Below are 72,089 nucleotides of genomic sequence, written 5' to 3' on the forward strand. Positions count from 1 at the left end.
ATTTACAGGGGCGGATCTAGACTATATCAACTGTATCAAATAATACAGTCAGATTTTGCCGAAATAATATCTTTTGACTGTAAGAATTCCTATATTAATATTTATAAATGCTTTTATTTCATCATTTTACATCATTTGGAAATCGTTTTTTCGCTTCACAAGCTGACAAGCGGTTACGGAGCAATTTTTGGCATTTCGCATTCGCCAGCCTACGGTTCACTTCTACCTGCTAACAAGCCCGCTTTTTGGGAGTTTGCTTCTTCGTTCAACTCAATAACATAACTCAGAAAGACATCGTCGTAGCAGTTGAGATAAAAATAGAACATTTTTGATAAAAAATAGAACATTTTTGATACAGTCGGCGGGGGGGTATAAGCTATATTTAGACCGTTCGACTGTATCAAACCAATCAGAATCGCGATCACTGATACAGTTTGATACAGTCAGATGCTGAGTCAGCTACATTGCTCTATTTGAACGATGTCCAACATTCCGCGCAAAAGGCGCAAGTCTCATTACAAGCAAACTAAGTCTATACGCAGTTTATCTGGCTATCATAGCATCACATGCTCTGTTAGACAAGTTGAACTGTGCGCTCAATAAGCGAAATTCTTTGGCTGAGAAGGTCGAAGGGCTAACGAATATCAAAATTCATGCCAGAATGATTTTTCTGCTGCTCAAAGAGGGGAATAAATCGCGCGATATATACATGTCAATTTGCGGAGCTACAGTTTCCCAAAAGCCAGCGATTGCGCTCTCATAACCATTATCCCGTCAGGTAACTACAAAGCTTTGTGAATATATTAATATCTTATTCGTTGTGATGATTTTGTGAAGTTAATTTGCATCATGAGTGGAAAATCTGGTTAAATATATATTTATGTTTGATATGTATACAATAATAGCATCGCGTTAGGATCAATGCACGTGTTTATATTAAAACCGCTATTATTAATATTTTCTTAAGGCTGGTCTACTAGTAGAAATAGTACTAAAGTCGTTACTGTCGTTAGAAATTTGCCTGAATCATTTCCTAAGCTTTGTCCATCTAGTTTTAATAGCTATGAGTTTATGAAACGGAGTTTGCTCTAAATTTTTACTGTGAAATATGAAATGCTCACGATGGGAAATATGATACCACTATGCCCCATGAATAACCTTAACATTATATAAGTCTAGTCAATTACTGCTGGGAGTAGAACTACCTTTAATTTACTGCAACTTCTAAATTTATCAATTTGATAAGAATATATAATCATAATCATAATCAATTTTTTTAGTACGCATTTTAAAGCCGGGAAAAATCTTTGCTAAGTACGCTCAAATCGCGGGAAATGGCATCTCCGGGCTTCCAGTTTCAAAAATTTTCCGGGGGGACATGGGGAGACATTCCCCCCGGACCCCCCTAGTTATGCGAGACCTAGTCGGTGATACAGTCATATTTTCAGCCAGATCCGCCCCTGATTTAGCATTTAGTCTTTTATTCGGACAAAATTTTGTCAGAATCGCTTTAACATTTGAATGTTTCAAGCAATGGAAAATGACAATGAACAAACATGTACAAATGAAAACGATTCAATTGACAACGGGGAGTCATTGAACTGCTAAAATGACGCCCATTAGAGCTCCTTTACCACCAACCTCTCATGCCGCTACTACCTCTTCCTTCTCAAATTACCTACAGTCTTTGAAGTGGTCTACTGCAAATCTAACGAAGGATCGAGCTCTTGTATCAGCAGTCCATTCTCCCATCCCACGGCAACCATGTCCACATCTACACCTTACCGAAACAACACGAATAAATAATCGGAGCTCACACATTAACCAGCAAAACAGCACGCAGAGAACTTACGTGAAAGAGGGCGAGACTGAAGTACCCTTGCCACTTTTTCGGGAAATAAGCGGTGCCATACGTCTTTCTTATGATTGCGATGACAATTGGACAAGTGCATTTGATGCAAGTCTTGGTGATGATGGTGTTCCTTTCGAATTCAGCAATTGTGACGAGTTAAAAAAAGAGAACGAAAAAGAGACTGAAAGCGACTGTCACTCAGTTAAAAAAGGTAGGCTTGCAGCGGGTTATTTCAGAAAAAACAATTGGAAAATGTCTCAGACTAGTTTTGGAAATGTTATTCTTGCATTTTGTTCGGAGAGTAATTATGAATCTTTTATTTATAGGTTTGTTAAATGCCCCACTGGAACCGCCGCATATCTTGAGTCACTAGCAAAATCAATTCAAAAGGCCAGCTCAGATGTGATCTACAGTGCCAATGACAAAGTAATGGAGATTTTTCACACGATGAAATTAGAGACATGCCACAGTCATTTTTCGTTTCATCAAAATCGTTTTTCAAATTCAGAAGATGATTATTCTTGTTTTTCTTGAGGAAATCTGTCACTGCCCCCAGTTTTACACTTCTAATTTTGTGTTAAAAATTTAGGCTCCAACTTTAAAGACTACGGATTCCAAAAACAGTTCTTCCGATGTTGTGGATACAACACCAGCGGTTTCGCATTTTGAGGGAGGTAATGGAAAGCAAGAGCTCAGTCCAGGGTCTGGCGTTTTTATTCCAACGTTCAAGCTTTGCGAATGCTATCACAAAGCAGGGTCAGATTTGAAGGTGTTGTTTCATGTTTTAATGGACCATTTTTTCTCAGAGGAAACGCTTGCCGTGTCTTTTGTGTTTGGGAATCGGATCCTTCCAACTGGGAAAAAAGTGCTGGATCCAAATATCGTTTCAGCAATTAAAGGTAGTTATTTTATAATGCTAATATTTTTGCAATAGTCTAAATCTTTTGAATAGTCTAATATCTTTGGAATAGTCTAATAAAATAGCGGTGTTTTAAACTACATTTTAAACTTACATCCTGTATTGCATTTTCAATAAAAATATAACCCATTTTTTATTACAGGATACTTTTATTAGCGTTCGCCAAAATATTAACTGTGGCTCCTTTGGAAAGCTCAAAGTTGAACAAAATGTTTACAAACAAATGTATGCGTGCACCAAACTAAAGAAAAGGCTTATTAAACCGACGCCAAACAAGTAGGACTGACAATTTTGATTAATTGTCATAATTTTAGTTTACGGAAGTCACAGTACGCAATATGACATCGATATAAGGGATGTGTTATTTTAATCAATATATGTACGTACTCATTGTACTTATTATATCCTATATTATTTGATTCGATATTACTGTGGTCGTTTTATGTACCTATGATTTTAAATAATGGATTATTCATTGAACTAACTTTGTGTTCTTAAATTACTTATGCTGGAAGCATATATGTAATGTATTTTGAAGCCTATACGCGTGCATAATATAAGCCTGCAAGGTTCGAAAAAGACCTTTTTAGACCATTAATAGACCTATCAAGGCCTTAGTAGTTCTTTCTAGACCTTTCAAGAGGATTTAAGACATGTCAAGACCTTTCAAGACCTTTCGAGATACTTATCGTGAAAATATTCCCAACACAGAAAGGTCTTGAAAAGGTCTTTTCACCTGTCAAATTAACATCACAGCGAAAACTTTTTCAAGACATTTACCGTAATCGATATCTAGACCTATTCAAAACCTTTTACAGACAATTCTAAAGATCTAGTCAAGACCTTTTTAGGTCTTTGAAAGGTCCACTATTTTCATACCTATTCATTTTTTAATGTTTACCTGATTTCCATACTATATGTGTATTAAAAACTTGATGCCACCATGCAGTTCATATTAAATGTATACACCTAAGCTGTATAAATTATTTGTTCAGTTATTACTCTGGCGTCAGCGACGGAGTTGAAAATTCGCCTCGGTTTTGTTTTGTTTTTGTTTTGTTTTTTTTTATTTTTTTTTTTTTATTATTTTTCGTCGTCGCAAGTGTGTTTTGGCGCGAAATATACTAGCATTTGAAATAATGCTCACTTGTATCCAGGACTTCATGATGATGCGACTCTCATAACAAAAGGTATGCGAGCGTATTTATCTACGTCAAAGTTTGTCTCGCAAGAGTTGTGGTGCACTGCCAAATTTTCGATGCGCGATTTGATTCTGACGATTTAATCACGTGATACAGCAATTCGACCACGAGGGCACACGACACAGATAAACCCTTTTCCCTTGCTTTTTACTTTATGCTGGACAAGAATTTTTTGTGCAGAATTTTAAGAGTTTCCATGTCTAGTTTAAATAAGGTAAGAGTATTTTTAATACGTGTGGATTTTTGTTGTATTTTTATTAACATAGATCGGTGGTATCGCTGCTTCATTTACACCATTTACAATAGGATTGTACCATTTGTATGAGTCATTTATACTTAGTGGATACACAATTACCAACCTCGTAGACATAATTACATGGTCTTATATAAAGCTGTAAGGTGATGCATATAGTCAACTATGAAATAGCCGGTTGGAGGGCATTTGAATGTTAAACTATATTCAGATGTATGAAGGGGAGAGGGGGGCATCTTTTATTCTTCTCTAGAGGGATATGGATTATCAGATATCTTTTAGGATATTTATGATAGTCTATTTTAATTATGTAACACTAAAGTATATATTTCAGTAGAATTTTTTTAACTGTTTTCTAGGTTACATCACACTTGATATCTCATTGGAGGAATTCTTACTTTTTACCGAATGCTATCTTTGTAAATTACATGTATGCCAAGTCACAAATTATGAATGCCAAGTTACATATTATGTATGCCAAACTTACAACTATGAATATAAATATCTTAAGTATTAACACAGTGAAAAGTTTGATTAATACAAAAATGAACATTTCTAAAGTTGTCGACTTGAATTCTAGAATTATGTATTTGAACAAACTTATTTTCTACAGTTCTAAATGCCAACATTTGAATGCTGAAGGTGATACAAATTGCAAAATTATTTGTGAGCAAACTTTGAATACCCAACCAGCTGAACTACTGACAAGCATCAAGTCACATTACATAAAATTTATGTCCAAACGAGGCAAATCAGCAGTTATTGAGAAGATGCAATGCAATTGTAGTTTCTGTCAACATGATGGCAGAGCCCTTTGCAGTATTCAATGCAAGAAACTTTCATCATGCATATGTCAGTACACTAAAGTATACAGGCATGAAGTTTGTGGGATTGTCAATAAACATTGTTTTCCTCAATTTACTGAAAAAACAGTAAATTTTAAAAATAACATTGTAAGATTTATCAATAAATCAAAGAAATTGATGTTGTATTATGAAATGAATATTACACAGAAGCATTTTTACAGAAAACAATCATGCCAAAGTAATGAAAATACTAGTGTTACATTCCAAAATTTAAACCACAGGATGAATTATTGTGCACTCTGTCTTTGTCAAGACATTGAAACTAACCCAGGCCCTACTTTTGTCAACCCAAGTGAAACAATTCATGCTCCTTACAGTCAAGGTAATGTTGATATATTTGGTCAAAATGCAGGTCATCAATGTGTACCAATGAGTTTATGCTCTCTTATTCATGTGTATCACTATAATTCAATTTTGAACTCAAACAACTTGGTTGATATTATGCGCCTTGGTAACGAATTGTATTCTGCATTGTCTCAGTTAGCAAGGCAAAGATATTTGTTACTTAATGAACTGCCTACAATGGTGACTGTTGAGGAGATTGATTACTTATTTGAATTCAGTGAAAGTTATTCAAATACACTTCATACACCTAGGTTAATTGAGGGCAACCCATTTGTTGTGGCTTTAAATACTTCTTTTGAACATTTGCAAGGACAAGGTTTCAAATTATTTCTACTAACTATTGAATTGAACACTGTAGCTATCTTTACTGATTCGAATGATAAAATTAAGATTTTTGATTCTCATGCCAGAGATTCTTTTGGTATGCCTGACTCTAATGGAACATGTGTCTTGTTACAATTTAATACACTTGGAAATTTAATAGAATATTTGAAGTATTTGTATAAACCTGGTGCTATCTTTGAAATAAAAGGTGTTAAGATTGGCAATCTTATGTGTGATGAACAAGTACATAATTTAAACAACACTACCGTCAATGAAAATTTTCCAAACAGCCGCGAAGTAAAGAATGATACTAATGTACATTACTCTACAACAACAATTGAAGATCAAAAATCAAATGAAAACCCATTTCTAAATGATTTTCCAATTTTTTTCCCGTTAATCTATTCTATTTGTTTTTCTACAATCATGATGTGTAAATATTGGACTAATAATACTTTAAATGCTATTGCTGAAAAAGCCACAGGGATGATGAAAGAATCGTTTAAAAACGGTGAGCACGGCTCTTCAGTTTTTAAAAGTTTACCTGGAAGCATAGAAATATGCGGTTCTGGAATCAACATAGAATATATGTCACGGTATCAAGGGACACTTTGGTTATCAGCTGAATCCAGTAACATTGATTTCCAGAACTTACTGTTGGCAAATTCGAACAATAGTGGATTTTTGTTACGGTTTTTAGAAGAGTCATTGGGTTGCGTAATGCAGAATAAAAGCTATCGTAAAAAACAGACAACTACGTACTTTTTCTTAGGTCTCGATTCAGAAAGTGGTGTATGTATCTATGAAGAATTTACTGACTCGCGTAATTTTGTTGATACAATAATATGTGATATAATAAAGTGCAATTATCCTAGCGTTAAAAAAGTACCATATATCATCCAGTTTTTATCAATTCCTGGCACAATGACGAAGTCTGAAAAACAAAAAATCTTAAGGAAGCACAAGTCTACTACTCAGATAGAGGCACAAAATAAGAATAGAAAGAACATGTATAGCGCTATGAATCCTACAAGTAAGAAACGTCTTCTTGAAAGCAATAAACTTAAATACCAAGAGATGGATTCTATGCATAAAAAAAGACTTCTTGATAAAAATGCGCATAAATACAAGGAAATGGACTCTGCGAAAAAAAATGCACTCCTTGAAAGTAACAAAACTAAGTACAAGGAAATGGACTCTGCGAAAAAGAATGCGCTAATTGAAAGTAACAAAACTAAATACAAGGCAATGGACTCTGCGAAAAAAAATGCACTCGTGGAAAGTAACAAAACTAAATACAAGGAAATGGACTCTGCGAAAAAAAATGCACTCGTACAAATTAACAAAACTAAGTACAAGGAAATGGACTCTGCGAAAAAAAATGCACTTGTACAAAGTAACAAAACTAAATACAAGGAAATAGACTCTGCCAAAAAAAATGCACTCCTTGAAAGTAACAAAACTAAATACAAGGATATGGACTCTGCGAAAAAGAATGCGCTAATTGAAAGTAACAAAACTAAATACAAGGAAATGGATTCTGCGAAAAAAAATGCACTCAGTGAAAGTAACAAAAGTAAATTCAAAGAAATGGACTCTGCGAAAAAAAATGCACTCAGTGAAAGTAACAAAAGTAAATTCAAAGAAATGGACTCTGCGAAAAAAAATGCACTCAGTGAAAACAACAAAAGTAAATACAGAGAAATGGACTCTAGTAAAAAAGAAGTGCTTCTTCAAAGTGCAAAACGTAAATACCAAGAGATGGCTCCCACAGAAAAAAATAGCCTTCTTGAAAATAAGAAGATGAAATACATGGAAATGAATCCTTTCAATAAGAAACATCTTCTTGACGATTATGCACGCAAATACCAAGAAATGAACTCTCACAAAAAGAATGCTCTTCTTGAAAAAAAGAGACTTAAATATCAAGAGATCGGTCCTGCAGAAAAGAAACGACTTTGTGAAGAAGCTTCACGTAAATACAAAGAAATCGATCCATGTGAAAAAAAGGTACTTCGTGAAAAACGCGCAATGAATTACGAAACAATGGACTCTGGTGAGAAAGAAGTTCACCGTGAAAAAAGTAGAATGAGCAAAAAACATAAGCGTCAAGAGAACAAATCAAACTTAACATTGGATCATTTCATAGCAATCTTTAACAGAAAAATAAGAGAAGGTCCTTATTTCATATGTTCGGTCTGCAATCGTCTCTTGTATAGAAAGTCTGTGAGATCTCTTAAGAGAGAAAATTATGATTCCATTCCAAACTCTGTATTCACGAACGTAACATCATTTGACAACAAAGAATATATTTGTGCAACATGTCATTTAAAGGTTTCAAAGGGTAAAATTCCTTGTCAATCAGTGTACAACGACATGTCTGTTGATGAAATTCCAGCGGAACTTGCAGCTCTAGAAAAACTTGAACAAATTCTTATTGCACAAAGAATTGTTTTTGAAAAAATAATTGTAATGCCAAAAGGACAACAGAAAAAAGTTGCTGGCGCAATTTGTAATGTACCAGTTGATTGTGATCAAATATGTAATGTATTGCCACGCCCTCCCGAAAGATCTGGTATAATAATGCTAAAACTTAAACGTAAACTTGAATTCAGAGGTCATGTTTATTTCGAAGCAGTGCGTCCACAAGTGATTCAAGATGCCTTGAATTGGCTTAAACAGAACAATTATTTGTACTCCAGTGTAGCAATTGACATAAATAATGTAAGTGACAATCTTAAAGAATTAAGGGAACAGGTGCATAATACACCTGCGAAAACATCTTCAAATAAATTACCAGATAATGATGATAGTGACAATGAAGAAAACGACGATCCATTAAATAAATATCGCCGGGCTACACATGAAACATGCCTACAGTTAAGTCTACCAGACTATCCTGTAACTTCACAACAAGTAAATGTTTCATTGGGTAATGAGATTTACAATATTGCACCTGGAGAAAATAGACATCCTGCGTCAATAATGACTGACCACGGATGTGAACCGCTTGCTTTCCCAGTATTATTTCCAAAAGGACGCTTTGGTTACAAACATGAAAGAAAAATATCGTTATCTTCAGTAAAATACTTTAATGCTCGGCTGTTGCATTACAGTGGAAGATTTGCTACAAATCCAGAATATCTATTTTTTGCACAATTCGTCATGGAACAAAAGAAAGTTGCTGATAGTATTAATATAGCTTTAAAAAAGATCCAAGGGCAACCTGTTACTGTATCACAAATGAAATCAGATATAAATAAACTAAAGAGTTTAATATGTCAAGATCAAGCATATCTGTTCTTAAGACAAATTCCTGGTACACCACCATACTGGCAGAAATTTATGTACGAAGTTGTTGCAATGGTAAAACAACTTGGCATTCCAACATGGTTTATGACATTATCATGTGCTGACCTCAGATGGACCGAGTTGTTTCAAATAGTTGCTAGAACGCAAGGAAGAAATATAAGTGAAGACGAAATTGAAGCCTTAACTTATGCTGAAAGATGTCAATTGCTTAATGTAAATCCAGTTGTTACAGCAAAACATTTTCAACACAGAGTTGAAACTTTCTTTCGTGAGGTACTTCTAAGTGAAATTAACCCAATAGGGAAAATAACTTACTACGCTCTTCGCATTGAGTTTCAAATGAGAGGATCACCACATTTACATGCATTAATATGGACATCTGACTGCCCAAAGCTTACATCAGAGACAAAAACCAGTTTTGTTGAATTTATTGATCAACATGTGCAAGCTAACCTTCCAAATGAAGAACACGAACCTGAACTGCATAATTTAGTCAAAATGTATCAAAAGCACACCCATTCAAAAACCTGTAGGAAATATAAAAACATAAGTTGTCGTTTTAACTTTGGACAGTTTTTTACAAAACAAACTATAGTTGCTGAACCTTTAGATGAGAACATCGATGACGAAGTCAAACTAAATATTCTAAACAGACGTAAGGAGATTCTCTCCTTAGTTAAGCAGAAAATTGATGAAGTGTTAAATCCATCTAACGATAAGTACGATGCAACTTTAACAGAGAAAAATATCTTTGATTCAGTGGGTATTACTGAAGAAGAATACTACAGAGCACTATCGATTTCACCAGACTCTGATTTTGACCTATACCTGAAACGGCCAGTAGACAGTTGTTTTATTAACAACTACTTTGTTGCTGGTATCAAAGGATTTGCAGCAAATGTTGACTTACAACCAGTTTTCAATCACTACAAATGTGTGACATACGTTTGCTCTTACTTCACAAAGGATGAAACTGAGTGTTCCCAAGCTATTGTTAACGCAGCAAAAGAAGCCAAGTCATCAAATATGAATGTCAGAGATGGGTTGAAAAAAATTGGTGCTGCTTTTCTTTCTACAAGGGAAGTTAGCTCACAAGAATGTGTGTATAGATGTATGCCTGAATTGTGGTTGAGAAAAATATTCCCCAAAACAATATTTGTTAGTACTGATTTGCCTGAGAAGCGAATACGTGTAACCAAAACTGAAAATGAGCTTGATGAACTTGATGAAGAGAGCACTGATATATTCAAGTCTAATATCATTGAACGTTATAGTTTAAGACCAAATCGAATCCCATCTGTCGATGCCTTATGTTTAGCACAATTTGCTACACTATATTATAAGGATTATAAACCAGATGATGCCGAGACAAAAGATTCTCAACCTAGTTGTTTAGATGACGATCTACTTGAATCACGTAACTCAACTCTCGATAATGTTGATACTGGTCTTCCCGCTAAAATAAAATTAATGAACAAAAATGAATATATGAAATGTAGAAAAGTTAAAGCGGTTTTAAGATATCACACACCAAACAAAACAAAAGAACCAGAATTATACTTTCATCACTTGCTCATGTTGTATTATCCATGGAGAGAAGAAACAGAGCTATTATCTGCAGATCAAACATATTCATCTAAGTTTCATGAAGCTGACGTTCAAGCTGTCATTGAAAGGAACAGAGCAATGTTTGAACCTAACGCGGATGCGATAACGGAAGCATTCGAGTCAATCAGAAGCAATCCAGGAACAAACCATTCCTTTTCATACGACTCAATAAATGATCAAGAAAACTCCGATATTCAAGAAGAAGCACCAAACGATCTAAATCCTGACGAATCATTCAATGAACAACAGCCATCAGATTTAGGCCAAACACAACCATGTCAGCCTTCTTCTGGAACCATCACTCACCACACCCAACCATCAGAAATTTCTGATGACGAGCTACGTCAATCAGTTAGATCTTTGAATCCAGAACAAAGACGAGCCTATGATATAGTTCTGTCTTGGTGTAGAAAATTAATAAAAAACATGAATAGCTTGAAACCTGTTGAAATAGAACCAATCTATCTCTTTCTTACTGGAGGTGGCGGTGCTGGTAAAAGTCATTTGATAAAAACTATATACCACACAGCAGTTAAAACGTTTAGACATCCTCCATTTAACCCAGAGTTACCAACTGTTTTATTAATGGCACCAACAGGAGTTGCGGCAATAAATATTGATGGAACAACAATAAATACGGGACTGGCTATCCTAAAGAAGCTAATGATTACATTCTGCAATGTCTGATCAAAGGAGAACACAGTACAGACTCACTTTGAAAGACGTAAAACTTATTATAGTAGATGAGATTTCTATGGTGGGAAACACAACTCTTTTACACATCCACCAACGATTAAAAGAAATTTTTGGATGCTCATCTTCCACCTTATTTGCAGGCATTAGTATAATAGCTGTTGGCGACTTCTATCAACTTCCCCCAATAAAAAGAAAGCAGTGTTCGATAATTACAAAAACCAAGTTCAAAATCTTTGTCATCCATGGAGTGTCTTTAAAATGATTGAACTAACAGAAATCATGCGACAAAAAAACGATGAAGCATTCACTGAACTCCTCAACGAATCAGAACAGCCTCCCATACAGAAGATGATATTAAAGTTATTCAGTCAAGATCCATTGAACCATCCGATCCAAACTATCCATCTGACGCACTTCATATTTTTGCTGAAAATGCTCCTGTTAATGAACATAACCAAAAGAAGCTTGAAGAAATTCAAAGACCTCTCTTTATTCTTAAAGCAAAAGATCAATATCCAAAAAACATCAATAAAGCAGACATTAATAAACTTTTAGCAAGAGGACGGTCTGACACATGAGGACTTGATTATGAAATACGAATTAAAGAAGGCGCCAGAGTAATGCTTACTACAAATATCAACATACAAGATCGACTTATCAATGGTCAAATTGGAACGATAGTTAAAATTAATATTAATTCCAATAACGAACCAAATGTTTTATATATTAAGTTTGATGATGAGAAAGCTGGTAAAACTACAACAAACACTACTGCCAACATATTTGCAAGAGAGAATCATGTTGTACCGATAGAGCCTGTTCTTGCAAAATTCAAAGTTAGACCTGGAAAAGCATCATCTCCAGAAATACAGAGAGTACAATTTCCTATCGCACTTTCGTGGGCCTGCACTGTTCACAAAGTTCAAGGTCTTACTCTGCAAAATGTAGTTGTTAGCATGCAGTTGAATAAACAAAGATATTTTAATTATGGTCAGATATATGTAGCCTTAAGCCGGGCAACGTCTTTACAAGGTTTACACATCCTCGGAGAAATACAAAGTAAACGTTAAGGCAAATCCTAAAGTTGACGAAGAATACGAGAGACTTCGAAACGCTAGTGATTTTATAGAAAGTATTAGGGAGAATGAAAACTCACATTTTACTGTATCTCTTTTAAATGTTAGATCCTTAAGAAAGCATAATAAGGATATCAAGTCTCATTGTCAATTGTTTAAATCTGATGTTCTTGCATTTACTGAAACACAACTTTTACCTAACAATTCGTTACATGAAATTACAGAAAACTTAAAACCTTTCAAAATATCGTCAAGATCATATCACAGACAAGTATCTAAGTATGGCAATCTGTATTAGGAGTACTTTGGAAATGGAGAATTATCAATATACCTTCGATAAATGCGCTAAAGTTTGATCTGCTTCATACTGAACAACAACAAACACGTTCTTTTCTTTTACTGTATAGAAAAAACAATTCGAATGTTCCACAATTTTTGGAAGCATTGGAATATGTCCTTCGTAATTCCAACATTCACATGGTCTTAGGGGATTTTAACATAAACTATTTCAATGAGAATCATTCTCAACCACTTACGCTTTTGATGAAGTCATTAAACTATACCCAAATTGTTACCGAACCCACATTTATTTCCTCTGGTAGTTTGTTAGATCATGTCTACATTAAAACAACTTCCTTACAAATAATTAGGAATTCCGTACTCAGTGTTTATTATTCTGATCATGATGCTGTCGTTACCTGCATAAAATACTAAATAATTACTTATAACAAGTCATCGTATATTGGAACTGTTCTATAGTCTTCATTACAAATTAAAATGGTCAGCACACATTTAACAGATTTTTACAATGTTACCTTAGAATGCCTGTGTATATCATATGATGCCAACCACTCAATCCAATTATTACATGTACAATTAAACAATGTTATAATATATACGGAATATATGGACACAATATTTTAAGTTTCTCTCAGTTTTGGTTATTTTGAATAACGTAACTAGCTTTAAAACATGTGTCGGTGTATGGACAATTTACCGTTATTCAGTTACCATGAAAAAAAAGAGAGTAAAGCCCTTGAAATTATTTGATTCCCCGTACGTTACTTGTGGGAAAATCGAAATCGTTTTCAAAGCATTTGAAAGACGGTGGATATAATTCTACAACCAAGAGGTAAGGAATATTCTGTGCCTTAAAATACACTGTCGCTGGTTGCTTTGCTAGGTTCACTCGATATATGATGATTTCTCAACCGTTTAATGGTTTAATTTGAGATAAAATCGTACACATCTCAAATTTAACCATGACCGATTGAGAAAAATGAATCAAATCTATCGGGCTTTTTTTCGACAGGAATGAAACCTGTTTTAACTAGGATTTTAAATGTAGCTATATGATTTCCAGTTGCAACTGTTAACTTTACCAAAAGTAGCCTTATATTTACTGTATCTTTTGACATTAAACTTTCCTCATGTATCATAGATAGAATTTATACAAGAAACCATGGCTGATAATATAACCAAGACTTACTGATGACTAGTGCTGATAATTCCGTATAGTGTTACATGACGTATACAACTTAATGGGTAAGATATCCTTTATGATGTATAGATTGGGCTCTATCTGTCCATAATCCATATATCAGTATATCACAATAGAATCCATAGACTCAAGGTTTTCCGATTGGGTGCCACTAATAGTACTAATTAAACTTCTTTTTACGTCTTAATTATCAGGTTCAAAGCAACTAATAATCAAGGACGTCCATGATGAACAGAAAGTTTGTAAGATATAGCGTTATGTGCTCAATTCTCACCACAAAGTTTATCGAACCATTGTAATTCTCAATAAACACACCGTCGATTGGTAAAGAGTATTTTATACAGATGCTACCCAAACAGCAGATGTGTAGCAGCGTAGCTCCTCCTGATATTACGACGATATGACAATAAGGTTCAATTTGGAAAGAAAGAAGCCAGGATCTCAATCAGGAATTTTGTTTTCAAGTCTGTGAGTTAATCTTAATCTTTATGAAATCAATCTAACAGTTGTGTTCACAGGCAACATTTTATACTTAGTAGCTACGCCTATACTGAATTCCGAAACGTGTTCTATTAAAAACGATGGAACGTGCTTGTCAGTGCAACGACTTTCAGTTCAGAACTAAGTTACATAAAACGAACTGTTTTAAATTCAAACTGTAAATAAAAATTCTTGCTTTTTCTTTATTCTCTTACAATCCCAAGGTCGACCTTTTCTGCTCTCTCTTCTAACACCTTTACATTACTCTGATAAATATTACGTTTGTGATGTCCTCTTTGTTATATCGTATGACTAAGTAACTGTGTGTCATTTGTATAAAATGTGACGTGTGTGAATACTCTTATGTTCTTTTTATTTCGGAATAATGAACACGTTCACCAGCTTCCCCGTTGTTTATACCATTATGTGTGGAATACTGCAACACCAAAGTTATCGGACTCATTGCCAACCTCCAATATGTAAAAATGCATCTGGATTACGAAAGACTCGTTACCACCATAATAAAAACGTTACGTATGATAGAAAACTTAAACTTCCAATCTACCAAACGATACTGGCACGACAGGTGTATACCACGTTATCTTGCACAGAGATCATGAAAATTGCTCCATTTTCCTGAGTGCTTTGACAATCCAAAAAACAAGTTCAATGAAACGCAACAAATATAATCAACATATGTGGAGGATCGACTTTCGTGACAATGATTTCATGCAAACGCAAGTTACACCTCAGGAAAATTATGAAAATCAAAAGGCAATGGAATATCTCACATTTGATTTTACTATGACTTATGGAATCATCTTGTTGCTTCAATATAATACACAGATTTCGAAAGAATATTGCTGCACAAAAGATCGACGTCTCTCAATCGAAACGCCGAGTCGATATTATTAATTAACTCCATATGAAATCAACAATTTTCAATAAAAGGATCACTACTCGACGATGTCCATCAATATACAGACATAAAATGCGTATGAGAGCCAACGATTATTGCAGAAAACTATGAATGAACCTTTTCTCCTCATTCCCAAGGTCGACCTTTCTAATATTCTCTTCTAATATTTCTATGTTAATAAAATGTCTAACATGTTTGTTATGTGTTGTCCTGTTCGTCCTCTCGGGAATGAGCAAAGCCAGACAAATTTGTCTGATTTGTAAATGTGACGTCTCGTACGTGACATTCTTCTTCTGCATCTATTCCCTTTCCACTCTCGTTTTGCTATTCAACTTTGTCATTTTGTCACTTTTGTGATACCTGTATGTGTCAATTTTGTGATTATGTTTATTTCAGTGTCTTCCTAAATATCTTTAACTCAAATCGAAATTAAATCCAATATCCACTAATTACAATTAAAACCAATGTAATTATGAATATATTATATCACTATTCTTAGAACTGAACAGAAACATGTATACCAGCTTCCATATTACTTTTACCTGTAAATTGTCTAATACTATTAACTTACATATAATAAAATCGATGATTATGTATATATCAATGGTTTCTTATCAACAAAAGTTACTTTAAAATACCATCTCAAATCAGATTTGAATCTATTTAGAGGTTTTAATAACACAAAGGTTCAAATATTTTTTGCAAAAAGACGCTCAACTGCCTCATAGAGGAAGAATCTAATACACTGTATTAATGTGCCACCTTAATCTGGCACTTCTACTACACTTTTTAATTCTTTTTGGATTTTTTTAAAGGTTTTCGATTTTTGGTTCCAATTTTCTTCCCATATCTCACCGAAAAAGAAATCTCTCCGAAAATCGCAACAAAAATTGCAATTGTAGCAGGGGACAAAACGACACTAAACAACAAGATCTCCCCAATAAAAATACTTAAAATGAAAGTATAAAGAACATTCTTGCTGACACGAGCTTTAATGAAACCTCTCTATTAACCCTGGTGAAAAAAGACACCTGCTTAGGCGTTAACTCCGGCTTATGTGCCGCGCCAGTGCATGGGCCAACAATATAATAATTCTTATATGCAATGTTCCTGAAAAGAAAATATTATATAGCTCAGTGGCCAGAATCCTTTTTCCCAGATAATTGGCCAGTGATGACGTCACGAAAATTTAAAGCACGTGAAATGAGGCCGAATAGAGGCTAGCTTAACAATCGAATGCTCGATCCTCATTTTTATTTTTTTATTTTGTTTAAATATTCGAGGGATTGAGAAAGTTTTGTGCGATTTTTTTTGTGAAAGGTGAGTTACTTGAAATGCAAGAGAAGATTCTTATATTTGTCAAAAATTTTGAGTTAAACTAGCGTGTACGACCAAGGTGTATTTTATGGTCGCTCACCCTACGTGTTAGAGGTGTACGTATTAAGAATTAAGAAACAAAACGTATTCATAAGTGGTTTTTCTTAGATAGAGATGATTGTTAGATTGGAAGTTTCATTATAAGACATGGTGACCTGTGTTGACAAGATGTACTAAGCTTAAATGTTCTGTATGAGTATGTGTGGCTAAAAATTTAATTTTGGGTATGAAAAGGCAGTGTCCAGTGAACTTGTTAAATATATAGGATATGTCAGACTTTAATTGGGAGAGGAATTTTAAATTGTGAAAGTTATAAACATGTATAGGCCCTGCTCATGCAGCTAGGAGATAATTAAGGCACATAGTTGTGATTGAAAACTTAAGTGTAAAAGAAAATAGGAAGTATAGAACAAATAATGAAAGTGAACAATCATATACTGTTCAATTAACTTTTATTTAAAAATGGATTTTTTTAGAAAGCAAGTATTTACAATGATGAAAATTATTCAGAAAAAACTACAATTTCAAACTTGAACAGCCTGTATATAAGCATATAAAAGACTAGAATGTCAATTAATAACTTAGTTAATGTCCAAAGTTTCAAGGTCATCTTTTGGCATTTCAGAATCTTCATACTGGATAGCACTTTCTATGATGTTTCGGTTTGGGTCTATCTCCAGTGTGTATTTTGATGTCAGCAGAAGAACCTTATCTTTTTCATCCAGCTGAGGTTTTGGCTCTGTCCAGTTCAACAAGCTCAAGATAACCTAAGGAGAGAGTAAAGAAATTGTTAATTTAATCTACATATAAAGAAGGTAATCTTGGTAAACCTTAAAGAAGAATAGTTGAGTGGCTTGACATGATTTAAAATATTTCACTGTGACATTAATATACTTACAGATTGAGTTGCTGTGTACCAGTTATTATCTGAAAGCATCACCAGGCACTGGTTTGTTACAGTAGCTAGTCTTGATAAGAAAGATCCCTTGCAGGATGCACAATCCGTTGTGACCGAGTTGACAGCTGTTTGGACTATGGTTGACTTACAGAGGAAGCACTTGCGTGCGTACTGAAAGTTCTTTATTGCCAATACGGCCGTTGTCATTTCGATCTTTGTAGCGAAAGTTTCCAGATTCGCAACGACTTCTATTTTCTCTCCAGGCTGAACCTTGATGGTTGTCTCAAAACTGGTGGTCAGATTCATTTTGCCATTGAAGGTAGTTGTTACCAAGTTTTCAAGAAGGATAACATCGTCGGTGTTAAATGAAACTTTTTGTGCTCGTTGTCTCCACAGGACCAAGTTCATCTGGCCGGTCTCATCAGCTAAGACGACTTCGCGTTTGGTTTTCGTATCAGGAAACGCACCGACCTCGTATGGTTCTTCAATCTTCATGACCTTTGCTTTAACGTTGATGAATCTGGGACGCGTTAGGTTGTCTGACTCAAGAAGTTGTTGGATTTTCATGGTGGAGCAGACGATGGGGACGTCTTTGGACGCGTTAGCCATCAGCAGTTCTTTGTCGAGGAGTGTCTCTACGGCGTTGGGGTTGTTATCGTAAGACTGTTTGATTTTGAACGAGCTCAGTTCGTAGCTTTTCTGTGCTTCGAACTTGGCGAAGAATTTATCATCGAAACACACTGCGCGCAACGTCTCCTTGGTACTGTCATCGCAGAAGTTCATAGAGAACATCGAGCCATTTTTCGTTCGACGCAAGTTACTTTTGTTAACCACCGCGCACGTCAGGCTTTTCGAGACTTTTCTGGGAGATTTGGAAACTGGCGATGCCTTTAGTTCGTCAATCGTGGTGGACTTTCGTTTGGTAGGCGTCGACATCATGTTGCTCTTCTTTCTAGGATTTCTTCGTTCTTGGATTTCTTCTATTTTCGTCTCCGTCGCAGATGAATATTCAAAATCGAATGAAAATTAGAGTGTTTGCGACCATATTTATAGAGAAGCTCAGCCAATCAGTGTGAAGATGATGTCATGGAAAAGTTTAAAAATAATTGTGGAAATATTTTGAGTTCAACGTTAAAAATAGAAACAATTTATGGGGTAAAACCTAAATATAGACTTCAAAGGACGATGATGTAATTGAAATGCACATCTTTGTATTTAGTTTTTTTAACCAGAAAACAAAAGATTTGATTACTCCTTTTTTCACAGGATTCTATGGATCATACTGATAACATAGGAGCAAACATTAGAGAAAATATATCTGCTTTTTAACCATTGTTTACATTATTTATTGTTCATGTCTATAAACGTAACAGGCGTGGTTTTGGCGTGTTATTCAAAGATGGGATGACGTAATATTTTAGTAAATTTCAGATTTGTCAGTCAACTTAAAGAGGGCCAGGTGCGGTGATTTCTGTGCATCACACTTTTGGTTATAATATTGAGGGACTCCATCATTTATTAATTGTGAAAATTTTGCATGTTTTGAATTTCTTTGAACATAAATTTAATGTCACTGTATTCTGCCTATAACGCTGATGTCATCAAAAATTTTTTGTGACAATTTATATTTAGAACTGAACATTATTAATAGTGGCAGTTCATGGCTAAATATATGAGCTGACGTGTCTGTTACTCCAGAAAACAATGATGTAATTCATCAAGATCCATATCTCTATTTTAGTCTTTCTAATTAGAAAACAAAAGATTTGATGACTAGGAGTAATTTTAAAACTCCCTCCCCACTGAAAATAATAGCTCATAGAGAACCGAAATGTTGTTGGACATTGAGAGAACGGATTGCATTTCTAGCAAGTGTATGAACTTTAAAATGTAAACGAACCCTATGTTCACATACGGACTTGACATTCATTTTAAGAATTTGAGAAATATCTTGTTTAGAGTCGTTATGTCCCCTGATACAATCAAGACAAAATTTTTCAATAGGAAAATGTATTGCAACGTTTTCTGAAATACCTTAAACTTTTGATATATTCAAAATCCGCAACCATGGTATAGGCACTTCAATACAACATGAGCTGTTATTTCTGCTTTCAATTTTGACAGTTTAAACTATACATATTATTCGCACAATTTAATACGTAGTTGATTGGCATGTTATGTCTAACAGCTAAATAGATCAGTGTTTCACAAATGATACATTAGGTTACGCCCTTCAAAAGTTACTTTTAACCGAACAAAAAGCACGTTCCCTTCAAAGAATGAAGCAACAACCCTGAATATCTCCAAACATCCCACTCTCACTTTATCTTTCAATCCCTTTTCAATTTCTAAGAGTTTCAAGGACCAAAACAACTTTAAATTGCCAAATTGTTCCTCTTTAATTTAAATACAAATCAATAACTCTTATCATAGATTTTATGCATGAAAGAAAATCAATTTTAAAACGAAAAACACCCACTGACACTTAATGTCGTCCTTTCAATTTTTGACAGTTTAGTGGGGAGGGAGCTTTAAAATTATTCCTAGTCATCAACTCTTTTGTTTTCTAATTAGACTAAAATAGAGATATGGATCTTGATGAATTACATCATCGTTTTCTGGAGTAACAGACACGTCAGCTTATATATTTAGCCATGAACTGCCACTATTAATAATATTCTGTTCTAAATATAAATTGTCACAAAAAACTTTTTGATGACATCAGCGTTAATAGGCAGAGTACAATGAATAAGACATTAAATTTATGTTCAAAGAAATTCAAAGCAAGCAAAATTTTGGCAATTAATAAATGATGGAGACCCTAAATATTATAACCAAAAATGATGCACAGAGATCACTGTACCCGGCGCTCTTTAAGTTGACTGACAAATCTGAAATTTACCAAAATATTACATCATCCCATGTTTGAATAACACGCCAAAACCACGCCTGTTACGTTTATTGACATAAACAAAAAATAATGTAAACGATGGTTTAAAAACAGATATATTTTCTCTAATGTTTGCTCCTATGTGCTCTGTATCATCTATAGAATCCTGTGAAAAAAGGAGTTATCAAATTCTTAAAATGAATGTCAAGTCCGTATGTGAACATAGGGTTCGTTTACATTTTAAAGTTCATACACTTTCTAGAAATACAATCCGTTCTCTCAATGTCCAACAACATTTCGGTTCTCTATGAGCTATTATTTTCAGTGGGGAGGGAGTTTTAAAATTACTCCTAGTCATCAAATCTTTTGTTTTCTAATTAGAAAGACTAAAATAGAGATATGGATCTTGATGAATTACATCATCGTTTTCTGGAGTAACAGACACGTCAGCTCATATATTTAGCCATGAACTGCCACTATTAATAATGTTCAGTTCTAAATATAAATTGTCACAAAAAATTTTTGATGACATCAGCGTTATAGGCAGAATACAATGACATTAAATTTATGTTCAAAGAAATTCAAAACATGCAAAATTTTCACAATTAATAAATGATGGAGTCCCTCAATATTATAACCAAAAGTGATGCACAGAAATCACCGCACCTGGCCCTCTTTAAGTTGACTGACAAATCTGAAATTTACTAAAATATTACGTCATCCCATCTTTGAATAACACGCCAAAACCACGCCTGTTACGTTTATAGACATGAACAATAAATAATGTAACAATGGTTAAAAAGCAGATATATTTTCTCTAATGTTTGCTCCTATGTTATCAGTATGATCCATAGAATCCTGTGAAAAAAGGAGTAATCAAATCTTTTGTTTTCTAGTTAAAAAACTAAATACAAAGATGTGCATTTCAATTACATCATCGTCCTTTGAAGTCTATATTTAGGTTTTACCCCATAAATTGTTTCTATTTTTAACGTTGAACTCAAAATATTTCCACAATTATTTTTAAACTTTTCCATGACATCATCTTCACACTGATTGGCTGAGCTTCTCTATAAATATGGGTCGCAAACACTCTAATTTTCATTCGATTTTGAATATTCATCTGCGACGGAGACGAAAATAGAAGAAATCCAAGAACGAAGAAATCCTAGAAAGAAGAGCAACATGATGTCGACGCCTACCAAACGAAAGTCCACCACGATTGACGAACTAAAAGCATCGCCAGTTTCCAAATCTCCCAGAAAAGTCTCGAAAAGCCTGACGTGCGCGGTGGTTAACAAAAGTAACTTGCGTTGAACGAAAAATGGCTCGATGTTCTCTATGAACTTCTGCGATGACAGTACCAAGGAGACGTTGCGCGCAGTGTGTTTCGATGATAAATTCTTCGCCAAGTTCGAAGCACAGAAAAGCTACGAACTGAGCTCGTTCAAAATCAAACAGTCTTACGATAACAACCCCAACGCCGTAGAGATACTCCTCGACAAAGAACTGCTGATGGCTAACGCGTCCAAAGACGTCCCCATCGTCGGCTGCTCCACCATGAAAATCCAACAACTTCTTGAGTCAGACAACCTAACGCGTCCCAGATTCATCAACGTTAAAGCAAAGGTCATGAAGATTGAAGAACCATACGAGGTCGGTGCGTTTCCTGATACGAAAACCAAACGCGAAGTCGTCTTAGCTGATGAGACCGGCCAGATGAACTTGGTCCTGTGGAGACAACGAGCACAAAAAAGTTTCATTTAACACCGACGATGTTATCCTTCTTGAAAACTTGGTAACAACTACCTTCAATGGCAAAATGAATCTGACCACCAGTTTTGAGACAACCATCAAGGTTCAGCCTGGAGAGAAAATAGAAGTCGTTGCGAATCTGGAAACTTTCGCTACAAAGATGAAATGACAACGGCCGTATTGGCAATAAAGAACTTTCAGTACGCACGCAAGTGCTTCCTCTGTAAGTCAACCATGTCCAAACAGCTGTCAACTCGGTCACAACGGATTGTGCATCCTGCAAGGGATCTTTCTTATCAAGACTAGCTACTGTAACAAACCAGTGCCTGGTGATGCTTTCAGATAATAACTGGTACACAGCAACTCAATCTGTAAGTATATTAATGTCACAGTGAAATATTTTAAATCATGTCAAGCCACTCAACTATTCTTCTTTAAGGTTTACCAAGATTACCTTCTTTATATGTAGATTAAATTAACAATTTCTTTACTCTCTCCTTAGGTTATCTTGAGCTTTTGAACTGGACAGAGCCAAAACCTCAGCTGGATGAAAAAGATAAGGTTCTTCTGCTGACATCAAAATACACACTGGAGATAGACCCAAACCGAAACATCATAGAAAGTGCTATCCAGTATGAAGATTCTGAAATGCCAAAAGATGACCTTGAAACTTTGGACATTAACTAAGTTATTAATTGACATTCTAGTCTTTTATATGCTTATATACAGGCTGTTCAAGTTTGAAATTGTAGTTTTTTCTGAATAATTTTCATCATTGTAAATACTTGCTTTCTAAAAAAATCCATTTTTAAATAAAAGTTAATTGAACAGTATATGATTGTTCACTTTCATTATTTGTTCTATACTTCCTATTTTCTTTTACACTTAAGTTTTCAATCACAACTATGTGCCTTAATTATCTCCTAGCTGCATGAGCAGGGCCTATACATGTTTATAACTTTCACAATTTAAAATTCCTCTCCCAATTAAAGTCTGACATATCCTATATATTTAACAAGTTCACTGGACACTGCCTTTTCATACCCAAAAATTAAATTTTTAGCCACACATACTCATACAGAACATTTAAGCTTAGTACATCTTGTCAACACAGGTCACCATGTCTTATAATGAAACTTCCAATCTAACAATCATCTCTATCTAAGAAAAACCACTTATGAATACGTTTTGTTTCTTAATTCTTAATACGTACACCTCTAACACGTAGGGTGAGCGACCATAAAATACACCTTGGTCGTACACGCTAGTTTAACTCAAAATTTTTGACAAATATAAGAATCTTCTCTTGCATTTCAAGTAACTCACCTTTCACAAAAAAAATCGCACAAAACTTTCTCAATCCCTCGAATATTTAAACAAAATAAAAAAATAAAAATGAGGATCGAGCATTCGATTGTTAAGCTAGCCTCTATTCGGCCTCATTTCACGTGCTTTAAATTTTCGTGACGTCATCACTGGCCAATTATCTGGGAAAAAGGATTCTGGCCACTGAGCTATATAATATTTTTTTAATAAAATCTATTATATAGCTCAGTCATGCTCGCCCATCCACTGGCGGGGCACACACGCCGGAGTTAATGCCTGAGCTGGCGTCTTGTTAATTATAGTTTAATTGAGCAATTTCTAGCAGTTGTTGGTAATTATGTAAGGCTTCATGGAAGGTGTTTGGTTGCTCCAAGTCAGTATTTTCCATTATATAATCGAAGTACTCGTGTACTCATGATAAACTGTAGAATCATCATCCTCTTCATAGTCTTGAACAAATCTTTCCATGTCCAACAGCTGGTTCTCTTCAATACGTTTCTGTTGATCTGAGTAACCGACTCTTTCAGGAATGAAGTACAGACTATCTGGCCGCCCAGGGATAGTGTCATATCTAGATCTCCGAATGTAGTGAGCATCCCAATCATCTTTAAAATTGTCAAGTTCCATCTGGAGAACAGTACTGAAGCAATACCACATACATTCTTTTTGTAATGGATATTCTGGATTGTATACACCTTGGTTAACCAGATAATTAAAAAAATTATCCACCAAGATCTTCCCTTCTTCAATGATAACCAAAAGCACTCAGTTCTTTGGTTGCGATTTGAAGAGCAATATCTATTATTCCATTCATTTCATGAGAATCGGGCACGCAAAACTTACCCCGGTGAACATGCTTATATAAAATATCACTTTCCCATCTCTATAAACACTACCCACCTATGTGCATTAGTACCATCCAGGTCATCATCAGAACAAAGAAAATAGTGCATTGCAGCCATTATGCCATTTTCTGTGCCAGGGTTAGTGCAGAGAAGTCCAAGTACGTAATCCAAGTAGAATTTTCCTGTGATAGAAGGATTGTTGTTTGTCTTTGTCACATTCAACCAGAATATTTTCCTGCTAAACCCGTCTACCGTGCCATGTACCGGAAAGCCATAAGGCTTTAGTTAATTGTAGCTGTCAACATGCCAACAGTAGTTTGGGCCAGGGTTAGAATAAGATCTTTTCCATACCCTTCAGCAGCCCATTAGTGAACCAGACCCAGAAATGAGGGTTTGTATTTTCACTCGCAGTCCCAGCTCAAGTTGGTCACTCAATACGAGGTTCCGTCTTTTCAAACCCTAAAGCCTGAGCCTGCTTCCAAGAGTATGTTCACTGACGTTGATGTCTTGATACTTATGTATAAAGTACAATATTTCATAAGTAAACCCAGAATTGAAATAATTGGTTGTGATAGCTCGCTCTAAGTCTTGCTTATTTTCCTGTTGTTCTGCCATGTTTCAGCTTGATTGTTCGAAGTTTCGAACTTTGAACAAGAAGTCAAGAACCGCGCCGAGCAACAACAATCAGTCATCTACGTACCAGCGGTCACCTGAACTGGCATGTATGTTTGCAGCAACAACTGATAACTGCAACTGATCTGATATTATTGCAGCAGCTTGTATGTTTGCAGCAGCTCATATGTTTGGAGCAACTCATATGTTTGCAGCAACTTGTATGTTTGCAGCAACTTGTATGTTTGCAGCAACTTGTATGTTTGCAACAACTCATGTTTGCAGCAACTCATATGTTTGCAGCAACTCGTATGTTTGCAGCAACTCGTATGTTTGCAGCAACTCGTATGTTTGCAGCAACTCATATGTTTGCAGCAACTCATATGTTTCCAGTAACTCATATGTTTGCAGCAACTCATATGTTTGCAGCAACTCATATGTTTGCAACACCTGGTATGTTTGTCATTTATTTTCCAACATTAAAGCAAATAAATAAAAAGTACAGTATATTAAATGAGACAGTAATTTTGTTTATTAAAATGGTTTGCTACCACCAAGTTTATATGTGCCTGGTTTGCTAAGATTGTTGAATGATATTGAAACAAATCCAGGTCCTACAGTGTATGATATTGTTGATCCAACTAAAACTCTCGTGTGTTGCTATGTCTTTGAGGGCAATAGTTTTTACTCAAATACAAGACATTCTTTGCTGGGATACAGAAATATTAAATACAATTATGTTACCTGGAGATAGTCTTTATACATCTATAACCAATTCAGTCAATAGTGATTTGTTATTATTGACTGATGTGCCAGAAATGGTTTGTATTAAATGAAACAACATTTTATTTACAGTACAGTGAGTCATATGCTGGGGATGTGTTCATGCCATGCAATAATGAACCATATTTCACATTAGAAAGGTGCATTAAACAGAATCATCTAAATTAAATTATACTTTTACCCTGCTTACTATTAGTTAAAATACTGTGGCAATCTTTAAAATAACAGATGGATCATTTACAATATTTGATTCTCATGCTAGAAATTTTTTTGGCATTTCAAGTCCATTTGGAAAATGTAGTTTAATTACAGTTGGAGATATCCAAAAGTAGCTATGACGGACCCGTTTTGTTTTACAGACAATACATAGACAATATTTTTTGTATATTCCACAACGAAACTGATGCGTTATTATTTTTCGACTACCTAAACTGACAACATAAAAACATTAAGTTCACTATTGAGAAAGAACAGGACAACAAACTGCCTTTCTTAGACATACTCATCACCAAAGATGCGACTTCAAACATTTGCACGACTTCTATTTTTCACCAAAAAACCTACACCGGATGGACTACTGTTGAATTTCTTAAGCTTCATTCACTTCGCATAACTACAAGACGGGACTAATAAAAACGTTCATTGACCATACACGCAAAATCAACAACATATCTATTGGCTACCAACGTGTGACGTTGACACATTAATTGACACACTCAAACACAACTCCTATCCTTCCCATTTTATTGACAATGTCATCAAACAATATAACAACAAAACCGACCCACAACTATTAACTCTACTGATCAACCTACAACCCAATTCAAGGCTACTAACAATGCGAACATACATCAGCTATCACTCACAGATCACTAAACGGTAACTACACAACCTGATAAAATGCTTCTGCACTGATATCAACTTCAAAATCATTTATTCTTCTTTTAAAATCAAAAACCTATTTTGTTTAAATACCCTATTACTTTCACCCTTAAATCACGCGTAGTATATGAATTTTCATGTGCGGGATGTAATGCCCGTTATGTTGGCAAAACCACTCGTCATTTAATTACATGCATTAAGGAGCACACCACCTCTGATAAGAACTTGCACGTATACAAACATCTCCATAATTCACCACAATGCAAACCTGCATACACTGAATCCTGCTTCCACATGCTAGAACATGCGCAATCTCAGTTCTCTCTCAAACTCAAAGAAGCTCTCTACATAAAAGAACTTAAACCAGTCTCAATAAGCAAATACAGCATTTTAATACCATTTTCAACTTGTAAATATACTTGACCCTATTTTGTTGTAAATATAAATAACCCACTTTAGTAAATAATTGACACATGTATTTGTTATTGTAATCTAATATTTGTATCATATGTCACTTTATTGTATCACACATCCTGCTGTAAATATTCTTAGCTCACTTCGCACTGAAGATGGCTTAGTGTAAGCCGAAACATGCCATTAAAAATTTAGTCGTTTACCTCAAATGTTTAACTGTCAGCAAAAGATGACTGCATCTTTCTGACACAAGAGTGTCCACTAAAAGAGTTATCACAATTTTTATACGGTACAACAATATATTCCTCATGTCTGTAATTGTAGTTGATGAGAAACTTATAGAATGTATTGGAGTTTTCAATTTACTTTTCATTTAAATATGGGTTGCTTGCTGTGTAATAATAATGAGAAAACTTTCAGCTTCAACTGATTAAGCAAAGATGACTACATCTTCTTAATCTGTCAGCAAAAGAGGACTGCATCTTTCTGACACAAGAGTGTCCACTAAAAGAATTCTCATAATTTTCATACTGTACGACACAGCAATATATTCCTCATGTCTTAAATACTAAAATTATTTTATAGTAGTTGTGAAGTAAGAGTAAAAGTATATAACTTCAATTAGTATTCTATTCCCTAACACTCTATTCATTCTCAGTTGGATTCAGGTATGGGTAAAATGTAGGTCAGCGTAGTCTAAGCCAAAAAAAAATGGCTTAGACGGGTTCTGAGGACGATCCCGGCGAATTGGGTGGGTGTCGGGAGGGTCGCTCTGAACCTTACACTGCCAGTGTAACTGAGTAAGAAGGGAGTGTTCTAACCATGCTGCCTTATTTATAACAATCCTCCCATTCTATTAGGCACGTGACAGCTTCTCCTAACGCATTTCCGGCCTATTATACCTTTATCAGTCTTTGCATATCATTAAGAGTATTGTGAATAGTATTCTATTCCCTAACACTCTATTCATTCTCAGTTGGATTCAGGTATGGGTAAAATGTAGGTCAGCGACCTTTCACCTGTTATGGTAACCCATCCCAATGTCTGCCATCCTCCCAACAATCCTATTCCACACCCCATCCCTTATTCCAAACCTAATCCCAGACCTTAACTGGTAGCGCTTGGTCACACATTACGTGTCCGGGGCAAGGCGTTTTTGTGGATTAGTGGGTGGAAAAGCGCACACAAAACGTCGTAATTCATTGATATCATTCCACGATTGAACTGGCTCCTCCGAACTGCGAGAGGCAAGTCTAGCTGAAGCGGCTTGAGGGTTAAGCACCTTGGCTAACTGCATGTAATACACCGCAGTATGTCTTCTTGACCATCCGACGTGTTCCATGATTTCGGCCAGGTCGGCCCCTGAAAGCGCAAGTGTGATGGCACATCCTGCACGAAAACCATGGAGGGTCTCCCCTTGATCTGCATGCATCTCCTTCAGATAACCCTTAAGGCGCGCTTCGGCGGCCGAGGAACTCAGTGGTGAGTCCTGAATTCCCTTATTAGGTGCCAATGGGCGAAATAAGTAACCCCGCGTCAAGTCAATACCCAGCTGGCGAGCAAGGTCCATGTAACGCTCAATGGCTTGTATTGGGCAGATAACGCGTTGTGGATTACGCCTAATACCAAAAACATTAGCATCGCCGTCGCGTAGGGTTTTGCCCCACACGTGATTAAATAGTAATCCATCGTCATTCGGAAATCGCAAGATCTCCGAAACCTTAATTTGTCCCAAATCCCTGGCCTATCACCACTAAAAAACGCCATTTTGAAATACGCCTGATCCCTAGCTAGGAGAAAACGCTCAACCGAATCGGTAGAGGTCTGCAATTTGCGATCCAAATGAGTACAGAGTTGTGTTAATTTGTCCACAAAAAATGGCGTAGCTTGCTTAGGGGTGATCCTGGCCTGCAATTGCTCTGCGGTGACTAAGCGGAGATAATCCTTCACAGACTTGTCTGCGGCGGGGTTGCCTAAACCCAACCGTCTGTCCCATTCCCCGTCGCGTCCTACCGAGTGGAAGATGGCACGCAATTTACCAATATAGGAATCTACTGTGTTATACGAGAGGCGGAACGGGCATGAACAACTAAATTTGCCTTTGAGTCCCAAATGCGGGCAACCATTTCGGTGAATTTGCGTTTTACCATTACGATCTTTAAATATAAGGAAACGGCAAATATCACGTGGGGTCACAGTGGTTACTGTGATGTGTCCCGGTAGGGACGACAGGAAAGACTCCAACTCTTTGCGTAGACTATCTTTTTGTTTAGAGTAGCTAGTTGCACGGTCGAAGCTCAATAACTGGTTAAGGCGATCGTCAATTTGAGCAAGATCAATTGGCACCGAAGAACCTGATCGTATCTGGACAATTTTCCTACGATAACCGCATCGTTGGCAGAATCTGAAGTCATGGTCGTTCGCATGGCTGCACGTTGGACAGCTAACTGACGGCAGGAATAACTTTGCAACAGCTGGGAGATCCTAGCCGCAAAACAAATGGGACAACAATATATTAACGAATATTTATTTGAAGATACCATCAGTACACAACGTTAAATATAATTTTATCTACAGTACTCATGTAGTAAAGTCCAAAGCAAATGCCCAAAGGTCTCCTGGAAGTCCCGGGTGGGGGCGCCATCCATCCTTAGTAGGGACATTGAGTGCGAGCATGTCTCCCTTGGGCGCCAACATACATGCTTTCCGCGATGTACGCTGTAATGAGGGCCACCAATACTTACGAGGATACACATCTAAAATTACCACAGTACACGCCTGAAGGTATTGTTCAAGGAAACGAAGGAGTGGGCCAACCAAAACCAATGGTGGGAAGGCATAAGGACGCTGGAGGTACGTTGCGTATGAAAAGAGATCTTGTGCAAATAAGTTCACTCCTAACGATGATGGGGAAGGGTGTGGAGTGAAGTGAGGAAGAGGGTTCCCGTCAAGATCTTTCATCGTATTCGAGTCGAGTGCCATCAAATCACAGGTGTGGCCGATACTACCCCCAAATTCCTTCTGGACCATTTCCCAGATCGCCGGGGTAAGCGTCGAGTCAAGTGAAGAGGACCGTCGAGGGGACTATCGGCAGGGTTGTCCGCTGTAGGGACGTAGGCTAAACTAAGTGAGACATTCAAATCTATGGTAGTGAAAAACAGCCGTTTTAGTACATCATTCAAAACAGGGCTCCTGCCCCCACGATTCTGCCAAGCGAGAATGACTGCCTGATTATCTACCTGTATATCGACGCGAGCGTTTCGAACGTGGTCATGAAAAGCGTGCAAAGCCCGATCTATGGCAATCGCTTCCTTCGTTGAAATATCCCACGATTGCTCCTGTGGTGTCCAATAATCAGACGCTTCAACGTAGGATGGGGCAGTCATAAGAGCCCCCATCCTGATTGCGACGCATCCGTTGCCATTTGGACGCGCACATGTCGCTCATCTCTCCATTTAAGGGGACGGTTCCAGACTTCTAGGGAAAGCCAATGTTCAAGTTCAGTCCGCAAGGGACCTTGCAGGGGAAGAGGTCGCAAAGATCCCTGGCCTTTTGAAATTGCTGTGTTCATTTCCCGCGTAAATAATTGTGCCGCAGGGACGGCCAAGGAGTAAGAGGCACACTTACCAGAAAGACGCTGTAATGTCTTCACGGAAACCACCTTATTTTGTAGTGTGCTCCTTATAAGCGCAAGAAACCTATGTAACTTTTCTGGGATCATGAGAAACGTTTCCTGAGACGAGTTCACACAAAAGCCGAGATACGGGACCTCTTTCCGCGGTTCCAAAATTGACTTAGCGAGGCCCAAAAAATAGCCGAGACGGATGAGGTAATAGGCTATAAGGAAGACAGCGGACTTTGCGGCTGCGAAGCATTGGTCATCCAAGTTCGCTAACATTGCATATGCGCCTTGAGTTGGGGTGATATTCAATTGTCCATTATGTCTATCGTCAATATATAGGAGACAGGGGATTCCCAGGGAACGAAAGAAATTGGAGACCATAAGACCGGTAGTTTGGTAGATGTATGGCGACAACTTCCAGCCAAAAGGTAGTGTGTTATATGTGAAGTACCAACCTCCCCATTGTATGCCGAAGTAGGTGCGACTCTCTTCGGTGAGTAATAAATGATCATACCCAGACTTGTCGTCTAAAACAGTCTGGTAAGAATCCTTGAAAACGTATCTTGGTAAATCAGCCAATTTATCGAGGGTGAAAGGTCTGTCCTGTATCCAAAGATTAAGAAATCTCGCATCATGGCATAACCTGGGCTTTGTCGGCTCAACCGTCAAAGGTAATACAAGATATGGGGGATCGACTTCTCCCACGCGCCCCAGCAGCGATATTGCTCCATTCCGTAGGCGTTGCAAAAGTGTTTGTTGAATAAAAGTCACAAAGGACTTACAACAGGTGCTATTTTTAAACTGTCTCTGGGGTGGACGCTCCGAATCATAATGTTGACCCTTAAACTGTCCCTTAAAGGGCCGAAAATAACCGGTAACAGAAACTTTATTACGTATCCAGGATAAAACTTCCTGTTGTTCTTGTGCTGGGAAACGGTTGGCTAAGTCCTCCCATGCGTTTATGTTGCGGTGCAACTCACCCGCTTGGAAATTATTTGGATCTGGGAACACTAAGGATTGGGCATCGCCAATCTCCTTGTTTGATTCGACAGAACGAATGTGTTGGAGGAGATGGTCATTCGCTGCCCTCCCTCCTGCGGCAGACACAGGCTCCCCCCGGATGTTGACCCACTGCGTATGATTCACAGATGAGACCGTTCGAACCTGGCAATCGAACGATTCGGATCTTTCCCAATGCCAATAAGGTGTATTCTACAAAAAAAACAGAGGGTCTCACCAAGGGGATACCCATGACCGCCAGCAGAGAGAAAGCAGCTTTGACCCAGTTTGACTGGGAGGGTTGATTTAGATGCCCCGTTTTCAAAGTGCCAACTTCCACAGACGGCAGAGTCGGTCCCTTCCGTTTCGATATAAGAAGAAAACCCACAATAAAGAAGCACAACTATATATACCAACATCTATAATGGATTGACATCATAAATATTAGAAGAATTTATTCACACACAACATACAATAAATATCCTGAACAGTTCATTCAAACATAGGAAACAACAGCAAGTATACACCAAACGGTGCCTTACTAAACATAGGCGCGTCTATTTTGGCTGTCTTTCCGGCGTGTTCTGAGTGGATATAGACTGAGTTAACTCAGATTTTCTCATCATACATTTCGACCAGACATGTCCATATTTATTGCAATGAAAACAGCGGATGTTCCTGGTTGTGCTTTCCCTAGGAGACACCCTATAAGGGGCAGCGTTGCCCCGAGCATAGGACGTCCGTGATGTGGCCGGTATTTTGAGCATAGATTTCTCGACCTTGGTGAGTGCATCAAAAACCTTCTGCTGGTCCTTATCACCAAGAAGTCGTAAAACAAGGGATTGGAAGTGTTGATGCGGGAAGTCAATCTTGGATCTAGCCATCTGGAAGGCCAGTCTGAAATATTCGGCCCGCTCATGTTTACTATCCCTCGCAGAGTTTTGTAGCGTGTCAAGAATTTCCAAAGCGTCATACTTGTTAAACTCAGAAGCAGGGCGCATGGCATAGTCCAGAGCTTTCTTGGATAATACGGGAACCGACAAGGCAGATAGGTCATTGATCGACTGTTGCAACTTGGCCAAATCCTGTCGTAATCTCTATAAGTGACAAATAATGACCCCTTAACATTGGGTTTATACCCTAAATGGGCAACCTTTAACGATTATGGGTGACCATTTCCATTACACTTAATATTAACTACCTCTCTCTTTTTTTTTTTTTTTTTTTCACATGGCAGTTATCCAAGTAATTATGGGTAACATTATGAATAATAATAGTTGCCCCCACACCGGGGTTGCATGCGACTAATCAGGTGCCCATTGTATGAAGAATGCGCATCATAAATTATGGCGAATTCTCACCTGTCTTTTGCGGTAAATTCTCATTCATAATATTTGTGGTGAATTCTCACCCATATTCTGTGGTGAATTCTCACCCATATTTTTTTTTTTTTTTTTTTTTTTTTTTTTGTGGTGAATTCTCACCCATATTTTGTGGTGAATTCTCACCCATATTTTGTGGTGAATTCTCACCCCCATTTTATGGTGAATGCTCACCCATATTCTGAGGTGAATTCTCAACCATACTTTGCGGAGAATTGTCACCCATAATTCAAGGTGAATTATCACCCATCCTTCATATTAAATGTTGACAACCCATTGAAAGCTAGGCTATTTTATAACCGATTTCCATATCAAAGAAGGATGGGACTACATGACTATTTAGATCATTAATGAAAACAAGACAATAACATGCAAGTGGAACTACTGTTCACTCCCCCTGGAAGAACAAAGGGCGCGATTGTCCTTTCCCAGCGATTAAAGACAATAGTATACCTCCTAACCACACGGGCATGAATACGTGTGAGACAAACAGCTATGTATTCAGCAGTAGAATCCAAAACGCCGTGAATGTGTGTTAAGTAAAGAATAAATTGGAGATAATACGTACAATAAATGTAATGCGTACATGTAATGCGTAACGACAGAGACCGAAGTGGCTTAATTGTCACGGACAGGGCCCGTTCGGCACTTTGGTAAACTATGATGGGATATAAAAACAACAACAAAAGACGATAAAATAAATAAACAATGCGGGAAGGTCGACTATGCATTTTTATACAAAATCTAAGTGACGAGAACAAAATTAACACGAGTAAAAGAACTAGTTGAGTTAAACAACCCAGAGTAATCTACGGCACTAACAATCGTGGCGTTAGAGCAACAAAAGACAAAACTCCCTACCTCCAATTCATGTTGTTGATCGTCATTTCGAACGGGTGCCGCTGCAGGATTATCCCCGGCTTGTTGAGGTTCCTGCTGTACAGCTTGCTCTTGTTGTTGATTCACGGGCGCCACGTATTGTATCTCCGGCTCGTTATCCATTCTCCCAACGTAGAAAAAGAAATTCGCGGGATCGTACGAAGAAATCACAAAGCTGAACCTTACACTGCCAGTGTAACTGAGTAAGAAGGGAGTGTTCTAACCATGCTGCCTTATTTATAACAATCCTCCCATTCTATTAGGCACGTGACAGCTTCTCCTAACGCATTTCCGGCCTATTATACCTTTATCAGTCTTTGCATATCATTAAGAGTATTGTGAATAGCATGCATTGTTAGTAAGTTAAAACAATGCATTTAGGCATCATATGTACATAATTGGTTTATACCTGCTCTCTAAAATAAACAATAAAGGCAATTGTAAATCCTACCAGTGATGGTGCAGAAACATCATTGATTTCTTCAAGAGGAATACCATACATACCATCATTATCATACCATCTGTCATTATATTGTAATCTTCCCTTGTAGTGAACCCTATTCCAGAATGTGATACCTCGTTTAGTGCGAATGTGGTGCCTAATATGTGCAGACCTTTTGGAATTTCTTCAGGTCCATTAAGCTTATCTGTCTGTCCAAGATCTCCAAGAAAAAGTGAACTCGCCAGGGTCAGATGATTGAATGCCCCCCACAACGCAATGATTCATTCCAGAAATTGCCTGAAACATCAAACTGGGGATAACCAGGTTCTGTTGGGGCATTTGGTGGTGGTTGGTGCTGGAATTGTACATCACATGGTCTAGGTGGCGGAAACAACCAACTGTAAAATGTCTCAAGGTATGTTTGGTCTTGAACAACTTCGACATTGCCATCGAGAATTTGGATGCTACTTTGTTTTGATTCCCGCATTTTCTTTGGGCACTCTTGATGTGCAAGTTGTTATTAGTTTATTGGTTGTAACTGGTGCCAAACAAGGAACAATCACATCTTGTTCACAACCCCAGACATCAACTGTTGAAGATTCTGCAAAATTGAATTGGGGAAACTGCTGCAGCCAATGCACCTTTCCTGCACCAGGAGCGCCATCATCAAATGATTGGACAACATCATTTAGACATTCAGCATACCTTTCATCTTTAGCTGATTGGGGTAACTGGTAGAGCACTTCTGGGTGCTCTTTCAAATATAGTGTAAAATATTGTCAAGTAGTTATCTACCTACAGGGCAAGTGTTTATCAGCTTGATAACAACACTGTCCTGCAAATAAGCAAAGCCCCCCCCCCATTTTGGAACCCATATGTCAGATGCATTATTCTTGGCACTAGTTGGAGCTTTCGCTGCATTGAAAGATTTTTCGAGTGAACATCTAGTCTTTAGTCTCTGGCTTCACTCCAGAGAGTGTAAACTGTTCCTCCCACATGTTATGGGTCATACATGAAACTGGGTTGACAGGCTTTGGGGATAACCAAACACCTGTTCACAGTCTTGAAATTAAAGTTGTCAGGACCAACAGTTTATCAAACAGACCGCTTGTTTCTTGGATCCATTTTTTATCATCCAAGGTCCATTTCACTTTCTTAACCTTCCACCCACAGCCACGGAAGTAGAATTCTTTTTCTATAACAATTACCATTATTTAGTTTAAACTAGGCTAATGTACATACAGTATTTGCAGGAAATTGAGGCACACTATACTGTCTAGTCACCAGTTGACAGCCTTTGATAGCCTTGTAGAAACAATTCACACTATAAAACCAATAGTATATCTATACCTGCTTGGAGGCACTCCAAAGCCTTTCTCAATGAAAGACGAAGAAACAAAAGCTTATCAGCATAAACATGGTCAAGATTTGTTTAACTGTAATAAAACAGTAAAATTATGTGAACTTAAAATGACAATTGTACTATGCATAACCTATCTCTTTATTCTGTGTTACTCTTAAATTCATGAATCTTTTGCCTGAATGTCATGATTAGCAGCCTGCAAGTACAATTGTCAATCAACCTTATGGGAACTTTCAAATCCTTGATTACTAAATTCTCTCATGGATCTGAAAGTTCTCATCAACATTGATGCATGCTCGATAATCAAGTGCCCATAGTCGCCAGTACCAAGCAATGGACCAAAGGTGTCACGTAGGTGGAAGCCCCATTTCTTTCACTAATAATGAAAAACTTCAAGATTAATTTGCCATTTAGTAAATAATAGTTAACACAGATACTAAGTTACTAAGCCAGATATTTCTAAACCCAGGATCAGATAGCGAAATTCACACCTGTAGATCAAAGACATCAATTTCATCAGCCTCATTTTCCTGAAATATCTTATCACAAGCAATTACGGCTATGTCCCGCCACATAGTTGCAACCTAAAGAAAACAAAAAAAATTTCACCATGAAAAATAAAAATTACGTACTGTGTTTGTTAGTGCTGTTTCATTATTGTATACTACATCATAAACCATAACTGTTCTCTACGGGTATGACCTACACTTATTTCACATGAATACTACACATGCTATATAACATCACTGTAAGCACAAGTACCATTCGAAAAAGTTCCCTTTGAATCTGAGCTACAAATTCCAGGGTGTGTTCATCTCCCCCTGCCTCTATAGCGTCAATTCTTGCACTCAGTTCCTTTCAATAGATTAACCGTTCCTAACATTAATTTCTACTTTGCCTGAAATGTAAAAAGTATGTTTCCTTTAAGGAAAAATATTAGATAGCCGATCGTTCTATTAACTATGATCGTTCTGATTATTATGCTGGCAGGATTTGAACCTTTCATAGAGTTATAGAGTTATATAATATTATTATACTTATACTTATAAGGTTAAATAAAGATGAGAAACATTTGTATCACACATCAAAACAAATTGCTTGTAGGATCACATCATACATGTACTTACTTCCAGGCATGATAGCAATAACTTATTGGTGTATGCCGTAGTCTCGAATGAATGTTTTTTCCCGGAAGATTCTTCTCTAAAACTTTAATAACAATGCATTTGATCAAATGATCTTTCAGTCGGCCCTACAGAGAATGACAGATATTTCATTCTTTTAAACAGGACATATATTGACATCCAACATGTATGACAATGTTATTACATTGTGCCGACTACCTACCAGAAATGGACCCTATCTTAATGTGATTCTTTGTGACTTCCAAATTCTTATTTCTATTCTCCTTAATTCTGATAAAATTCTTCTTCTCTTAGCTTTACAGCATACTTCATAGCTATCATTATCAACACTTACCCTAGTAGCGGTACAAAATACTCAAAACTCAACACCTAATCCTCTTCCTCCAAGAACAACCTTCTCGCTTGTTGAACGTGTCGGATCTTGGTTTTTGCTATCTTTCTTAATCAGAATCAACAACAGCACTTTGTAGTCCAGCATAACTGTAAAATGCATAATAGGTGCAAAATCAGTGTTAATAATGTATGCAAACTTCACATGCACAGATTGTCGCAATTGTGAGTACAGTGTTATAGCAAGTGATTGTTACTCTATATATCGAAAAGTAACATTAAAAATCAAACCTGTGAAATTGATTTTATATCTTCGGCCATCAACTACGATTCCATTTGTTTTAATTTTCTCCTTTTGCCACTGTTACATCTTTAATCATTGTTCGAACGTTTTGCCTATAAAAACTATACATGAAGGAACCTACTCTTCTACTGCAGTGACTGCGTAATTATGCAATTTGATGGGTGACCATAGGCAGCTGAAAATGATGATTCAACTGAGTTGGACACCACAACCACTACAAGTGCCCAGACATGGTTATATGTAAGTTGGCACACCTATACATTAGTGCAACCTTGTCCCTATAGACTTATAACTTTATCAATAATAGATGAAAAATGAGCACCACACACAAAAAATATCAATAACTTGTGCAGGTTCCGTTAATTGAAAATGATTGTGTGCCTACTTTGTGTCTTTGCCTACTTTAGGTACTAACTCCGACAAATGGCCTTCATTGGAAACATCCAGACATCTGGGGCCGGTTGTTCGAAAGATGAATAACTTATCCAACGGATAAATCTGCTATCCAGTGGATAGTTATCCATTGAATAAAAACGCGTTGCACGAAGCGTGGATAGTGAAGTGGATAGCTATCCAATAGATAAGTTAAAATTTACCAGAAGAAAACAGGATTATCCTGAAATTTCGTACCACAACGTCAGCTGTTGCTAAGCATTTACAACATTGAATTTATAATCATTACGAATTATCGAGTATAGTTACTGAATGGAAAAGACTTGTACAAGTGATTTGCTCGAACTTTGCACTTCACATCATAGACATAGTAATTTTATGAACTAGAAGTTACTATCGCAAGGTGAGTGCTGCTCGAGTACTCATCATGGCAAATTAATATTTAATGGTAGAACGCTCCCTATGATTTTCCGATGATGACGTTTTCGAGCAAATTCTCCTTCGTATATGACGCTGGGAAATGACTGTTGCTAGCTTATTTTGCATGTGCAAAAAAACCTTATCACATGTATACACTGTCCCAGCTAACTTAGTTAAGGCTAGCAAATAGTAACTTATTTTAAATTAGCGATGTCTGATAAACAATACTGTCAGGCGTTAAAATTATAGTCTTTAAGTAGATTCATCAATTCTTTATAAAAATATAATTAATGTTTTTCTGTTAGAAGATTATTTAAGAAAGAGAGGTATTATTTTACATTAATAAACAAAGAGAAGACACATCACATCACATCACACTACATAACGTCACATTAGTTAACATAATTGATCATCACATACATGACTAACTCTATAAAGGAAGAACTCTATGTACATGGTCGAAAATTGACATTTGACACTGTATGTGTGCATTTTGTCCAAAAAGTTTTTATCTCAAGTGAAGTTCATGTTTTCACATTTCGTATATTATCGAGATAGCTATGTACCATTTTTAATAGTTCATTTGGATCATTTGATAAGTTGTTCGTTATTGCTCTTTCGGAAAGTGACAATTATCGCATTCCACATATAAAATATCTTCAATAAAAACATATGTAAATGTTCGAGAATTTACTTTTTCTTCTTCGAGGAGTGTTTTGGTGGTAGAACACTGTCAACATTACATCAATAAATGATGTTATTTAAAACTGCCAGATCCATGAGATTGAATGTTAATTTGGTTCAGGTGTCCATTGATAGCACACTACCGACAAGTAACAATATACCATACACCTTTCTTCGCGTACAACTGTATTTTTCCATGAGTGTACATAACAGTATTGCAGATTCATTGTGTTTTCATCATTGATTGCAATCCAATTGTTTGAACAGTTTAAATTCCAATATATTTGACAAGATCCAATCTCCAGTAATGCAATTTTGTTTGCTAATTCAGTTACTCCTTAAAATTTTTATCCAGAAAGAGGAATCTAGAAAACAAAAGAGCGAAACTTTAAGAATACAATACATTTTTTAGGCTGAAGAATGTTGAAAGGAAGTGGAGTAAAAAACGTACTAAAAACTTACCAAATAACTTGCTGATGATCATATTTTCACACATACAGTGATAATAAATATAATAACATAGAATGATAAACATACAGTTAACATTAAAGAATAAAGATAATACACAAAATGAAGGTTAATGGGATGTATAACACAATCCCATGTCTAATTTCAAACCTATAATATGGTTTGTGAATTTAGAATGCACTGCTGTTGGTAGTCTGTGCTAAACGATCTAGGCGGTTTTCCTCCTCAAGCCTGTATTGTAAATTAGCGGATGATTTCAAGCTTGTTAATCGCTCATATGTCATGGGTTCAATAACGCAAGATGAAAGCGACTTCACTCTGCTTATGGCCACGTATGAAACTCCAGCAGTTCTTTCTGTTTTACCAATATCTATCCAAGCTTTTAGAAGAGTAAGTCCTTGGCTCTTGTGTATTGTTAGAGCCCAGGCGAGTCTTAGAGGTAACTGTTGCTGCTCATGAAACCCAGTTTCTGACTGTGACGAGACAGTGATTGGACATATTGGAACGCAAGATGGTTTGTCCACATTAAAAGCAGGACCTCTGTAGTTCTCAAACTGAATAATGACCGCAATAGGCAAGTCAGGTGGTTGATGGTTGTTCTGATAGACAATATCAACAACTATTCCAGTAGCACCATTACAAAGGCCAACACTTGACCACAAATTCATGGTTAACATGACTCTGGCACCTTTTGCTAGAAATGCAACAGGTTCTAAGCCAGACATGTCATCTGCGGATAACTTCTTGGCAAATGCAGAGGAGTGGCGAGCATTAATATGAACAATTGGATGCTCAAGTTTTGTTAGTTGTTCGCTATTGTAGTTTGCAACTTGTTCATTACTGTAGAACAGTCTAGTGGCATCTGCAAAGTCACATAAATTGCTGACATTTGATGGTTGGCGGGTCAAAAGTAATTCCCAGTCATTGACTGTTGACTCACCTTTGCGAAGTCGTAACAACAACTCTCTAAACTGTATCTGTTCAGGTGTCATACCTTGTACACGTTGATTTACAGTAAGTTTAACAACTTTGTCAAACATATGGTATGCTTGGAAACCTTGTTCACCAATAGCATTTGATGGTTTCGCATGATAAAGAGGCTTATCTGCCACTGGTGGCAATTGTCCTGGATCACCAGTTAGAATGAATGATTTCCCACCAAATACTTTGTCATAACAACCAGTTGCTTGTTTGCAACGTCTATCTATCCAGCCAAAGCTAACTTGCCCAAGCATGGAGTATTCATCGATAATGATGTATCCAATGTTTTTAACACTCTCTTGTAATCTACACAAGCTTTGTCCTGTAAGGTCTTTATTACCTCTTGACCCTACAGGTAACTTTAACAGGGAGTGCACAGTTACACCTCTAATGTTATAAGCTGCTTTACCTGTTGTAGCAGAAATAGCACATTTACTCTGCAAAAGATTTCTGATAGCATTAATAAGGTAACTTTTACCTGTCCCAGCTACACCATTTATAATTAGACATAAAGGCTCTTTTTCAGATGATGTATCATGAAAATGAGATAGTACAATGTCAAAAGCAAGTTTTTGCATCTTGCTAAAACTGTTTATGTCAATAACATCATATTCTTCATCAACAGTGAATTGCTCTTTGTTTGTTTTTATCCATGTTGGCATTTCATTAATTTGTTGTTCTGAGTAATTGCCTCTGTCAAGATGCCAGTCATGAGTTAACTCTGGTGTATGCTCAGAGTTGTCAAATGCAGTGTGGAGATCTGATAATATCATCCACTCTTCTTGAGTTCTCTCCTGTTCCTCAGAAGGTTCAACTTCTGATTCTTGACTTTGGATGACAGCTTGTAATTTGTCAAACCAGTCTGGGACATTGGATTGTCCATAAGGTGTTTGCAAGAATTCTTGCCAAAAATGGAGTAAGATATCATCAGTGGGCTCTTGATCACCCCATGCATTGTTTTGGGTTGTTCTCCAGGGTTTATACTTCAAAAGTTGATATTTACAATGTAAACCAAAATTTTGGCCTTTGGGATTAGGTGAATATGTTGGAAATATTCTTGGTATAACATTCTCTGGCAATTTTGTCAGTTGTATCACGCACTCTACGTGAACCATTTAGACTTACAGGCACCACTTTGAATGATGAGCTATGTAGTTTTAAAGACAGCAAATGGTGCATTGTTTCTTGAGCAGCATAGTCTCTTTCACCAAGAGATTTCATAACTACTTTTTTAATAGTTTTGCGAGGGTCAGTACTGCTGTCAACATTTTGGATAATAGAGTTAAATGTCTGTTTCAATAATGGTGACCTTGGTTCACCTTTAGCTGCATATTTTGTGAGATATTCAACACAGGCATAGTGATCAATGACAACTTGAATATCACAGTTCGCCCTCCATCCTTGGAGCTGAAGTTGTTGGTGGTTATTTAACCTTGAGTCATTGCGTTTAGTCACAATTTTAGCTCTGTAATGTTCATTATCACTTGAAGTATGAATTTGTTCAAATTCTAATTTTGTCTTAGGACATTTATCAAAAGGAAAGTGAAATCTACATTGCATGTCAGTTTCATTTCTCTTTCTTCTGAGACAATAGTTTGTACTGCAACGAGTGTGTCGTTGAACCATATTTAACAAATCTACATAATCTGATTGTTTTTCATTTGCTGAAATGTCATTATGTCGTCTCTGACATGGATGAGTATCAGGTCTTATCCACAAATCTTCATCAGGCGGATTTGGATTGACAGTTGATAACAACCAATCAACATACCGACATACTGTATCAGCTGCTTTTTGACCAGATTCAATATCATGGTCAAGTTCTGTTGTATCAGGACAATCATTTGCATCTTTAAATATTTGAGCTAAGAAACCTGTTAATGCTACCGGAGTAAGTTGACACAAACCTGGGTCATTGTTTAATTTGGCAGTGCCATGACAGTGGATACTACCTCTACCTTGGTATTCATATCTAAACCAGTGCCATTTTGCACCAAGTGTATCATAAAGCCAGTGTTTTACAAAGCTTTCTAATCTTTGGGTGAAAAACCAATCAACAACATGTGGATTGTTGATTATATTTTGTCGTCTGACCTCACTGGTGAAATTATCAGTTTCACAATCAGTATCAGCTGTAAATAAAGCATGTAACTCAGGCCAATGCATATCTGCAGAGGAAAAAGTGAAAAATAATGTTGGTGCTCCAACATTAGTTATAATAGCTTTAAGTTCTTCCCTTACTTTATTCCAGTAAGCATTAGTACCAGCAATATTACTAACATATCTAGACACTTTTGACATAAATACATTAGTATTGTTATTGGCAGACATTTCCCGCAGTTCATCAATGGTGAGATGTGCTTCACCTGGGTTTTGTTTTAGGAAAATTCCACTTTGCTGTAAGATTCGTTTCCTCTGAATCATGTTAAAAGCCCAGTAAGAAAATCTAGGATGATTGGCAAAACGATAAACCCATTTGCCATCAATAATTTCAGCAAATTTTAAAAGATGCTTTATTCGTTCTTGAAGAGGAACATCTCGCAAAAGTCCTTGATTAGTAGGATCACCTTTTCCATCAGGAAATAATGTTGGGAAAGCCATTGTTGCCAGATGGGAAACCTGATATTCATTTAATGGTTCATTTTCAACTGATGGCCATTGCATTGGCTCATTTTCTGAAATTTGATTTCTGACAGCATCAATTTCCTGTTGCTGTTGTTCACCAACAGGCAAAAAACTACTCATTTCAGTAGAGTCATTATAAACAACATCTTGTGAGGGATTTTCAGTAGGAGGACCTACATCAGGAGAACAATCATCATCTGAAACTATATCATCATTAGTCTCAACAGTCATGAGATCTTGTGGTACACCATTATCAGGCAATACTTTTAGTGCATCAATATTAATTTTTATACCAGAATAATGTGGATTATTATTCATAAGCCAAAGTAAGGCATTGTGGACTTTTTGTTTTTGCACTGTCACATCTTTGAAGGAATTGTCTCTACCTTTCACCTTGACAATAATAACAGCCAAGTCTTTAGGATATCTTGGCAAAGATGTTGCAAGTTCAGTCACATTTTGTGGCAGGTTGATACAATGCCCTGAGTAACCTCGTTGACCACCAGGTTTAATATAAACTCTCATGATTGGAAGAGCACGAGCAATTAACATTTCCTCAATCTGAGTTAAATTTTGTAATTCATTTGGAACATTTGAAGGTATCATTGAATTTTCAAATGAAAATTTTTTAGGAGATTTTTTATCTCTAGAGCATCGTGAACACACATATGGTGACTTCGGTTTGGATTTTAAAGGCCAAGCCTCTTGACATACAGTACACTGACTGACTGTATATTGCACAGATTTAACGAATTTATTAATGTTAACCTTTGCCCAACATTGCTCATGAATAGGACCATTTTGAGTGATGTCAAACATATTTAAATAATCCTGTTGGTTTATTTCTTTTTGAAGCTGCAATGTTCTTTTTGCATGCTTTTGTTTTCTGTCTTTGTCAAGTCGTATTTTTCTTTCAATGTCAGTTTCTGCTGATGTTTTTCTCTTTTTAGACTGTCTAGCTTTCTGAAGTCTAACTTGTCTGTGACCATCAGTTTCCTCTGATCGCTTCGTTTTTCTAGACTCAGTACTTTTATAAAGTAAAGTTTTCTTAAAGCTTGTTAATTTCACAGGTACAATTTCAAATACATTGATATGCAAATCTATTGACAGATTATAGAAATGTTGTTCTAACTTGCAAACATCACTAAACTTCATTACAACAGCTGTGCCATTGGGGTCAGGCATACCATTGAAATCTCTGGCATGTGAGTCAATTAGATAGAAAGAATTCATTTGCTTTATCAAGGCCATCATATAACCTTCTAATATGAAAATGGCATGACAGCAATCAGCAAAAGTATTTAACAGTGCAGTATGAATATCATAGTAGTGTGATTCAATTTCTTGGTCAGTTATAATTAGACCTTGAAGCTCTTTTCCATAATTTACACAGCAAATTTTGTTTTCACTTCCTGCCTCAATGGGCACTGTAATGGACAGATCACTTTTGTTTTGTGCCTCAATGGGCTGCATCATAATAGGCAGATCACTTTTGCTTTGTGCCTCAATGGGCTTTACCACAATGGGTAGATCAATTTGGTTTTGTGCCTCAATGGGCTCTACCACAATGGGTAGATCAATTTGGTTTTGTGCCACAATGGGCTCTACCACAATGGGTAGATCAATTTGGTTTTGTGCCACAATGGGCAGATCACTTTGGTTTTGTGGCTCAAAAGGCAGACAATGCATAGATCCACTGATGTCAAAAGAAAATTCATTTTTAAAACATGCAACGCTTACAACTTTTGGTGAGTCATTTACTGACAGAAATTCTACACCTGGTTCTAAGACAATTAAACCACTATTTAAAGCATTCAAGTACATTTTATCCCCTTGTAAAAGGACATTATTCAATGTTATTTTTGACCAATCTATTAATGGTCTGTCTTGGGCTATTAAAATAGCCGATAAAGTCATAAAAGCACATTGCTTTCCTCTAGACTGAACACTGAAAAGTTCACTGCCTTGATGTACATTAGCAGAAAGAAATAAAGCCATACTTATCAAGATTTTTCTTATGTAATAAAAATAGATTTCGACCACAACCAAATTAGTAGCAACATTCAGACTGAGCGCTGTCATATGGAAAGCACATGGTAGCCTGCATCACACTGTGCCTGCATGCAGGGCAGGCATCACTGAGCTCTATATTAAATTGCTGCATGGAACATTATATAGCTCAGTGGCATGCGTTCAGTCGGCACAGTCCATATAAGGAATTACTATATAGCTCAGTGGGCACAGTCGGTAATTTTGGCGCCCCTGCAACTGGACTTTCAATAGGAAATATGGATAAAAAAAATAAAGGTAAAAAGTATATAAATTGACTGAGATGTTTTTTCTTTTTTTATATACTTGAATGATATTGATAGTTGACATAGTTGTTCAAGGTTTTTAAGTTTGTATAAATGAGTTAAGGGGACTTATGGACTTTTATGGCACATGGCAATAATTAATGACTAAAACATTTTTCTCTGAATATATTAGAGCTACCAGATATCGATTGCTTCATTCATTGTATCTCACCACTAAAGAAATCAAGTGGGTCACAATATATCAATTTAGATATCCAGACAGAGTCTGCTGTGGTTAAAGGTGTATGTTTTGCACCTGAAAAACGGCCAGCTCTAGAATCTCTTGCACTACAAAAATCACCAGTCAAAATTAAGAAGTACAATATCAGCACAAAATATGGAAGAGAAGATATAGTTATTGACAGGAAGACATCTCTTATCCCAACAACAGTTGACTTTGAGTACAAAACTTTGGACAACAACATTTCAATTGCCTCACTGTCACAAGTTGCACCTGACCAGCTGGTAGCCATTAAGGGCTGTGTAACACAGTTGTCATCTACAAAGTCTGTTATCCTGCATGGTGGGGCAGTACGAAAGCAGCAATGTTATATTTCTGATCCATCTGGATATATCAAGTTGATACTTTGGGGTAATCATACTGATAACCTTGATGAAGGTAAAACATACCTTTTCAACAAATTAAGAGTTAAAGCAACAAAAGGTGAGAAATATGTAAACACACCAAAAAATCCAGATGAGTGCACCATAGAACCAGTTGAAGCCTTTACAGAAAGCCTTCCTGAAGTAGAAGTGGTAACAACCATCAAGGAGATTACTGCCAATATACTGGGGGTTACAAATGCCACAAAGAAACAGTGTTGTTGTTCATGTGGCAAGAAGGTTTTCATGAAGGGTAAACTGGCATATTGTGAAAGCTGTAAAATGGCACAAAAGCCCAGTCGTTGCAATTCAGAATGGTATATACGTATTTATGCTGAATGTGTTGGCCACCCACAAGAGAAGGTTCGCCTATCTGTGTTTAACGACATAGTCCAGAAGTTTAAAATTTGCTGTACACTTCCAGAAGACATGTCAGAAGACCAGCTGGTAGAAGGGATTTTGATGTTGGACACAGTTACACTCTCATATGACACACAGAGCAATAAACTGATCGATTTTCAAGTAATTGACATATAAACGCAAAAACATTATGTCATTTTGTATTGACGTATAAAGTATAAGGCTAGAAATGTTGATGTTTATGGTTGAACAGGTTGATATTGGGTTTTGCTAGTTGCATGAGTATTGAAAAGATTATAAAATGGACATTATCATATATATATAAACACAAAAACATTATGTCATTTTGTATTGACATATAAAGTATAAGGCTAGAAATGTTGATGTTTATGGTTGAACAGGTTGATATTGGGTTTTGCTAGTTGCATGAGTATTGAAAAGATTATAAAATGGACATTATCATATATATATATAAACATAAAAACATTATGTCATTTTGTATTGACATATAAAGTATAAGGCTAGAAATGTTGATGTTTATGGTTGAACAGGTTGATATTAAGTTTTGCTAGTTGCATGAATATTGAAAAGATTATAAAATGGACATAATCGATAGTTTCAAGCTGACTGGCCACAGTAAATATGTTTTTGCTGTTGTTATTAATTAAATGTTTTGTTTTGATAACTTTTGTTTTCACTAACTGGCTCTACTTTAAAATATATCCCCATGATTAATTGTGATTTATATCTAATATTCTGAATTTCAAAACAGTTGGTTACTATGTCGTTAAGAAGAGTCCAAAAGAGTTCAAGTAGACTATACTGAGTTGAATTTTGGTGACACAAGTTAAATCTGGGTTGTGTAAAAAAGGAGCAAAATGATGTATAGGTCCAGACTATTACAGTATTAGTACAGATGGGCAAACATTGTTTTAATACATACAAACTGTTAACACCAATAACACGAATACACGATATCTTTCTTGCACTAAATTGAACGTTAAAAGTTATTGATAAATATACCGACTATTAAATATCGTACTGATGATAAAGCCGATCAATAAAAAGCACACTTCTTGGACTAAATTGAACGCTATAACTTATTGATGAATATACCGACGCTTACATGGCAGAAATCCCGTCAACCCCCCACATTTCAAAAATGACCTGAAGCCAGAGGTTCTGTCCCGGAAATGGACAAACCGACACGAATCGACTTTTCGACTAAACATAAATCGGCGTGAAAGACTGGGTCGAGTGGGCGTCAAGAATAGTGTGCTGCCGAGCGTAAACACTTTGCAATTTTATTCCTTGACCTTGCAACGCTTTGCCTTTAGGTTCCATTTGCAAATTTAGGAACACTATTTTAATGTTCGTGAATGAAATTACTTAGATATTAGCAAGTTTCCTTGGAATAGGTTGAATCTTTCTTTGCATATTCGCTTTTATAAACTGATTTGAAGCGCACAGTAAATTTACCACCTGTTATAAATGCGAGGATGTCCAAAAAATCGCCGCTCGGAACGGAAAGTGTAGGCAACGTGAAACGCTGCTGCGACAAATCGCACGTCGAAAACATTTTTAATAGTGAATACAATCATGTGTATTAGTTTGTTGAAACACAGTAACAGGAATATTGCATTTTTGTCCTATTTTATGTAAATGTTTACAGTGTTACCTTGTATCTTTGAATTCATCCACTGGATAGTGGATTTAAACCACCTCCGGACCTTGGATAAATTTATCCGGTAGATAGCGATTTTTATCCGCTGGATAAAGTTATCCAAGCTTCGTGCAACGCAAATCACACGCTGGATAAAACTTATCCGTTGGATAGCGACTTATCCACCTTTCGAACAACCGGCCCCTGGGAAAGACTGTTGTGCAATGCAAATTATACCTACCCCAAAAAGGTCTACCATCCAGTTTCAAATTGAAATGTAGCATTCGGTCGTTGCCACTGCCATCTATTTGATGCAATTGCATTTCCCGAATACTCCATGCCAACACAGAAACTAGGTTTACTTGTGCACCTGGGAGCCCATCAGGTAATTCACCAATTCCAACAGTTTCGTAAGTGACACGAAACAGCACCTCTTTGTTGGAAGAGTGGCAAAGTCTGTGGTTTTCTTAAAACAATAGATAAACGTTCTTTCACATGATATTGTTCTGGTTTTATCAGTTTTATTCTATATAAATATGGAACAACTAAACCTATGTAAGATTTCAAACACAGTATTGCACGAAATTGAAAACTTATTGCAATGTTTGCATAACATTTACGTTATGCAATACACCATATTATGCAAAAATTATTGGCAATTACAGTGCATTGTACACATTTGTGTATTTTGGATACGTACTTTGACCACATAGTCTTACTAGACTATGTATTTGTTATTGCATGAAATATAAAAGAGGATATCAACATACCCCAGTGCGTCCAAGTTGGGTAAGGTTAAGTAGGGTCTGCCATCCTGCATCTGAAATGTTTGTTGTGACTTTCAGAAGAAGATAGGCCCAATCTGGCATTCGAATGGATTTCAGAAGAATTGACTGGCTTTTTTTTGAAAAGTCATGTTCCATACTTCTTTGGCCTCAGTCTTCAAAAGATCACATCCATTGCCCCAACCACAACATCAGAATATGCCCGATCACCTTCTGATGCCAAGTTGCCGATGACTTCATTGATGTTCTCCTGATAGGTATACGCAACAACATTCAGGGATTTCATAAATTGGTCACCTTTTGTTTTAATGCGACGCTTACTTATTGCAGCGTTATTTCTCCAGATTTAATGAGAGCGCTTGTGGAGGCGCGTGGCGATGTAATTTTGGTGGGAGATTGAAACGCCATGCCGTCTATTTTACTTAGACACTTTTGAGCACGCACAGAGAGAATAACAGTCTCCTGTTCCTCGTTTTTTTCTTTAAGAAGACGGATATGTCTTTCCATCCGAACAAGCTTCGGACTTGGCTCTAGCTCGCTTTTTTCCTGGTCTAAACAGTCTTCAGTGTTGTCGAACTGTTCCATGCAGACGGTGTTCACTATGCTATTAATATTGCAATACGCTGTCGATTGCTTCCATTCTGGACTCAGAGTTCGTTGCTTTAACGCCAGAAGAAATATGCGAAACAAAGTTATGACATAAACCTCTTTTGCCTTTTAAACTCATCCATTAAACCACTTATCCGAAAAGCAAGTCATTGTACGCGTACTAATTCTTGCTATAGTCTAAGCAATGGGAATACACTCGATAGTACATTTCGCAAATTGAATAGACCAGTGGCGCTCAACAACTCCTAACTGCGACGTTGTTGTTATAACTCTTAACTGTGATGTTGACAAATGTGTTTAGCTATTAAGAATTATTACATTATTACTTGATCAATGCAGCTTTTCAATATTTAAACAGAATGAAAATGGACTATCAAATTACACTTGCACAAAATAAAGGAGAGAGTTCATTCAATTTCTACATGTCAACCCTCAAACACCTGCCAAACAGATGCCATGGGAACGAACACTTTTTGCCTTAATTTTTTCACACATTGTGCGGGTCCTCATGCACCGAAAGTTCCTCTGAGAGATCTGCTCAGACTTAGCCAACATTTTCGATGACCACAGCTCATTACAAAATATTATGATTGGAGATTTCAATGTCAACTGGTTAGTCCACACAGAACAACAGCTACTTTACAATGTTATAGTAAGAGACAATTGTTATAGACAGTTAATTTCTGATGTCACAACTGACAATCAGACACTAATTATTCACATATTCACAAATATTCCTAGCAATGAGACTGAATCAGGTGTTCTTGAAGTCTATTTCAGTGATCATAAAGCAATCTGGGTTTCAATAAAGGCTGTACAATAAATAATGTTACAGTGTGAATGTCCAGATAAGAGTTCAACTTCAAGATTCTTCAGAATTTCATTGTCACATCACTGAGTCTCTGCCAATGAAAGTATCAAACACTACAATTTTATACATAATGAAAATCGATTACACTATTCTGCATCATCCCATCATCTACTACAATTGGCTACAGGTCTAACTTTTAAAAATAATGTTTAACACAGTAAACGCAAATGATGCATTCACAAGAGGTTATTGTAGTCAAATAAATAATTTCTAGTTTTTCTCCATGATCATGGAAAAAAATCCTATATTGGGATATTGGAGCTCTTGTGCTCCAATTACCTCTGCCGTTGTCAGCCAATTACTAGGTAATATTAATGCTATGGTATGTATTAATTATAACATGTTAGGTCTACACCCAACTGCAGCAGCAAACTGTAGCAATATTATCAGAACATAATATAATAAGTATTATAAAAACATAATATAATTGTTAATTACTGATCCAGTATTGATCCAGTAAAGCTGTGCTTTCATGCATATTGCAGACAGATTGTCTAGCAACACATGTTCAACATACATGTACCTTTCAAGATTTCCAACTATTACATGGAACAATGCCATCCATGGTATGTATTAAATAAAACTGTTATAATTACATACACTACACCCATATGATACTAGTCTGCACCTAAACTAGGTAAATCTTTCCCTAGAAGACAGCTGTAGATCATACCCCCCATTGACATTGGCCGATATCTGACGGACGAGAAACTTTACAAACCCGAGCAAACTGCAGAGGTCTTTAAGCTGGAACCAAGTAAGTCATTTGTAAAATTCCTGAATGACCCCCTGGTAAAGTTTAAAAGAAAGAAGAGCAAGGATAAATTTCTCAAGGAGATTTGACAGGTCATTTCAATAAACACGAAAATATTGCATAACGGGAAAATCATCGGGCTGGCCGCACCACTGTACACAACAATCTTGTTTGAATTGATATTGTTACTGTTAATTATTAGTTTTGTTAAAATGTGTACTTTATAAAGTGAATCAAATTGCACGTTTGTAATATACTTTATTCAGGGCTTTAAATTTGAGTAATTGTGCTTCAGATTATTTTCATGGTTCACTTCATTTCATTCGGTAATCGTTATTATTGACGCTGCATTTTGCTGCCCATATCACGGCTATAACTTTTAGTTGCAACTCAACGTGTTTGGGATTGTTATTAGGAGAGATGATTGAAAATACTGCTAATTACCAATTAGATTCTAATCAATATTCAAATTCAAAGTCCTGAATTTAGGTATATGTCCTTGTTAATAAATACACTATTCATAAATTGAAATCGTACAGTAAAATAACTGTATAGAACAAACTAGTAAAATGTTCCCATTTTTTTACATATTCCTAAACATAGTAAAATGCTAAAGTTAAGGTGAAAGTGTTGTATACTTGATTTTCTCAAATAGATCGATATATTGCTATCAATGAAATCAAAAGAGAATACTCCTATGTAGCAACTTGTTTTACATAATCTCTCACGACATAGTAACTTTTTTTACGTAATCTCTGACGACATAGTAACGCTCTGCAACATCCGCAAAATTTTCACCAGTGCCATTAATTTTCATCAACCTTGCATTTAGTTCATCTAACACTTCATCGTTGCCAGTAAATAAGTTTTCTGGCACCTCCACTATTGATGCAGCTACTTCATCTTCTGCTGGAACAGGGCCAATCCAGTCGATGCCATAAGCATAAGTTTGTGTCTTCAGATTTTATTAAGATTCACACAGTTGCATACTACACAAAGTTACATACAATATTACAAAAAGTTAAATATCAGAGGAAGGAAAAAAGGATTATAATTATTATGATGGTGTTAATTGTGCGCAGCGATCAAAGTAGCCTGGGCTTTCGAGTTGATCACTGCCTGCAAGTATATGTTAATTTAATTTAAACTAGTTCACTTGGAGCGAGATAGATTATTTTGAATTTGATAGCTTCAGAACGTCTTTAAATAATATTCTTTACATAGAAGATTAACTATTCTAATTACTAATTTTGTTCGAGAAGTAAAGAATGTGTATATTTTTTCCGAAAGCTTGTAACTGAAGTTGCAACTTTTATTGAAGAATCTATACTTTGCCATATTTGCGAGGAGAGAAAACTGAATGTATGAACACCATTATTAGTTCGAACTTTTGGTCTATTGAAGTTTTGAGCAAATCTAGTATTATAGGAATGACATGTGGAGGCCAGCTGAATAGTTTGGCTAAAAACAATAGGAATATTACATTGATCATTAATAATCTTGTATGTAAATATACCAATTTTCAGTTTGAACATATTATCAAGTTTCAGAATATTTAAAAGATTATAATATGGTGTGACATTTTCTCTCTTGTAAACAAAAAAAATGTTTCTTATACATGCATTCTGACAAGATCGCAATTTATTTAGAGCAGTTGGATATGTATTACCCCAACTCATTAAACCATAATTAAGATAAGGATATATTAAAGTATAATATAGTTGTTTCAATATCTTTAGATCAGTGTAGTATCTAAGTTTTTTTAAAATTCCTGAATTTTTAGCAATCTTTGATTTAACATGTTTTATTTGGTGCATCCAGTTTAATGTATTGTCTATATAAACACCTAAGTATTTTAGACAAGTCTTTTCTTTGATATTACTTATCGTTATAGGACGTATTTTCTTCTTTGAGGATGTAATTACCATATAGTTTGTCTTATTGTAGTTTATCGAAATTTTATTTATATTGCAATAATGTATAATATGATGTAGTTCGTCATTCATTACTCGTTCAATTTCATCTATAGATGTATGTGAATAAATTATATTCGTATCATCAGCAAACATTTGAAAAGAAAGCTTTTTTGAACAGTTTGGCATGTCGTTTACGTACAAAGTGAAGAGTAATGGACCTAATATTGATCCCTGAGGAACTCCGCATGTCATTTTTAACTGTTCAGATTCAACGTTATCAATTTTTACATATTGGTAGCGATTAGACAAATAATCTCGAAACCAGAGCAGCGGAATTCCTTGTATTCCATATTTATATAATTTGGATAGTAAGATTTTGTGGTTTACTGTGTCGAAAGCTTTTGAGAAATCTGGAAATAGTCCACATGTTACTTCTTTCTTATCAATCGACTTTTTAAAATAATCTGTTGTTTCTAATATTGCCTGTTCAGTGGAATGTCTTTTCTAAATCCAAATTGCTAATCGAAAATTATTTTATGCTTTGTTAGAAAATTTTGCAATTGATCATGTATTAAGCGTTCCAATACTTTTGCAAAAGGTGACAAGATCGATATAGGTCTGTAGTTATTTGGGTCAGTCACTACTTCACTCTTAAATATTGGCGTAATACTAGCTATTTTCAAAATATCTGGGACAATACCTGTTGATATAGATTCATTAAAAATTACGGTGAAGACAGGTGATAAAATATTGGATGCTATTTTAATCAAATTGTTAGGCACACTTATAGAACTTCGATTTCCATCCAATGAATTAAGAAGGAACTTTACCTCAAGTTCCGATACTGGGCTCATGACAATACCAGATAGGATTTCACTAAGAGCCATATTTGTATAAATATGATCAATTAATGTTTTTGAGTGATCCGTTATTCGTGTAGGCTTGGTGATAAGTGGAATAAGGTTGTTAGCATATAGCATGTCCAAATATTTTTCAGTAGGTTGGTGAGTTACATATTGAAAAAAATCAATATTAAAATCACCAGCTAAAATTACGTGATATTTACATTGATTAAGGTATTGTATAAGTTTTTCAAGTTCATCCGTAAAATGATGTACATTATTCTTTGGATGTCTGTAAATGCAACCTATAATTATACCCTTGCATGCATTATTTTTCAGTAGAATTTTTATCCAACAGGACTCCACAAGTTCCGATGAAATTTTTATATGAGGTCTATTAATCGATTTTAACATAGAATTTACATAGACGCCAGCCAGCTCCACCCGCTGCAGTAGCTGAATCTACATGATAGAAATTGTAACCTGGAATTTCAATATTGTGTATGGTGCTTACATTCAGTTTGGTTTCTGTAACAGCAATAATATCAGGTTTTGATGACAAAGTATAGATCATATCATGAAGTAGAGTTAGATTTTTTGAAAGACTTCTTATATTACAGTGAATTAAGGAAACTATTTTTGAATTAGAATTAGCAATGTCCTTATTGATCTTATCTATGGTGTAGTAATTGGAAGTAATATTGGACAACATAAGATCAGGATCCACCTCGTCTAGTTTGTCAGGATTAAACAACAGATGATATAAATCGGTATCATGATCTAAGCTTTTAGTTGAGATATTAAATAAGTAATTAAAATCCCTGTCATTAACATTATAGAAAGGCAATTGTTCAAGGAGATTATCATAAGTAGTATTATCAACTTGTGTGGTTTCCATTTCAAAAGATTCATTGAAGCAGATAATGCTATACTAAGCAAAAAATTCAAGTACGCTAAAGTTGTTTACGAGAGGCTATTGATAAACTGATCAAACTCTTCGAATGTTACAAATCCCATAACTTCCGATTCGGTACTTTCCTTGTAGCAGGTAGTCTATGAGCAATAGAAATTTGAGATTCACTTACGTCTATCCCCATTAATTGACCTACTTCAACTACAATTCTCTTCGGATCTTCATCAGGCACGCAAGGAACACCGGTAATTTCAATACAGTCTCGTCTTTGATACTGCTGCAAACTATCAGTTAATACTTGCTGATCATAGATGGCTTTCTCGGCAGCTTCTAATCGCACTTCTAGCTTCTTTATCGACTGAGCAGCTTCGGTAACATGCTTCTTTGTCGTTTGAAGCGACTCTTTAAAATTTTCAAATTCCTTTGACATGAAGTTTTGTGATTTTTCAATGTCGATGCATTTCTTACAAAGCGTTTTAATTTCTTCTCTGACACTTTCAAGTTGAGTTTCAAATTCATTTTTTATACTAGGTAGAAATTCTCTTTCCCATATTTGTTTTAGAGTAGCAATGGTTAGATATTCAGCCTTAGGTGGCATAATATTACTGTAGTTGGAGCACTTAATCACACGTCCATCTCGCTCCACTACATGACGTTCAGGCTGACCTTCAGGTTTTTTTCAGGCTGAGGAACTGCAATGTGATCCCAGCACATGCCTCTGATCCAAAGCTGTAAAGGACTACGGTTATGTTCAGTTTGAAGAGGATGTCTGATCCATGCTTCAGTCTGAATAAAGAATCATTGATTTATTTCATGAAAACAAAATTAAGACACCAGAGGTCAACTTCATCGTCTGGATTCAGGATCCCGTGATCTTCCATGGAGTAGAATAAAATGTAGTAGGCCTTCAACACACCTTCAAACACATCTCGCCACAGGCGTTCTACTCTCCGATTATGTATGCTTCATCCTGTTATTGCTGAACCTCATCCTGTCCCACACTCAGGATGATTTAGCATGTAATGCCCAACATCGACATTTTCTCCTCCTTTATCACATCTTACTCGTGATGGAAGACCCCAATCATCAACAGCTTGCCTAAACAGGTTAAGAACAGTAACTGCTTTGTTATTGTTGCTACATTGTAAAAACACAGGAATACAGGAATATCCATCGACACACGCATGCACTACAAAACGCCACCGAATAAGTTTGTGGTTCGCATCCAGGTGCCATAGTGCAAGAGGGCGAGGAACATTGTACACCTGACGATGGACTGCCCTACATCGCCTGGCAACTACTTTTAAAGGATCTACGCGTGTCAGTTACTCCCAAATACGACTTCTTTGAATATGTATATTAATTGACCGCAGATATCCTGAAAGAAGTTTTGAACCGCAGTCCGGCGAAGTTTGATGTTATTAACAGTGTTGTCGACCTGTTCGTCAGTTATTTCTGTAAATCTATTCATTCCTATTTGTCCCTTTAAGATATCAAATGAAGGTCTTCCTACGGTACCAACATCATTCAATCTGGGTTCGGCTGTGACCCTATGAGTACTCCTAGACAACGCGTCACGTGCTTGGATTAGACAAGTAAAAACCTGTTCAGAAACACTTTCAAACGGGATCCAATAAAACAACGAATTGCATTAACTCATCAACGTCTAATATGCCTTGTATGTCTAAATCGACATCATGCCGATTCAAACGATATTTTACAGCTAAGAGCTGACTATGTATCATTTTCCTTAACATTTCACTTGCGTATGCGTCCGCCATTTTCAACCAATAACTGTGTTTCTGTGTATTTTCAGTTCTTACTATTAAAATGTTTACTTTATTCTTATCTGAATAGCGAAAACTAACTAAGCCCCATCAGTAATGTGAAAACTGAAATAAAAAGTAAGCTTGCTAATGAAAAAGTATGCTGAATAATAAAAAATAAGCTGGCTAATGATAAAAGGTATGCTGAATAATAAAAATTAAGCTTGCTAATGATAAAAATCATGCTCTATAATAAGAAATAAGCTGGCTAATGATGAAAAATGTGCTGAATAATAAGAAAAATGCTGGCTAATGACAAAAGGTATGCTGAATAATAATAAAAAGCGTGCCGGCTAATGATGAAAAATATGCTGAATAATCAAACATAAGGTGACTAATAATGCTAAATTAATAATGCCCAAAGTCCTGCTCAAAATCGAGCTTAAAAAAATTAGTTCATAAAATATTATGGTACTTTTTTAAATAAAAACACTAGCTTTCACTGAAACTTGCTTATTTTTGGCATGATGCTTTCTATATTGATTGAAATGAGAGTCACGGAGTTTGAAGGCACAGGAGTAAATAGATTTTATTTTATTTACGTTTTTTTCCTAAACATGCAAGTTACAGAAAGGAACCGTCCTTAATGTAACCAAAAAGGTCCTTTTTGTAACTAAAAAAACACCTAATTCCTCTTTGGTGAAGTAGGGAACAATTATTCTATTATGGGCAGCTTTCTTATAGTTGTAGTAACTGAGAAATGTTAAAATTGTGCTGTCAACATGTGCGACTCAAGAAAAATATAAAGTTTTAGTTTAAAGCCTTTATCTCAATTTTGGTTACTTCAAACATGCTTATGTTACGTTTTCTTAAAACAATATTGTGTCAATTGTTTCCTATAAAGATTTAATATTTCCAAAAGACAACGAAAATTATTTTCATTTTTCCTAATGTACCCCCTTTTTGAAGGATGGAATAAAAAGCTTGCTAAACGCATCTTTTGCTAATTCGTCCCCAGGCTCAGGGCCATTATACTCGGTCGCTTCCTCATTTGCTCCGTTGTTTTTACACGTATTTTGTATGTAGACTTTTGGAAATTTTCTGTCTTCTATTAAACGGTTATTCACTGTTCCTTGTTCAGTCTTGAAGTTGAAGGTAAGTTAAATATTTTTCAATAGACGTTAATATGTATTTATGAAAGAATGAAAAGCAATATTAATATTGGCTCGCCAGAATTAAACAAACAGCGATGTAGAGTTCTCATCATACAGACTTTCCAAATATCACATATTTTCTAAGTATTTATTTGATTTCTTTGGCCTAATACTCTACATCGTAAAACTCCTGAATTTTAACAACAATGTGTTTCTTATTTTATGTTTGTCACGTGGTCCATGCTTCCACTTAATTTATGCATAAATGTCAATAATAATACTATATATTGTTTTCACGAAACATCCTCCACCCCGATGAGAACATTGTTCTCATATATTTTCTTCTTCTACTGGTTGTATTACTGCGATTTTGGTGATCGGTCTTTGATACGTTCCGTTCTGTGTCTTTACTGTCACATTTCGAACAATCTTATCTTTACCCGGGTGTACTTGAGTTATTCTTCCAATTGTCCAATTTCCTCTTATAGCATTCGAATCCACTAACATAACTATATCGTTAACTTGGACATCTCTTCGTTGAACATCCCATTTCTTTCGAGGAACCAAGCACGGAAAAACATCCCTTATCCAACGTTTCCAGAACGAGTCTAGAATTTGTTGAAGAAACTCTACTCTGTGTCGAGGGTTCTTTGTCTTCAGGAATGGTCCTTGCGGGACATGGGAAGACGCTCTTCCTAATAAGAGATCATTTGGACATAAGTATGCGCCGTCATCGGGATCGTTAGTTGGTCTACCGATTGGTCGCTGGTTAACAATGTTTGCCACTTCTAACAGGACAGTGTATAATTCGAACGGTGTGAGGAGATTATCTCCCATTGCTTGTTTTAGGGCTACTTTGCAACTTTTAACTAGTGATTCGGCACAGCCGTTCTGATGTGGAGCGTTCGGTGTAATGAATTTCCACTCCATTTTCTTATCTGCTGCGTATTCTTTAAGTTTCTTAACATCCCAACCTTGTATCATTCTTTTTAATTCGCTTTCTGCTCCGACTAATTGAGTCCCGTTATCACTTAACATTAATGAGGGATATCCTCTAATCGCGAAGAATCTGCGAAGTACTTGAATTAGTTCCATCGTAGAACAATCTGTGGCCAGCTCGAGATGCACCGCTCTGGTGTTCAAACAAGTGAATAGAACGCCATAGTGTTTCATAGTTTTATTTCTTCCAACTTTAACTTTATATGGACCGAAATAATCACAAGCTGTGTTGTGAAATGCAGGTGTTTGAGGCATCAATCTTAATTTTGGGAGTTCAGCCATCAGCTGTGATTCGATCTTTGGATGTGATTTTTGGCAGTAAACGCACTTCTTCTTGATTAATTTTGCAAGTTTCTGCACTCCGATGATCCAAAACATTCTGCGTGTTTTTGCCACGGTCGATGCTACTCCAGTGTGTCCTTGTTGATGCACTTCTTGTGTGATGAGATACGATATATGATGATTTTTGGGAAGCAATATCGGGTGTTTCGAATCATACGTCACAATTGCTTTATCTACGCGTCCTCCTACTCGTACGATTCCTTTTTCGTCTGTGAACGGGCTGAGCATATTGAATTCCTTTCTCTTAACCCGTTCCTTTAACTCCTGTTGTGCTATCTTGATCCAATACTCTTCACCTTTTTCCAGTTCATTTGCTGTTAATGGCTCAACTTCGGTTTTGGGCTTTTGCTTAGATCGTAAATTTCGTACGTACCGTAGAATCCACGCCGTTACTCTCACTAATCTCTTCCATCTCGAAAATTTCGTTACATCGATGATCATTGGTTTGAGGACTAAGGAAAATACTGCTTCGGTCTTTCGTCGTTCTTTATCGATTTCATTTGCATCGATTGTCATTTTTTCTTGCTTAGGCCATTCATCTTCGGGACGATTTAGAAAGTTCGGGCCACTTTTCCAGCGTTCTTCTAACTCCTTTGCAGAAATACCTCTAGATAGATCGTCAGCTACGTTATGCTCGCTTGGTATATGTCTCCACATCGATGGCTCACAGTTCGTTTGGATTTCCGCTACTCGGCTTGACACAAACGGTTTGAAACTTCTTGATTGACTATGAATCCATGTAAGTACTATCATACTGTCCGTAAAGAAAATAACCTTTTCGAACTGTAAACGACATTCTTCTATTATGGTTTTGTATAAACGACTCGCCAGAACTGCTGCCTGTAGCTCCAACCTCGGTATAGTTAGCTCTTTAAGTGGCGCTACTCTTGATTTAGCCGCTAAGAATCTACTTTCATAACTGCCACTTGACTTTTCCCATCGCAGATACGAACAAGTTCCAAATGCGTCTCCAGAAGCGTCCGCGAATATGCATAGTATCGGTAAGCCAATGAAATTCAGTGGCGTTAAGCTTCGTTGGAAAGATACATTGTTCAGTTCTTTAACCTCATTGAAGAATTCTGTCCACCAATTTGATATTTCAGAGGGAAGTTCTTCGTCCCAATCAAATCCACGTTGCCAGAGCCTTTGCAAACCGATTTTCGCACGGATTAAGAACGCCGCCGCGATACCGATTGGGTCAAATACACGAGCTACTTTACTTAGGATCTTTCTTTTTGTTAACTTCGACTCGCGTGGTTCTGTTACATATGCATCGAGATCATCTGCTAGTTTAAACGTGATAATATCCTCTTTATTGCTCCAAACTGTTCCTAAGATCTTTTCTTTTGTTTCCCCTTCCAAGCATTTGATATTCGGACTTTCTTTGACTGTTTCGTTTTCGTTTATGGTCTTGTTTGATAACCATTCCTTTACTTTAAATCCTCCTTTCTGTAAGATTTCGTCAAGCTCTTTTGTTAGCTGCTGTGCCCGTTCGATGGTGGATACCGAATCACAGATATCGTTCATGTATGTATTATTCTTCAGCACTTCAGAAGCATATGGATGCGAATTTTCTGCCTTTTCAGCTGTTTTTCTGAGCGCAATCTGCGCCATCGCTGGCGCTGGCTTGTCGCCAAAGGTTAACACAGTTTTTACATAAGTGTCAGGTGGTCTTGTCGTATCCATATCTCTCCATACGAATCGATGTACGTGCTGATCCTCCTCTGGAATTCCAATCCGATGATACATCTTCGATATATCTCCGCTAACAGCAACTGGTTGCTCTCGAAATCTAAGGATTACTCCAAACAGATTGTTCAGGAGATCGGGGCCCTTTACCCAGCAATCATTGAGACATTGTCCTTTGTATTTCGATGACGAATTGAATACGATTCTAACAGGTGTACTCTTTTTATCAGGTCGAACGACTTCGTGATGTGCGATGTAGTGGAGTGGACCGTTATATTCCTTTATTTCTTGTTCTGTTAACTTTCGTGAAAAACCAAGTGATTCCATTTGTTCCATCTGTTCTTGATATGCTTTTGCTTGTTCCGGGTTCTGCTTCAGCCGTCTTTCCCTTGCTTCCATTCTTTTAACTGCTTGTTCTCGATTGTCAGGAAGTGTTTTTGGATCGGTACTCCATGGGTAGGCCATTTGCCACCGATTTCCAATCAATTTACATCCCTTTTCTATCAGTTTGGCTTCTTCTTGTTCGATTTTGCTTAGCTTTGTCATTTCAATTTTTGGTTGACTAACACCCATTGATTTACTTTTCCAAAAGTCCGTTAGATCTACAGGTTTGGCATACTGAACGTGAAATACTCTATTTGTTTCCTGTAATCCTGGTGTTGCTCCAAAAACGATCCAACCGAGAGGCGAATGTCTCGCTACAATGTTTATACCAATTTTCTTTGAATCTCCCGAGTGCATGTAAGCGTGATCAATTCCAATAAGCATCTCAATTGGTCCACATTCTCTGTACATCGTTGGGAAATACCAATCTGTGCCTTCAAGTTATGAATATCGATCCTTGAGACATCACTGCTAATATGTGGAATCCCAACTGCCTTGACCGTAAATTTTGCACCTGTTTCCAGCGAAGTTATGGGAACTTGATACACTTTCGTCTCGAGCACTTCTTCATCCCCTTGGACTTTTGTGATCGTTATTGAAACATCTTTTCCCTTTAGATTCAGACTTTCTGCAGTGGTTGTACAGATAAGGCTCGTTTGTGCTCCTGTGTCCAGTAAGATGTTACTATTCTTGTGCTGGTTATTCTTGCCAGATAGCTTCACAGTGATGACTGGTAGTATTGCTTCAGCATTACTTCCTAGTGTTGCAAGACCCACTGATGCTCGAGGATCCGCAGAATGCAAAAGAACATGGTGATAGTATTTACATTGCACGTCATTAACCTTTTGTTCACATTGCTTTCTTCGGCTGCAGTTCGATGCTTTGTGGTCGCGTCCAGCCCTTTTAAGACAACTGAAGCAGGCATGATTTTCCTTCACTGCTTTTAGGCGCTCTTCTGGTTTCATAGCATTAAACCTTGGGCACTGGTCTATCCAATGACTTGAATTGTCGCAAACCCAACATTTCGGTTGTCTTACTCCTGAGAAGTGATTTACAAATCTCGAGCCATGGCTTGGGTTTCGTAGTGGAGCTGATACACGCATCCTTGACTTCATTTCTGTTTCCATCCACGACATAAGACCTTGTAGACTTGCTGGTTTCTGTTCCCTCTCCAATTCTCGTGCCCAAACCTTTCTATCTTCTACACACATTTTTTGTTCTATCAATGACAACATGTGGTTGTTATCCATGTCGTAAGGTCTATTTACTCCTTTCATAGTGTTGTAGCTGCGTTTCACCAGATGTACCAGATCACAGAATCTTGAGTCTTCTTCCTCTTTCAATGGGCGGAACTTTGCTAGATCTTGAGTTATTTGGTCTGATACAAATCTCGGGTCCCCATATATTGTGTATTGCCATGCACCATCATAGTCTGAACCTATCCCTTTAATTAGTTCGAGGGGTTTTCCTTGTAGACATGCCCTTAGGTACGTCATGGCATCTCGTTTAGTATATCTTGCTTCTATGGCATGCTTAAAATCATCTCTGAATATAATGTACTCTCTTACATCTCCACTAAATTTTGGCAATTTAGGTTTCTCCATTTTAAATGGAGTTGTATTATTGTTAGCATGTTGGATATTCCCATTTGGATTTTCCTGTTCTTCACCCTGTGGCTGCGGTTGTTGATTTTGACTAAGTCCCTGGTTAGCATCCTGTGTTGTTTCCTCTCCCGATTCACCTGTATTTACTACACCTTCATTTGTTGTGACAGTTACTTCTGGGTTGGTTTCATTTTCATTAACAGTCGTATTAACAACATGTTCAATAGACTGACCTGTTAGCTTTTCCTTCAGATAATCCTTCGTTCTTATTTTTAACTGCATAAACCTCTCCTGACATTCGTTAATCCACTGTTCCTCTGTTTCAAATTCCTCATCGCCATCTACTAATTGTATATAATCGTCATGTTTTTCAATTAATTTCTTGAATACATCCTCATAGTTATTTAGTGCTTCCTCTACTTCTGCTGTCGGTCGGTCGCTTTTTACTAAGAAATCTAGTCCATTTCCTGCTCTGGTAAGACTCGATTTTGCACATCGTCGTTTCCTCTTCGCTTCGTTTAACTGGTTTAACGCTTCGGTTGCTGCTTCCGCCATTTTCGGAATTCTGTTAAGCCCCGGTAAGCAAGAAATCAAATTTGTGGCTCGCCAGAATTAAACAAACAGCGATGTAGAGTTCTCATCATACAGACTTTCCAAATATCACATATTTTCTAAGTATTTATTTGATTTCTTTGGCCTAATACTCTACATCGTAAAACTCCTGAATTTTAACAACAACGTGTTTCTTATTTTATGTTTGTCACGTGGTCCATGCTTCCACTTAATTTATGCATAAATGTCAATAATAATACTATATATTGTTTTCACGAAACAAATATGTATAAATAGCGATTATTTGACGGTAGCGTATAAGGCGCACGCAAACTATACATGTAATTATATGGCAATGCAACACGATTTTTGCAAGTTTTTCAGTTCCAAAAGCAAATAAAATTTATCCTGTTGTGATATTCTTTAGGATTACTTAACGATAGTACATTTTAACTTTCAGGATAGAGTTTTAAATATCTGCTTAAAAAAAACTAAAATTTGCGTCGCCGCATCGTATCCGGTGTAGTCCGCTATGCTAATATTTCGGTATTTGACAAATATGTATAAATAGCGATTATTTGACGGTAGCGTATAAGGCGCACGCAAACTATACATGTAATTATATGGCAATGCAACACGATTTTTGCAAGTTTTTCAGTTCCAAAAGCAAATAAAATTTATCCTGTTGTGATATTCTTTAGGATTACTTAACGATAGTACATTTTAACTTTCAGGATAGAGTTTTAAATATCTGCTTAAAAAAAACTAAAATTTGCGTCGCCGCATCGTATCCGGTGTAGTCCGCTATGCTAATATTTCGGTATTTGACTGTAAAAACAAAAAAAATTCTGAAGAAACGAATAATTATAGCAGTTCAAATTTGTATAACTGGACGAAATCGTTAGGCTGGCTACTGAATATTGATATTAATGTATGATATTTACTCCTTATTAAAATTTGAATCAATGAAATATATAGCGTGAAATTTAATACAAGGAAATTTAAAATAAGTGTAGAATCACTAGAATGTTTGTGTTTGTGTCTTAAGTATATATCCAAGCTATTAATAGTTTACCAAAGCAGGTAAATACAAATACTAAGTGTTTACATAGAAATATCCTTTTTTAACTTAGGCTTGTTTAACATGTTTGTCAGAAAAGGTTGTATGTTAGAGACCTAAAGCTCTCTGAAATTATACTCCATATTAATTAGTTATTTTGTTTTTTTTTGTTGGATGCATGGATATCCTAACAGCATTGCTATATTTGCATTGTTCAACACAATTTGCTAGTAGATGCTGTTTAATTCATTGGTACTTAAGGTATCGGATATAAGAATTGTCTGAATTGATATATACTATGTGAGTGATACATAATATGTAAGTGCTTTTAAAGCAGTGTCCTTGGTTGACTTCGGCTTGTTCCATGTTAGAGACCTAAAGCTTTCAAAAAGTAATCCAGCATTATTTAAATAAAACACATTATGGTGGTCCAAGAGATTATTTGTTTGTACTATATCTATTGACAAACTTTGTTGGGGGCATGGATATATCCAACAAAATTGATATATTTCCATTGTTGAACTGTCTATCAGTAAGTGCTGTTTACTTCATTAGGATTTAAGCTATCAGATATAAGAATTGATATTTGATGCACATACTATGTAAGTGTTCAGTAAGTGTGTGCAGTATCCTTTGTTAATCAAAACTAGTTCTATAAGTTTGTGAGAAAATGTCTTATGTGAGAGACATAAAGCTCTCTCAAAGTACCCTAGCATTATTTAAGTAAAATTCAGTATAGTGTGCAAGAGAATACGTATTTGCATTATATCTATAGACAAGCTTTGTTGAATGCATGGATATCCCAGCAGAATTGCTATAATTGCATTGTTCAACTATCTTCTAGTACACTGTGCACAGGTGCTGTTTAAATCATTAGTATTCTTAGGGTATCAGATATAAGAGTTGATATATACTGTACTATGTGAGTGATACATATTTTTAAGTGTCTTTCTTAGCAGTATCCTTTGTTAACTAAGGCTTGTCTTATATGTTTGAGAAAATGTCATATGTGAGAGTCTTAAAGCTCTTGCAAAGTACTCCAGGTTTTATTTGCATTGTTCAACAATCTATGAGTAGGTGCTTATTAATTCATTAGTGTATAAGCTATCAGATATAAGAATAGAAGTTTGATGCACATACTAGCTACATATGGAAGGGTTTTTAAACAGTATCTTTTGCTTACTTAGCCTTGTTTCATAAAAAAAGGTAGTATGTTAAGGGACCCAGAGCTAATTTCTTATGTACTCCAGCCTTATTTCAGTAAAATACAGTATGATGTCAAGGAGAGTGCTTGTTTGCAGTAGTTTATTGACAAGCTTTGTTGAATGCATGGATATCCCAGCAGAATTGCTATAATTGCATTGTTCAACTATCTGCTAGTACACTGTGCACAGGTGCTGTTTAATTCATTAGTATTCTTAGGGTATCAGATACAAGAGTTGATATATACTGTACTATGTGAGTGATACTTATTTTTAAGTGTCTTTCTTAGTGGTATCCTTTGTTAACTAAGGCTTGTCTTATATGTTTGAGAAAATATCATATGTGAGAGTCTTAAAGATCTTGCAAAGTACTCCAGGTATTATTTGCATTGTTCAACAATCTATGAGTAGGTGCTTATTAATTCATTAGTATATAAGCTATCAGATATAAGAATAGAAGTTTGATGCACATACTAGCTACATATGGAAGGGTTTTTAAACAGTATCTTTTGCTTACTTAGCCTTGTTTCATAAAAAAGGTAGTATGTTAAGGGACCCAGAGCTAATTTCTCATGTACTCCAGCCTTATTTAAGTAAAATACAGTATGATGTCAAGGAGACTGCTTGTTTGCAGTAGTTTATTGACAAGCTTTGTTGTATGCATGGATACATGCTATATTTACATTCATCAACTACCTAGTTGGTGCTATTTGTATTTAGGTTGCAGATACATATACTTAGTGTTTTCATGTAGTAATATATATCTATTGACAAACTTTGTTGTACACAATATATATTGTACACTATATACAAGGATAATAAGATATACCAACAGAATTGCTATATTTGGATAGTTGAACTATCTATCAGTAGGTGCTGTTTAATTTATTCAAAAGGTATCAGATATTTAAGGTTGACATATGTTTGTGTGAAAAGGTTGTATGCAAAGAGATCTAAAGCTCTTTAAAAGTACCCCAGCATTAAATTTTTAAGGAAAATAATTGTAATGTCTAACTGAAACTATTGATTTGCAATATATCTATTGACAAGCTTTGTTGTACACAATATATATTGTACACTATATACAAGGATAATAAGATATACCAACAGAATTGCTCTATTTGGATAGTTGAACTATCTATCAGTAGGTGCTGTTTAATTTATTCAAAAGGTATCAGATATTTAAGGTTGACATATGTTTGTGTGAAAAGGTTGTATGCAAAGAGATCTAAAGCCCTCTAAAAGTAGCCCAGCATTAAATGTTTAAGGAAAATAATTGTAATGTCTAACTGAAACTATTGATTTGCAATATATCTATTGACAAGCTTTGTTGTACACAATATATATTGTACACTATATACAAGGATAATAAGATATACCAACAGAATTGCTATATTTGGATAGTTGAACTATCTATCAGTAGGTGCTGTTTAATTTATTCAAAAGGTATAGTATTTAAGGCTGACATATGTTTGTGTGAAAAGGTTGTATGCAAAGAGATAAAGCTCTAAAAGAAGCCCCAGCATTAGTTTAAGGAAAATACATTGTCATGTCCAACTGAAACTATTGATTTGCAATATATCTATTGACAAGCTTTGTTATATCTATTGAGAAGCTTTGTTGTACACAATATATATTGTACACTATATACAAGGATAATAAGATATACCAACAGAATTGCTATATTTGGATAGTTGAACTATCTATCAGTAGGTGCTGTTTAATTTATTCAAAAGGTATAGTATTTAAGGTTGACATATGTTTGTGTGAAAAGGTTGTACAAAGAGATCTAAAGCTCTAAAAGTACCCCAGCATTAAATTTTAAGGAAAATAATTGTAATGTCTAACTGAAACTATTGATTTGCAATATATTTATTGACAAGCTTTGTTGTACACAATATATATTGTACACTATATACAAGGATAATAAGATATACCAACAGAATTGCTATATTTGGATAGTTGAACTATCTATCAGTAGGTTCTGTTTAATTTATTCAAAAGGTATCAGATATTTAAGGTTGACATATGTTTGTGTGAAAAGGTTGTATGCAAAGAGATCTAAAGCTCTTTAAAAGTAGCCCAGCATTAAATGTTTAAGGAAAATACATTGTAATGTCTAACTGAAACTATTGATTTGCAATATATCTATTGACAAACTTTGTTGTACACAATATATATTGTACACTATATACAAGGATAATAAGATATACCAACAGAATTGCTATATTTGGATAGTTGAACTATCTATTAGTAGGTGCTGTTTAATTTATTCAAAAGGTATCAGATATTTAAGGTTGACATATGTTTGTGTGAAAGGTTGTATGCAAAGAGATCTAAAGCTCTTTAAAAGTAACCCAGCATTAAATGTTTAAGGAAAATAATTGTAATGTCTAACTGAAACTCTTGATTTGCAATATATCTATTGACAAGCTTTGTTGTACACAATATATATTGTACACTATATACAAGGATAATAAGATATACCAACAGAATTGCTATATTTGGATAGTTGAACTATCTATCAGTAGGTGTTGTTTAATTACGATCGCTTCAGTGGTTACGATCGCTGAAAAAAATTACGATCAGCGATCATGATCGTTACGATCGTGGTGGTCGCTTGGGATCGCCAGCTAGTTGATTTCCATTTAATCGCTACGGTCGCTCGTAATTTTTTTCAGTGATCGTAACGACTGAAGCGATCGTAACGAGACTTAAAGCTCTTGCAAAGTACTCCAGGTATTATTTGCATTGCTCATTTTTTTAATTATAATAAAAACTGAGATTTAATTTGTAACATTTAGTGATATGGAGGGTCCTGAGGACAGTGGCAGGGAAGAATTAAGTGTTGGCAAGGAAGCTGTTCATGAAAATACTGCTGGCGACGACGCAACCACTAGTGAGACAAAAAATGAGGGAGGAGATAGTTCAAAAGGAAGTAGCAGGAAAAAGCATAAATGTCCCTATCCTTCATGTTCTGCAGAAGTAGTTCATCTTCCACGTCACATGTTACAACAGAAACACAACTGGGAACAGACCGATGCCCGTGGTGTCCTTAATATGTTTGGTCTGCGCTGTGAGAAGCAAACTAAAGCAAACAAAAGAAAGCGTGTATTTAAACAAAAGATGTGCCCTGTCTATAAGTGTAAAGCTGTGGTGAAGCGGATACACAACCATCTCACCGATTACCATAAGATGAAGCGCACTAGCAAAGTTTACAAGCGGTGTTTAGCTGAAGCAGTTCGGTATGACAGAAAGGATATCTCGTCATCAGAATCAACACCATCAGAGAGCGGCTCATCCGAGGAGGACAATGCGGTTGCAAGTAGGGGTAAACAACGGCGGCTGGAAAAAGCTAAAAAGTCAAAAGGGTTCTTTGAACAAGTGTACCCCAGTGAGGAAGAAAGTGAGACGGAGGAATTTGTCCCATATCCTGAAATCTTCCATGAGAAAAAGATGAACATATCGTACAACCCGGCCGAGAATGACTGTGATGAACAGTCAGAAAGTGAAGGTTCCATATTGAGTAAGTCCGAAATTGATGAGTCCTGTGGTGAAGAGAATGAGAATCCTGACTGTATTGATAAAAGCGGTGTGGAAGATGTTGAAGAAGTTCCAGTTGCCACTGTGTCCCCACCATCGCAGCAAGATCTTTTTAATAATTTTGAAGCGTGGCTTCAAGGACCGGATGGTGGAAGAAAGGAAGAACGAGTTGCTCGCCAGTGCTCCAGGCAAATTCAAATGGTAGTCGAGTATATTGATAAAGAAAAACGGGACTTAAAAAACATACTTCAAAAGCATATTTTGAGAGACAAATGGCTCACTCAATTTGAAAAGGATAAACGACCGGGCACTGTGAAGTCCTACCTTGCTTCCTTGAACCACTTCTACGTATTTCTAAAGTGCGAAAATCCTCCGCAAGTTGATGCAAGTGAAGAAATGTTAAGTTGCTTGTCTTCCCAAGTAAAGTTGTGGAATAAGTCTTTTCAAAGGCTTGTCAAAGATCGGTTCTGGGAAAAGAGACTAGAAGACATGGAGCAACTAAGAACGCCAGAACAAGTTAAAGAGTTTGATGTGTCGAGTGTAGCAAGATCTGCTATTAAAATTCTTGGGGACTATCAAGATATGGCATGTAATGCAGTGCCAAGCCAAGCTGAATACACTTCTGTCAGGGACTATCTTCTCACTTTACTATGCATTAACAACGGCAGTCGAGCAGGTAGTCTGGCGAACATGACACTTGGCGAATTTCAGAAGGCAAAGAAAGAAGAAGATTGTTTTGTTGTGATGGTGAAGAGACATAAGACGTTCACAACACACGGCCCGGCAAACGTTACCATGTCATCGTCCCTGCATTATTGGATAAATCTTTATGTGGTAAAGTTTAGAAATACCCTTGAAAATCCACCGAAAGAAGATGCTGCACCATTGTTTCTCTCCACAAACAGTCGCCCAATGAGAGCGTCCGCTGTTGGTTCTCAGATAGGCAGCTGCTGGGGAAAAGTGTTTGGGAAAGACCTCGGAGCTGGTGGTGCTACAGCCTTCCGGAAAGCTGCTGTGTCCGCAGTACACCGAAGTGATGCTGGGCAGAGAGAAAAGTTGGCTGGCTTGATGGACCACCATAAGTCTACTGCTGATAAGTACTATTTGCTTCAGAACAAAACAAAATCTGCGGTCCAATCTTCCAAATACCTATCTCGATTGATGCATATCCACAAGCCGTCCAACGAAAGTGAACCAGGAAATGTTCCATCAACCTCAAACATCGATGCACAAGGAAGTCCACCAAAGGAGAATGAAGGCGAACAAGCAAGACGCAGATGGACGCCGGAAGAAACTTCTGCAGTGAAATCGGCTTTCTTGACCAACATTGAGAGCAGAGCAATAACAATGAGTGAAGTGCGAGTTGCTATTAAAGATCATCCCATTCTTGGTTGTATTTCGCCGTATAAAGTGCGAGACAAAGTCCGAGCTTTGTTTGAGGAAGAAGGGACAATACCACTAGGTGATCTTCCCAGTGAGACTCCACAACAGCGTCTAACCAGAATTGGAGTTGATGGTATTGAGAGCAAGAAAGATGAGAACTCAGATAATGGAAGTGAGAGTTTGTTTACACCAAGTGTGGTTTTGTCAACTAACCCGTCCAAAAAAAGTGCCTCAAAGCTATTTACAGATGAAGAAAACGCTGTCTTTAAGAAGACTTTTCAAAGGTTGATAGAAACCAAGCAGTCCATTTCGCAGAAATTTGTCCGGGAAAAAATGGAAGCTGAACCAGTGTTGAAACCTCTGTTGGAGAAATACACGACAGTTCAATTGGCAGACAAGGTTAGAACTGAACGGAGAATCTATGGACGCAATTCACGGTAATTAAATCTCTCATGGAAAACATTTACTACAGATTTATAGTAGTTTTTATTTAGTTAGTATAGGTAACAGTATGATTTCGAATGCAATTACGGATTAACGAGCACGAGTGAGTTTTTAAAGCCAAAATAGCGCAAGTCCGAAGGACGAGCGGTATTTGCAGTCTTTAAAAACTCACTAGTGCATGTTTATCCACAGTTGCACGAGAAATTAAAGAATTAAAATTAGTTGCACGAGAAATTGCTTCGAGGCAATAAATTAATGACCTTATCCATTATATGTCCTTGAACATTTTATTTCGAATTTAATTAGTTTAAACGATTTATACAAGTAATGAGTGGTCTGTCCAAGTTCGTCCATCGCTATTAAGCCGGTTTTCCACTAGCGATATTTTTCGCGCGAATCGACAGTTTACTTTTGTTCCAGAGTTCTCAACTGTAACCATCTGGAACAAATTGCTCAAATACAAAGGAATAAAGTCGCTTCGCGAAAACCGGCTTTAGGCCTACGTTATACGTCGCATTTTAGTCGCATCGAATGCAACTCAAACAATAGTTAATGAGATAGCTTAGTGAGTTTAATCAGCTCATTAACTATTGTTTGAATTGCATTCGACGCGACCAAAATGCGATGTATAACCTAGGCCTTAGAGAGTTTTAGCAGTTACTACGAGTACGAGATTCGTCATTCTCGCGCGTTGTTTGCTTTCACCATCAGTCAAAACTCGTAGTCGCCGAGCTTTTAAGTACGAGTTTTTTGATAAATTTCGTACTCGAAAGCCCAACGACGACGAGTTTTGGCTGATGACGTAAGCAAACACCGCGCAAGAATGACGAATCTCGTACCCCTAGTCACTGCTAAAGCTCCCTATTAGACAGCTGTAGATTTGACTACGGCTCTTGCTGCGGCTACGAGATTCATCACTGCATGTGGCGCGAAACAAACGTTGTAGGCATACGCCACCTCGCGCTGGCATGATAAACCTCTGCAGACACAATAATAAATCCATGTTTATCCTGTCAAATATTTCGGAAATTTTACGCCTACTATTTCATGAAAAACAGTTCTCTCAAATTATTTTCTGGAAAAAAACGAGAAAATGTCAACTTCTATTGCTTTTTAAAGCATGTA

General features: G+C 36.5%; 3 protein-coding genes and 1 long non-coding RNA gene across 4 annotated transcripts; 3 read left to right on the forward strand and 1 right to left on the reverse strand.

The window, feature by feature from the left end:
* The first annotated feature begins 6,685 nt into the window (after positions 1–6,685).
* On the forward strand, positions 6,686–11,368 carry LOC114538103. Its single transcript, XM_028559223.1, has one exon. It carries the CDS (start codon positions 6,686–6,688, stop codon positions 11,366–11,368), a length of 4,683 nt encoding a protein of 1,560 aa, XP_028415024.1.
* Positions 11,369–16,604: 5,236 nt separating this feature from the next.
* LOC114538106 lies at positions 16,605–17,704 on the forward strand. The gene is made up of 3 exons (XR_003688677.1): positions 16,605–16,673; positions 17,356–17,545; positions 17,631–17,704. It is a non-coding gene; the product is annotated as an uncharacterized LOC114538106 (long non-coding RNA).
* On the reverse strand, positions 17,298–18,138 carry LOC114538104. Its single transcript, XM_028559224.1, has 2 exons — positions 17,629–18,138; positions 17,298–17,497 (listed from the first exon to the last, which is right to left on the reverse strand). Exons 1-2 carry the CDS (start codon positions 18,121–18,123, stop codon positions 17,312–17,314), a joined length of 681 nt encoding a protein of 226 aa, XP_028415025.1. The 5' UTR covers positions 18,124–18,138; the 3' UTR covers positions 17,298–17,311.
* A 39,538-nt stretch (positions 18,139–57,676) lies between these two features.
* Positions 57,677–71,309, forward strand: LOC114538102. The gene is made up of 2 exons (XM_028559222.1): positions 57,677–57,763; positions 68,399–71,309. Exon 2 carries the CDS (start codon positions 68,403–68,405, stop codon positions 70,959–70,961), a length of 2,559 nt encoding a protein of 852 aa, XP_028415023.1. The 5' UTR covers positions 57,677–57,763; positions 68,399–68,402; the 3' UTR covers positions 70,962–71,309.
* The last annotated feature ends 780 nt before the right edge of the window (positions 71,310–72,089 follow it).

Source organism: Dendronephthya gigantea, unplaced genomic scaffold (assembly GCF_004324835.1).
Source record: "Dendronephthya gigantea isolate DGI-Jeju-01 unplaced genomic scaffold, DenGig_1.0 000174F, whole genome shotgun sequence".
In the NCBI taxonomy this organism is placed as follows: Eukaryota; Metazoa; Cnidaria; class Anthozoa; order Malacalcyonacea; family Nephtheidae; genus Dendronephthya; species Dendronephthya gigantea.

Coding starts and splice junctions, on each gene's coding strand:
- LOC114538103 (XM_028559223.1), top strand. CDS start 6,686: ATGACGAAGTCTGAAAAACAAAAAATCTTAAGGAAGCACAAGTCTACT.
- LOC114538102 (XM_028559222.1), top strand. CDS start 68,403: ATGGAGGGTCCTGAGGACAGTGGCAGGGAAGAATTAAGTGTTGGCAAG.
- LOC114538104 (XM_028559224.1), bottom strand. CDS start 18,123: ATGAAGATTGAAGAACCATACGAGGTCGGTGCGTTTCCTGATACGAAA. Junction 17,498..17,628: donor GGTACACAGCAACTCAATCT/GTAAGTATATTA, acceptor CTCTCTCCTTAG/GTTATCTTGAGCTTGTTGAA.